General features: G+C 41.9%; 1 pseudogene; it reads right to left on the bottom strand.

Annotated features, from left to right (window-relative positions):
- Positions 1-47,263: 47,263 nt before the first annotated feature.
- On the bottom strand, positions 47,264-71,587 carry LOC133027264 (M-phase phosphoprotein 6-like; annotated as a pseudogene).
- Positions 71,588-72,089: the final 502 nt, after the last annotated feature.

Raw genomic sequence — 72,089 nt, 5'->3', positions numbered from 1 at the left:
TGTATCTGTGTTTCAAGTGATGTGCGATTTCAGATGTGTTAAGTTTGGACATTTTTAGTTTGCAGGAAGATAGTTTTGGCTTTTAAATTCTGATTCGAAAGGATATTATATAATCTTACTCCCATTTAGAATAAAATGGAGACAGTGGTGATGTCTGTGATTTGTTCCGTTTGAAAATGGTGATTAGAATCTGCCCTGTTGCCTCTGACGGATAAAGACAGATAATACATTGTAATCATGCCCAACAGGCAAGTCCAGGGTTACCGATACAACCTGAAGGTGTGAATGTGAAAGTCTACTTCCCCGTAGCAAGGTCAGGATTTAAATCAGTGAAAACAAGAAGCCAGTCATTTATTCTCACGAGCTTCTGCCTAAAATTTCCATCATTTACCAACAAGAAGCTAACAACCTCATATTAACAGTGAGAGAGAATAAAACATGGAATTACAGTGTGAATGTGATTATGTATGAGATTTCAATGTGGGAATATTTCGGTTAATTTAATAATTATATTTTTACAGCACTAAGTTATAACAGAGGTAATCTGAGAACACTTCACACAGAACAGGCATGTTTCATTCTTTTGCACGAACATGTCTTCTGTTACATTTGAAGGTGAATCACTGACTTTCTAATTGCGGCCTGAAAAAAGTGCAGCAATTTGATCAGATTATCTCATCAAACAAACAGTCGCCTGGTCCTGTTGGAACAGGCAGAGCTGCTGTAAGGTTAATAGAAGCCCGTGCTTATCGTTTGCTTATCATTTTTATGTAAATCCGGCAGCGGCGAGACAAGCGTTTTCCCCACTCAGCCTGCGAGGGACATTTACATGTGTTATAGTAGTTCTGTGAGGCTGCAGGAGGCGAATGACTCAAAACCATCCGACACGTCTGACAGCCTGCTCAACCCTCGACAGGGGGAAAAATCACATCATGGCCTGCTTGGATTGATTAGCTCCGGGCTCCTGCCTCTTGATTGGCAGCTTCAATTCTGCATCACTCAGCAGGGTAACACGGTATCCTGTGTCAAAGTGTTCCACTGATTGAGCTCCTCCCATCCCCCCCGGACCACAGAGAAGTTCGGGTGAAAATAAATTTAAAAAGTGTATAGGGCCAGGCTGGGATATTGCCTTGAAAATCTCCATATCGTCAAGGCTGGAGTTCTGCAGTGTGGAGGACACTGAGGTCATATCCTATGTGTTTTTTACAGAGAATTTGGGGTTTGAGCTACATTGCATTTTGCAGATAAAGAAAAAAAACATCCAAATATGATGAGTTCATTTCAGGATTCGGCCGACAGCATAAAAAATATCTATTTATCCTCAAAATGAAGGAAGGTTTTCACCTGAATTTGATTCCTGTAGTTCTAGAGAGGAAAACACTGTTTAAACCTATTTTATATTTGAAAAATATGTGATTTCCTATTCATCGTAGTTGTATTTCAAAACTTACAGACTCATTAAAGTTTCAGAGGTACAGGGGTGACTTCAATATCCCTCACTACAGCTCTGTATATGTTTTTACAATAAAGTAGAATCACAGATAAATGTGACTGAAGAGCCTGAAAGCTTCAAAACAGATGATGTTAAATAAATGCCAACATTCTTATGCACTTTTCCAGGCTGATGCTCAGAGGAAGTGCTCTCACTGACGGGGAAATTCCAAGCATTGCAGGCAAATTGAAAGCTTTTTCATCGCTGCATTTTGTCATGTGAAAAACATCACGGTGGTAATTTGATATAGCCGGTGGTTTAACCTTGACTGAAACACATCGCAGCCTTTGCACAGCCACAGTTTAAAAGCCTGGATAATTAAACCAAAACCAATTCAAAACCAAACCGATAAACAAGCTCATTTCTTAGTTTGCGATTGGAGGTTTTCACCCCAACAGGCGGATCAGCTGCAGGTCGGCTGGAAGTGGCATTTTTTTTACGTTTATTTGCTAATTAGCACTAAACACAAAGCGAGAGCTGAGGGTAGAGACGTCATTAGTTCTGCAGGTATTTTCTCATTAAAAGCACTGACTGCAAATTCAAATTAGACCTGTTGATGGCGCTAGATGAAAAAGGTTTTGTCAAAGTTAATAATTGAAGGGAACAAGTTTCCCGGACGTCAATGAAATCCTCCAGAGACATTTCGAGTGGAGCCAAATCGTACTGATCGCCCCCTGGCTGCAGTATAGGTCATAAACCCTGCCTCCTCCATGTTAGTGGATGGGACTTGGGCTAAACTAGTCAGAGTACATGTTACATGTGTTTTTTTAACCAAAGACGGCAAGTTTGGTTTTATTTGTTCGTTGTATGCTATATAAACATCATAAACAGACATGATTGACAGCTGAGACCGACTAGTGATTGGTCGAGTGTATCTCGATACCTCAGGTCCAGACTGTGATCACGACTTGATGAACAGTTTTTTTGCCATTTGCAAAGATCTCGACCAAAGTGATGAACCAACCTTTATTGCCTTGCTGCTAATTTGCCCGATAAGAGTCTCCGCAGTGTAAACCAACAACATCAATATTGACTTAAAAACTGTGCAAATTAAGAGTGATTTGCAATATCGTTAGTATTGATCGCATTTAACATCACTTAGCTCTTTTTGTTGTGTTTTGCAGTCCGAGTCGCTTTGTGTATTATAGCAATGCTTACCCCAGCACATGCGGTAGTCTTTGTTTATTCATTAGCTGCTTTGTAGCACAGAGGTCACACCTCCTGCTTGATAAGGTCGTCCCTCTGCCCTCTCTACAGCTGATTTGATTAATCGACATCAATTAGAGCGGCTTAGAGCGGCCTGCAGGGAGAGCCTGCTAAACGCCCTGTTCACTGTATATCTTGATGACTAGAAAGCATTTTCCCGTTCCGCCTAAAATCCCCTATTACCAAATCAGCTGTCACACGGACCTGACCGCTCATACATTAGAGATATCTGGCTAGTTCTGTAACGAGGGCATTTGTCTGAATGCAGGAGCAACTTCTATCCACAGATCTGTTGGGAGAAAAGCATGTTTTGCTTTTTGTTGCTGCAATTTCACATTCGGGGATGAATGGCTGGAGCGGTAAAGCATTTGCATGGTTAGGCAGAGGCGGCCCATTTGTCTTAATCAGGACTAATATCACCATCAGGGAGATAGAAGGGCTGAGCTATCTATCACATTCCTCGCTGGTTTTCTTGGGGCAAAAAATTACTTTCGATCAATCTCCAGAAGCAGATAAGTCGTCCACGGGGACCTGGAGCTTCATCACTTCAGAGGAGGGGGGTTCTCTCTTTTTGTGGTGGTGGGGGGGGAGCCAATTCCATCAGGGATGAGCTATTAGCTTTTAGAGACCACACAGTTCGCAGTGAATCAACATGAATGATCGCTGATGCTGTTGTTCCCCAAAACATCAGGACTGCAATTGTTTTCTTGTTTATTCTGCCGCTTGCTCCCTTAACCTTACACTATTGATTTCAAATACTGTGAGATTGTACACTGATGGTAGAATCCCAGGATGTATCATCGTGTAATGATCTCAAAATAAGAGTCCACTTACTATTTCAGCAGCATTTTTTCCGAGCCGCTCATATTTCCCTTTCAATCACAGCGCTGTCATTTAGCCGCTGACTTAATAGCTCCTCTAAAGCAATTAATTCTGGAGTAATTTGAAACTCTTCTGGTGTCACCGTGCTCCCTCAATATTTAGAAGCAAATTCGTTTTGCGCCGAATTAAAACCGAACATGTTGTGAGTGACAATCTTTTAAACAGCATCTAAATTACAGAGGGTGCATGGGAATGCGCTGTCAGATGTGAGTGCCATGCCTCAGAGGACATGATGGATAGGCTCTTTTTATGGGCCCATAAATGTATATTTTCACAAAAGCTGTGTACGCAAACCAGCCAACAAATTTCCCCATCAATTGGCGCTGGGGGGGAGCTCAGCAGAGCGGGTGGCACATGTCAGGAACGTCAAGAAGTGAAGGAGTCGGGACCAAGACGGGAGATCAACCGAGCGCTTGACACTGCGGCAGAGTGGCTCAGCGAACCTGGGCCGCGTCACCCGGCTCTCCGGAGCCTCTCATCCCTCATCACAATCAATCCACGGCACACCCACCGTAATCCTATTTGTTCAAATAAATAATGAAATAGCCGCAGCCCCACACGGAGGCAACAGCACAGAGGGAGGTAATTGCTGCGTTTCAGCCTGGATCAGATGGGCTCTGTGGGAGGCTGGCTCGGCTCCACTGTGACCTTGTGTATGTTTGTAATTTTCCACGAGCTTAGTGGATAGGCAGCGAGCGGGGGGGCCCTCGGTGGGTGCACAGGAATCCAACAGCGAGGGAGCGTGCCAAGGCCGGCCGAGTGAATGGCTCGGTGCAGGAGAGCCGTTCTCCCCATGTCAGAAAAAAAAAGAAAACGCTAACAAGGGACGGGTGACACGAGAGCCATTAGGCAAGAGCAAGGCTGTAGATCAGGTGTGATGTCCTGCGCTGTGCTCCGATGCGCCGTAATGTGTCTTGTTCAATTTGTTTAGGTGCAATACCTCAGTGCATTACAAGGACTTTTGAGAGAGCAAAAAAAAGAAAGAAGAGAATTGTCAAGCCCTATCCTCGAATTGAACTTGGATTTTACTCTTCAGCAGATTAACCTGTAATACCGGACCACTGAGTTTTTCAATTTATGCTCATCCTGTCCTGCCAGGGTTGTGTTTGCCCTCATAATCCCATTATCCCTGACAAAATATTTCATTATCTGGAATATTTTCGGATGCCGCCGTGGCCGGTCACGCTCTGTTCCCTGCAGCCGCCGCCGCCGCAATCTGTGCTGTTCAGCATTGGCAGCAATATCTATTTGTTTTGTGAAATATTACACCGAGGTGGGTTTTCCCCATTGGTTCAAATGGCTGGTCATCTAGTGAAGTTATGGCCTGTTGTTGTCAGTGAGGTGTGATTGCGGTGACTGTTATGGGTCCATCTCTCGATATTGCCGAGACATTAAGCAGAGTCACAGAAGGGTCAAGCCACGAAATGTTGCCGGAGAACGAATATGACTGATTGATTCTCATCGCTCTCCACCATGAACACTCCAGGTGACGTGTGCAGCTTTATGAAAACACTGTGATGTTTTACATTTAGAGAATATCATGAGGCTTTTATTTTAAACCATATTAATGTAAACTTGCACTTTAAAGGTTCAGTGTGTTAGATTTAGATTAAATTAGCTTAGCTTAGCATAAAGACTGGAAACAAGAGGAAACAGCTAGCCTAGATCTCTGCAAGCATGATAACAGCTCATAAAATATTACCTTGTATGTGGTTTGTTTAATTTAAACTAACATGAATTCATATCGAGACTATTTCTTGACTGGGATAAATAACTTCATGGAGTCTAGTTAATCTAGTAAATCTAGTGAAATTGAGCCAGGAAATAGTCTGGTGCATAATCCCTCATAAATTGTCATTTAGAATGTTTGTGCATTGAACAAACGAGATATAAAATGACAATTAGTCGGCTTCATAAGTGTTGCTAGGTGGCTCTTAATGTCTGCTGGTTGCCTGGCAACTGCTACAAGGGCACATACTGTAATCCAGTGTAAAACCGAGACTTTTAGGTTTTTATTCAGTGTCTTTTGTTTCGATTAAACACACACAGGAAAATGTAATATTCAAGTTTTCATGGCTGCAGGATATCATCAGCGAGAGTTTTCTAGATGACTTCTGCTGCTTTTAAATCACATTTCCCCCGAAGTTCAACCCGACATTTTTGGTCTCTCTGGATACAAACATTGGGTTCTCCATTAAAAATGTAATATAAAGTTTTGTTTGTTTGGACAAGCATTTGGCTGCACACTGGGAGTTTGTAAGTAGGAGCCCACAGGCAATATTTCTTAAGGGGTTACGACTTGAATCTAACTTTGTTGGCACCAGTAACAAAACATCCCAGTCAAAATAAAGCTGTCAGGTATTTGAACGAAAAATACCAATGTCTGACTCCTGGTCGATTCAGCGACGCCTGCAGTTACCGGAGCTGAGAGCAATCAGGGTTTAACACGATAGGTCATGGAAATCTCGGAGCAGCAAAACAAATATTGTAATTTTGATATATAATAATTGATCCGATTCTTGCCAGCAGGGGAGTACAGAGAGAGGAGTGAGTTACCTCTCTGACAAGTTGGAGGAAGAGCTGTAGGCGACAGGCTGCTCCTGCTTGTTCCACGACTCCCTGCAATATATCAAATTCGCCTTTTCTCAAAAAAATGTATGTAGATTTGATAAAGTAACAACTGAGCTCATAGACAAACACATTCCAATGACTACGCAACCAGGACATGCTCGGTAGGCATTAGCATCACCTTAGAAACACAGTTGATGTATGAAATATTTTTTTGATCATTTAATCACACAATCGATATTTGTCTTGTTGTGGTTTTTTCAATTTATTTTAAATGACAGTGATCACTTCCCTCCATGCAAAAGCATCAGTTTGTTTCTCAAAATCTCAAGGTTTGAGCACGACCTTGGTGTATGCAATGATAAGTGAAGCTGAGTGATTGAGACTAGAGAGCCCTCGTACAGAGTGAAGCTCGTGTCAGATCGACCCTCTTCACCACTTGAGACATTCATGGTTAAAATACTTTATAGACATGATGTTGTTGTCGTTAGTGATGTTTTTCCAGAGGGCTCACTCCTCCTGAGAGAACCTGTCAGAGAGGAGCAGTTGTGTGTCTTGGGTTTTATCAGATTTCTAACTTCATCGTTCAGGCTGGAAAGTGCCGGAGATAAAAGAGAAACTCGGGGGGTAAGATAAAACCTCAATTTTGGCTCTATTAAGCTGTTGAACTGAAAATCAATAAACAAGAAACAGTTTTGGTTTGTCTCTTCACCGAGCAGAGACATGCTCAAGATCAAAGTTCACTGATCCCTGCGAGTCCGAACTTTTAATCTTTTATTCCTCGCTGCTCCTTACCTCTGGTTCCCTGTCAAAGCTCAGCTTTCCAGCATCATCAATCATTCATCGCTCCACCATATCTCCCTGGTATCCCCGGGCCCCCGGAGCTCCACCAGCCATGCAGCCAAAGCAGCAAAGCTCAATGCAAATTGATCCTCAGACTGAAACTAAAGGTGCTGTCATGTAAAATCACGGTGGCTGCGGCACGAGAATATCTCCAACCCCCTTGTATCTGTAAATTGTTTCTGTGTTTGACTGTAAAGGTTGTGTTGTGCCGTGTTTGTTGTGTTTAAAAGCAGATGTCTCAGAGCAGCAGTAAGAGAGATTTCAACTTGTGTCATCATCCCAAGCTATTAGTGATGCTATTTGATCAGTGCTAAAGCAGAGCACGGCCATGGACGCCGGCCAAGCTGCAAACCACAGTCACACCACTGAGTGAGTGAAAGTGATGTGCGGACACGCGTACGATGAAGTGTCCAAGGCTACACCACAGCTCCGTGGGTTAGGAACCACTCAGTGTGTGTGTGTGTGTGGTTTATTTAACCATGCTGTGCTTGGAGAGGTTCATGGTTCAGTGACTGGCAATGACCCGAGGGGTGAGGAGCCAGCTGAATGTGCAGAGCTCTGTGCACACTGTGAGGCAGCAGATAAGCATCCAGACATGCGATGGTCAGGAGTGAGGAGGAGGTTTTGGACGTGATGCTCTCTGCTCGCTGCTCATTCACAGGCGGTTGTTTCCCTTCAAATCCTTGCAGCTCTATTAACCACATTCCTCACATTTTCCCAGTTGAAGCGTTGCCGTGCTCACTTATGCATGAGCGGTTAACGGTTCCATCTGCATCTTATGTGACCCGGGGATATTGTTCCAAGATATTTTGCTCTGACACAAGCACACGCCCGGCGCCGCTGCACAGACGCCGCTCTCCAGACGCTTGTCAATCCTGCTGTGTGCCAGAGTGCCCTCGGAGAGTTGTGCTCATTTCAATGTTTATTGAAATGTTATCAAAACCACTCAGAGCGACTCAAGGCAATCAATGGTGTTTAGGCTCCGTGCTGCAGAGGCAGGGCTCCCCCGCTCCCACTTGCATTGTTTGTCTTCGTGCCATTCACTCTCATCCCTCCGAAGAGAAGATGGGTGAGTCACACCTCCCTAATTCCTGCCTCAAAGGAGCGTTTCGGCTTAGATTGCATGCTGACTGACGACAATGTTCTTTAATTGACACAGGGCATAGTTTGCACATGGGAGAGACGCTCTGCAGCATGGTGACGGAGAGGGAACACCATGTTGCACATAAGGTCTGCCCTGCGGGGCTCCTTTATTTTTCCAACAACACAATCATTTGCCAGCCACCGATTTTTCCCTCACGCCTCTTTGAAAAAAAGCAGTTTGCCTGGAGAAGATCCTCTGGCAGATTGAATCATCACAGTTCCTGCTGCATTGTATACAACCCGCTGACAGACACAGGGCACAGGATAATAAATGATGAATGGAACAGTAATCCACTGGGTGACGGTATTCATGGGAAAAGGAAACATGAGTACTCAGTCCCCATGTTGCAGCGTCAGCGCCGAGATGTATACGTTTGTCACGATGGACTGAGCTTTATGTTCCCAGCAGCCAAACTATCCCCTTGTCTCTCGCTGCACTTATAAAGGGCACGGGGAGAGAATGGATTTGCCTTTTGGGCGTAAGTGGTCTGAGATGGGACGGATTAAAGAATCATGAGATAAACAACTGGAAAACTTAAACCTGCAGACCTCAGCAGGTCAGGTCTCAGCGGCTCTGCACATCAGGATCAACCCTCTGTTTGCATCAACAGTCCATATTTACATTTTTAAATATGGATCCATTAAAGCCTTAAATATTTATAAAGTCAGACGATCATTGCTGAAGTCACTGCAGAACAAGATCTATATCCCGTACTTTAACACTCATAGTAGTGAGTGTTAGATACAGATATTTTCATTTAACCTGCAACTCTGAATATGAATTGTTTATTGTGAGTTGTATGAAAAAGGAAGATTTTCTGTGACTAATTCGTAATAAAAACGCTTGATTACTGTAAATCCCTTCTGCTCAGATGGGAAATCTACTGTGAATCCAGTGAGGAAATCAGAGACCTCCACACTAACAATTAAAACTACTGAACCAAGATGTGGGAAATACATTAAATGACAATTGCTGAATAAAATTATAAATATATGCTTCTTCATCGTACTTGCTGCAGAAGATTGATGTCTCTTCACAAGGTCACAGGTATTGATCAGGTATTCTTCTATTTAATAATCACTCAATACATCATGTGGCTGCATTGCATTGTTGTCTATCGACGCCACTGCGGGGGGTAAAATTGGTATTTCTGTCCCTCGTATGATGGATATGATTATTGAAAACACTGGAGGGGAGAAAAAGTGAAACTGCTCCTATTGAATTCCATCAATATGGTCATGTATGTTGTGTCAGTTATAGTTAAATTACCTGATAAATAATGAAACAACAGATTTCTGTATCGGAATAAAATAAAATAGTAAATAGTGTCCTCCACACTGATCTAAACAGGTTAAGACCTTTTTCAAGTTGAGTGTATCTGACCTGACTGAAGAGTCCTTGAACCCTTGTTTAGATACGACTGCTGATCCAGATGTGTATTTGTTCAGCCTGAAGAGACGCTCCTTCACATTGAAAAGACAGCGTCTCCATCTGGGTCTTCACCTTTTGACTCTCCGTCCACTGGAGCTGAGCCGAACATAAAGACGGGACCTATGGCACCAGTGTCTCCACACCGAGCTGCTGAGGTTTTTTATTTTCTAATCTGCCTTTTATTTTTTCTCATAACCCTCCATGCCGATAGATTTTCTTTCCCCTTTGCACAGGATGTAATATGTTCACTGCAGAGGTCAAGGCAGAGGCGCATCGCTGCATCCCACAGATTCACTCCAGTCAAGACAGTCGATGTATGAACAAGCCGGAGACTCACAGGACACCGAGCAGATGGCGAAACCACACAGTGTCAGCACTTTCCCTCCAGCAACCCGAGAGACTCACTCTGGTCAAATGGAACACGAGACACAGCCCACACCTTCAAACCCTATTTATACAGTTTGCTCAGATCGGCGGATTTTGAAGGAATACGTGACATCGTACTAATCGATCCTCTGAATAACAATCTCTCCAATTCCATGAGCTACTTTAAAAATGTCCTAATACAGGAACATGTTCTGTGAAATAAAAGGAGCACAAACAGTGAAATTATCTTCAGTAACATCTTCAATTTAGACGTTTGTAATCAACATTAACATTTTCATATTAAAAAGAAGGAACAAGAATCCAACTAAATGATAATATTAACAGTGAATCAGCTAATGTGCTGAAGAACTACTCTTCTCGTTATTTTAATATCATAGTGATTATTTACCTTACAAGCTAGCATAGTTTTTACACTAGCAGTTTCCCCATTTCCAGTCTTTATGCTAAGCTAAGCTAGCTGGCTGCTGCTGCCTAGACATCTACTGTACGTGCAGGAGTGAGGTATCAATCTACTCGTCTAGCTCTCAGTAATAAAGATAATGTTAGAATGTAAACCTATTCCTTACAAATGGCAGTGATACCAATTTTTACCTTGAGAGGGTCATCGTTCATTACTCTGAGGTTTTCTATTACACCTTAATAGCAGCTTCTGCAAAACAAATGGAGCTCGGAGGCGAAACTATACACGCGTAATGTATGAGAGATGGGGTTTCAATGGATGATGTGTGTTTGGCTCAATCAGTAGTAGAACACGGTGTATAGAGGGATCGTCCTCTCACCGACACATCGATTGTCTCCCTCTCTAATTCCGTCCTGTCTCCAATATCCCAGGGAAAGGTGGTCAGCCGCTGTCCAGATCCATCACATGCAGCAAATGTATAGTTGGACGTGAAACAATTGTTTATTGTTTTTCAGCCCAACTTGCTTCCTGATGAAGTCCATTGATCTCTAAAGCAATCCATGGTCCCCGGCTCCACATCATTTGTTCCTCTGGTGAAATGATTGGTTTGATCTCACGAGCCGGGCGTCAGCTGTAATTACCGAGATGGGATTTCAACTGTCGGCATGATAAATGGCCGTTTGACTTTATTTGTCTGGGTCTGCCATTGGCTCTCAGTGCCACCTGTCACCGAGGTATTCTATTTCCTTTACTCAGCATCGCACACGCAGAGACGTATTGAACCCCCTCTTCCATCACTCCAGCAGAAAATCTTTCGATAATAACGTAAATAATTTTCCACAGCGAAACACCTTCTGCAGGCGAAATGGCCTCAAGAGTTCTCTCTGCTTTTCTTTGTTTGTTTGCTGCTTTTTTAACTGTTTTCAGAAACTTACTTCAGCTAACTTTGCTTCTCTGCTCGTCCACACGCGATCCAGTGACTTCTTCTTTCTTTCTTTTTACCCATTTTGTGACAAATCATTAAGCCGGGCTGCAGCGGGAATTCACCGGGGGTGAGATGCTCGCAGGTGCAGATCTCTGGAGGTGTTTTTGTGCATCACTGAATACAGCTCCTGGCCCGGCGCGACCTTAGCCCTTATCCCTGAGAAAGAATCGATTGTGCCTCCAGACAGGCGGTGTTGGCTGCTGGAGGAGGAACACAATGCTAATGATAACAGTGAATACCACGAACAGGGGTTCTTCACAGTGCAGAATAGACTTTGGTAAATATTTGTGCGTGTGGACGGGACTGCAGCTGGTGAAATGAATGAGCTGTGACCGTGCTACTGTCCTGAAAAAAAATGAAAAAGTGGAGCGAAGTTGCTGGTAGAAATGTTTTTCTTAACAGGCTCCCCACAGCTTCACATGGCCCCAAAAAGCACCTTTCAGAGCAGCCTGTCCATTAGCTGTTCAACCAGCTGCGGCGCATTTTGTCTTTCTGAATGTAGACTCATGTCTGAATCTACATTTTCTCTTCAACAAATTGTCGTTCATTTGTTTTTCATCCGGCGTCGCACCGCCAGGCAACACCAAACTAAAAAAGCTGCAGCGTTTTCAAATCATCAAAACCATAATAGAGCTTCTTCTTCTTCTCTTCCTGCACCGCTCCTCTGAGCCTTTCATTCCTGCGTGGCACTGCTCTTTCCAGATCAATTATTCCCGCTAAAATAAAGTAAGAGGAGGCCATGAAATATTAAAGCGGAGGCTGAGCAGGGGTTGAAAGCTTCCCTAACGCGGGGGTGTTGTATCTGTTTTATTTTTCATGACGATGGAGGGACTGTGGCGCGGAGGAGGAGCAGAGGAGGCGCAGAGGAGGCGCTGCGGTCGCTCGGGGCCGTTTCCGCGGCAGCTAATTCAGTCCGCGGCCCCGAACCTTGCAGATGAAGGGCCCGTGCAGAGTTGAAAAAGGGCCAAAGCGCCACGGCCGGCGCCTCCTGCCGCCTCCTGCTGCTCGTCCACATCACCAGCGTTTACCTATTAACCACAGAACAGTGTTTATTATTTAATGCTGCTGCAGTTTCAGCCGCTCACACACACACACACTGAATGAGATGTGAGACAGTTACATGTTGACTCTCCGAGCTTCACACAACTGAGTGTGTTTCCTCCGCTTTCATCTTCTCGCGGCGCCGCGAGGCAGGAGCGCAGAGTCTCTGTGGATGTTCAGATTTATTTGGCTGATTGAAATGCAATCAAACTTCCAGAGCAGTCTGAGAAGAAACTTGACAAGTAAATCACCCTCAGACTTCTGTTCATGTCTTTGCTTCAGTTACAACACAGAGTTAAAGAGAAGCCTCCAAACCTTAACGTGCAGTGTCTGCGTCACCAAGTCGAGCATCTACCTTGTTTAAAATGCTGCATGAAAAAGTCATGAGCGTCAGTGTATTATCAGACCTGTTATCGTTTGATTGTACAATATCTTCCACAGGTCGCTGTTTTCCCAGCTGCCATGTTTTATGTATTAAACATCTTTTTTTTTTCCTCTCCCCTCACTGTACTAATCCCCTCTGCATTATGGAAATGTGGTATTAGCTCCGGAGCTGTCACAGAGGCAGATGCTACAGTATCTACAGTGTGTGTGTGAGAGTGTGTGTGTGTGTGTGTGTGTGTGTGTGTGTGTGTGTGTGTGTGTGTGTGTGTGTGTGTAAATGGGGCAGCAGTGACTGGGCACATCTCGCTGATGGAGCTTCAAAGCGTATTGTTCTCAGTGTATGGAAGCCAAGCATCAGTCTGCTCCAGATCAAACGGCACATTTGTCACCGTGCAACTGACGCTGAGACGAAGTGGTTTTTATTCATCAAATCTACAGAGAACTTTTAAAGCAGCAGGTTCAACTGTCTCCCCGGAGACGCTGCTGCTGAGATTCAGCAGTTTTATTATAAATAAAACAAGTTTGGGTTGTGGTGACTTTGCTGGAATTGTGAGTGGGAGGTGAGATGAGGTGGAGCAGGACACAGATGCAGTTGGAGTCAAACTGGGAGAATTCATTTTTCAGAAGCATCGTAATGTTGCACACGACTGATTAAAGGGTCAGTTCACCTAAACTACAAAAACACATATTCATCACTTATGCTCCACCAAGGAGGTTTAGTCTGTTTGTTTGATTTTCAGCAGGATTATTCAAAAACTACTAAACTGAAAATTATATTATACATCAGGTATGTTAACAATAGCAACCTGTAGCTACCAGTAGAGACTCCAAAGTCTAGATGTATCTTCAATCGCTTTAGATCTTCTTCGGAAATCACAAAACGGACTTGGTGCGGAACGAAAGGAGACTGTTGGGCTTGTTAGAGAATGGGCTCTACTTAGCATCATTGGAGTTTTAGTGGCATTTAGCCGTTCAGATTATGATTTTTCTTGCTTTTTTGATGATCTGAGATTGCAGCTGCCTGCTAAATACAACAAAACACAATAAAGCTGGATGCTCCCCCTGGAAATGTTTCCTCGTGGAGAAACTAGTCCCATGGTTGGATCCGTCTTTGATTCTAACCCACGGAGGGAAAAGAAGAAACAGCAAGAGATGCTGCAGCACATTTCAACTGTGAATGAGTCATGAATTAATTAACAGCGATTATTTGGCACAGATGCAGAAGCCGCAGCCGTTTTGGAGTCTTGAGTGGATCCTGCTGGCGTGGGTCTGCCAGAGGGCACGACGCTGCCCGAGCTACAAACAAACAAACTAACACTTATAAGAGCGACATTAAAAATCATCCCGACAGCTTGGAACGCCAGGATCCACATTTCCAGGTCGAGATTAAATTAAAGTTTTCACTTCAGTGTATTGAGGTCGAGGCAGAAAATGGAATTAGGATGATCTGCACGAGGAAATAGCATAAAACTCCCGTCCTTCATAAACCTTTCAAATTGGATTTCGTGTGTCCAGTGATCCGACGCTCTGATCTGATTACCCTCCACACGTGCGAGGCGGCACCCAGATTTCGGCTTTGAGCAACGCCGGGCCCAATCCGTCACGTCTACACATTCCCAAAACAATCAGCAGCTGCAAATTGTTTGTTAAAGCACAATAACAATAACTCGACTTGAAATAGCACCTGACCCCCAAAAACGCTCAACAGGTTCTGCTCGTTTCTTTAAGCCCAAGTTTAACGCTACAAATCAGAGTTCTTTACAACTTTGTGAAAAAATTAATTTGCTGTTATTTCCGGCGCAATGGCTCCAGGTGAGCCGTGGCAGCGAGATGTAAACAAACACCCGGGGGAAAGGTCTGAGGAACACGACATCCACATGCAGAGGCGGAATCAGCGACCAGGCGAGAGCTGTAGCAGCGTGTGAATTACAACCGGCAGCACATGAATATTTCAGGTGCGATCAGAAGAGACCTCCATTATGTGAGCTACTGAGCTGAAATGCCACGGCTGATTGTGAGAGCGGCAACGGCTCACGTGCTGAAAGTTAAAAAAAGCAAAAATCAATCGCCTGGTGCTAACAGGTAGCTGTCAAGTCACGCTCAGCTGCACGGCTGCTCATGGCGAGCTCGCTCTCCTCACACACACGTGTACGTCCACAAACAGAGAGGGAAGGGTTCGGGATGAACGAGCTTGAAAAACATCTCGGGCAATCGTTTCTGAAAAACCTCAAAACGTGATTTTGTTTTTCTCCTGTGAGAGAGTATTCACCCCCCCGGTGCAAGTCAGACGCCGTGACACTTCCCTAACGACAACGCTAATCACAGGGGCACCTCCGCAAATTAGAATTTAGACTTGATGAATTGTGGCGTCCGTCCACAGCGGGTGCTCCTTTGCCCCCGAATCAATTTAAGTCACTTTGCCACCAGAGCGACTTTTGGTTAAATGTCCTACAGCTAAAAAAATATGAAGCCAACACCAGTTATTATGAAGATTTATTGCCGTGTTTAATGTTAATACACGGCCCCCCCCCGCCCCCTCATCTCAGCTGCTGGGACCCCTGTGGGTCAGTCAGTGGGGTTTCTGGTTATCGTTGTCATTTCTTCGGCCCGCTGTGAAATTAGTTTGACAGTAAAATGGTCATGCTCTGTATTAATGTCTCGTTGTGAGATGTGAGGTGAAAACGTCCTTGTTGAGAGTAGTTGTTTCAAAATGATGTTCGTCACATGAAGTCAGCTTGATTTTAGGCTTCGTAAAAACCAACGCTGAAAAACAACACTGATTCATTTCGTGGAAGAAAAACTGTTGGGTCATTCGATCATTTTGGAAAAAGCTGAATTTCAGAATAAAGTAAATGATTATGTTTTTTATGTTTTTATAAATGCAGATCAGAGTATGAATAATGAATGAGCTGATTTTAACTAACTTTCCCACAGATTTGAGCAAAATACCAAATATTTGCTTCAGAAATGATAATTTTCTTGTTTGTATCACATGTCACATTAAATCTGTTTTCGTTTATGGACCGCTGGATACATCAGGCTGTTCAAAATTAAAGATTTTCCCTTCAGAATGTGAAAAGTTACGCTCAATTATTGAGGTTTCACAAACTAAACGATTAAGCCTTGAATCAGGAAAATGATCAGCGGTTGAATCGTTTCAGGTCATTTCCACTATCAGTCTCTGCCATGTGGAGTCATTAGTTCAGTCAGCAGCAGCAGCCAGAGGCTAACAAGCAGCAGCACCAGGGCAAGAGCCAATAAGCTGAGCCCTGGAGGTCCAGCTCCAATGTTTTAATGTTGAAGTGAAAGGCTGTGGCCATTTCCTGGAGGCACTATCCACCAAAGTGGGGCCAGCAGAAGCTATACAACTCAAACAAGTAGAAGGTATGAATATATTTTAATTTAGATTTTCTTTTTATGCTCTCTTTAGCTCTAGTTTTCAGACACTGATGCTTCACCTCAGAGAGAACAGAGGGAAATTTACTTTTCTAACTTTTCAATCCAACTTTTCAAACGTTATGTAAAACCTGGGTCAGAAGAAGCTCAGACCAAACAGTGAGAAAAGAAATGAAAGGTGAGGTGAGGTAAGGAAAGTAAGGTACTGAAGAGGAAAGGTTATGTAAGGATAGTAGAGGAAAGGAAAAGAAGGGTAAGTAATGGAAAGGAAAGGAATGGAAAGGATTGGAAAGGCAAAGTAAAGTAAACTAAGGTATGGAAAAGAAAAGGAAAAGATTCACACTCTCCCACAGGAGCCAAAGTAAATCAGCTCACATTTAAAATCATGGCTCGCTTGTAGGAAATTGTTAAAAGACTCAGGTTCACAGGTTGCCGACATGTGAGGTGGAATATAAATCATGTAAATTAAAACCTTCTGCTGTCGGCTGACATTTTCCCTTATGAAGAACATTCAGAAAAACATTAAAAAACAGTTTTTTTAGAAACACGTGAGGTCTGATGCCGTTGCCCTATCGATTCTGCTTTCATTTGTGAACTTTTAAATAGCTCTCGCTGCAGCTTGTAAATCAAGAAGTGCAGCGTGCAGAGGAAAAAGCTGAATATTTGTGCGCTTATTGATTTAAATGCTGCCTTCATGGAAATTCAATGACATTTAAGTTCTTATAGGATAGGATAAAATGCTCTTTATTTCTAAACGTTTAAAGGGTGAAGTCGGTCCGGAAAGTTAAAAGAGAAAAGAGCTGTTATCTGGTGTGTTACCGTCGCCGATTTCACGCCACCTGACCACCGCCTTTTCCTGGATGGCTGCTCGGGTCAATAAAGATTGTCCTACACAAATTGAATGCCTTTGGTTCCTTCACCGAGTTCAGTGAAGCAGGGAACTGATGTTTATCGGTGATGTCTCTGACGGAGATGATGGAGTTTAAAGGGTTGAAAGCAGATTGATTTTGAATTTAATTTCTCCCAGGATCTATATGAAGAGTCGAGGAAAGGGAGAAAATTAAATGATAGATACTCGCACAGTGAGATGTATATGCATTTGTTTGATGTGAGTTCTCCCCGGAGGGTCTAACAGTGAACGACGTTTTCAACTGACCAGAGAACAAAGGCGAGTATATGAGCTGTGTAATATCTTGGGGCTAAATTTTTACATTTTCCAGTTGTTTGTTTGTGGAACCCTTAATCACAGTTATAGCCTCAGAGGACTTCTATGCATTACAACCAAGAAATAAAAACAATAAGTGAAATTGACAAACCTCACCCCCCCCCCCCCTTGCACCCCCAGCCTTCAACCCTCACTGAGAACAAGAAAATAAACTCTCATTAGGAAGTTCAAATCAGCGAAACATGGTGAAAACAATTAGCACGGTATTCCACAGTGGGCTTTAATATCAGCAGTTAAGCAGCGGGCTGGTTCTTATTGCTTACAAGGCGATGAGGGGATGCTTCTGAGAGTCGGCTGCAGCGGGAGCCTCCGAGTGGGCTCTTGTCATTAGAAAGACTCGAGACACATTTCATCCTGGCACACGGAGCAAGTCAGACGCAGCCAGAAGCAACAGCACGAGAGGCTAATTGAACTCTCTGTGATTCCCTCTCAAGGGCTGTTCTCGGCGCTCATTATCTTACCCTTGTCCCCGTAAAGAGGGAGATGAGTTTGGCTTTGACTTTGAACCCCCCCCCCACTCTCCAAACAGGTCACTCCAGCTCCCAGTGTCGTTTCATCTTCCCTTTGGCTTTTATAAATAAGCATGGTCCGCGTCTCACACCAGCCGCTCGGTTGCATCACCTCAGACAGCTGCCAGCAGAGGCTCTGCTCAGAACAAAGTGGATCCTGGAAAATCGTCTCTAATCACTTTTGTTTTTTACTAGAGTGCAGCACGGCCCACGCGTTCCCGTCCGAGCTCGATGCAGGTGACACGAGCTGTAATGAGTTTGTGTCACACTGTCCCTGACGCTGGTGAACGCTCGTTCAACCTGATTACAGAAATGTGAATCATGAAAAATCAGGTAGGCGACGGAAACTTGACAAAAACCTGAATATCATTTCAAACTCTTTGTCCAACCACAGACTGTTTATAAAGATGGACAACACTTCACAAGTAATTCAAACCCAAATAACCAGAAACATGAACACTTGATAAACCCATAAGTGATAAGAACTTACAAAAATAAGAGAAACATGTATTAGACGTGTAACTTGTGACCTTTGAGTTGGATCTATGTCCCATCCACTAACATGGAGGAGGCAGGCTTTATGACATGTACTGCAGCGAGCCACTAGGGGGCGGTCAAGATGATTCTGCTTCACCTGAAGGTCTCTATAGGATGTATCTTTTGTCCAGGTAATTTGGAACTATATATTGATGTTCCCTCCAGGATAAATTCTAATAACTTTGATGATTCCTTCACTTTTCATCTAGCGCCATCATCAGGTTGAATATATATTTGTGCAGTTGTGCTACTTTTGAGAAAATACCTGCGAAAATAATCACAACATCTCTGTCTTTGTGTTTTAATACCTTCTCTGGTTTCTGCATCCACACTCTGCCAATAGACTATAACTATATAAAAAATTGAAACACCAAAAATTCCCGGACACTTTTATTTCCCAGTTCTTTGCACCTGTCATTTCCAAGACCGTGTTGAACACCGTGTCACTTATTTCACTGAGACGCTTTGAGCCGCCCACGTCCACTCCTCTCTCTCCCTCCCCCGCCGCAGTGTTGCAGCTGGAATCGTCATTTGCTTCTCTTTTATCTTCGCTCACACATGTCTCTGTTTGCTTTCTATCGGCCAGGGCTCGTGGTGGTGAACGCCGGCCTGTAGACGGCTTGTTTCCGCGCCGTAGCCCGCACACGCAGCCTCATTCAAAGGCTATCTGGGTTGTAGCAGTAGCTGCTTGATCCCTCGTGTAATTTATGCAGTCAATGTACAGCATACAGTATTTTCAGGCGTAAAGCCCCTGAAGTAATGCTGTACACAAGAAAAAGAACTGTGGCACTGCATACATACCAAAATAAAAGCTCTGCCTCTCACAGCTTAAAACGCTTCTATAACTAGCTGGGATTTGATTTGAATCCTCCGTGGGTTTTTCTACAAGATGTAAAACTTTGTGCTGAAACAGAACAAAAGGCCACAGGCTGCGTGCGAGTGTGGGCTCCGCATTCGGCCTGAAGTTACACTGGAAAAAAGAAAATTGTTTTCAAACTAAAAAAACAATCATTTCAATAGGTTACACACAAATTACATGAAGTTTGTTCAACTTAAAGTTTACAGGTTATATAAGAAAAGGATTTTGTTTACTATACCAATTGCATATTCTTTTAAATCGAAAACTTTTCTCTTTCCAGTTTATATTGTTGCAGAAGCATTTAGGGAATTGAGGTTGAGGTGGGTGGAATAATGCAAATTATGTATTTTACAAATGCAGGTTCTTGCCCAAGGACACTACGGCAAACACTGTGTCCAGTATCCTCCCAATACCAAGCAAATCCATGAAAACCAGTTGGGCTACTAGATGGCTGTATGGAGGTGAACTTAAAAACAGTTTCACAAACCACATCTGAGTTTGATACCTGCGTTATTGAACTCTTGCTGAAAATGGCTTCTGGTCAGTTGCCTTAAAAGACTCTCACATGAATCATGTCGGAAACGTTCACATTCCTGCAGCCCTGCTTGCCTTCGCTGAGCGAGCGCATTAATATTGCTGTGGCTCTCTCCCTGTATTTAGTGGGATAGATGGACTCCATCCTCCTCCGACCTTGAACACAAATAAGGCCAAACGCAGCCTGAGTTATTTTTCACTTATTGTAGCGCACGGGTCATTTGTTGAAAGAACACCCTGCTTTTAACCGCGTGACCGAGGCTGCCCCTGCAGACGCCTCGGCAGCCCCGCAGTGAAATGCTTCATATCTTGTGCTACGCCGGCTCACCCCTCGCGCCCTCGGTAAGACATCAGAACAAACCAGCGCTGGTCCACCGGCTTTGAAGTCTGTTTGAAAGCTACATCAAAGACGGCAGGCGCTCAGATACACGGACGACACATCTCATTTAGCTACGCAGGAGTTTCACACAGCGTTTCATAAATGTAGGCTATAGGTTTGATTGTTGTGATGGACGTGTACAATATATATTATCGATGGTTTTCAGAGCTTTAGAGGTTTAGTTGTCTATAGAGCAATCTGTCGCTCCGGATGGTTGTTACCCAGACGTCAGGAGGTAATTTGACTTTCTGAGAACAAACTCCTACGTGGAACACAAATAGCTCTCACTTGTATTGAATGTCCCCAGTCGTGATACACAATGCCTCCATACACCATCTGCAGCGAATCCCCACCTGTCACTCACCTGTCGACAATGTCAACATGCACCACTTACACACACACACTTGCACACACACGCACACAAACAGAAGGTAATTAACTCCTCAGCTTCAGAATCTGCTGACAGGCAATTATAGTGTTTAAACAAATGTACACACACTCCATAGCAGAGCGTGTGTCTTAGATAACACGGTGTTTAATGGACCGTGAGGAAGGCGGATGCGGAAGACGTCGCGGGTGAATCATCAATTATGGATGTTTTTGAATGTATGTAGGAAGTTATGGAAGTGGCTGATGGCTCACTGCTGCAGATAAAGACCCAAACATCACGTCACAGACCTCAGGAGGGTTTCATATATTTGAGTTTTGAGATTAGCTTCGTGCATCCAAAACTAGACAGCACATTTAACACGTAGGCATAACTTACTGTAAAAACTGCAAAGTTATTTAAAAGACTGTTTTTGTTTTAAATATATTCCTATTCCCAAGTGTGACTCCAGAAAATAAACATCTTAAAACAGTTAGCTAAATGTAGTTAATGAATAATGGTATGATGTAGCTAGCTATGTGATAGATTATCAATTATTAGATTGATAAATGGTTGAAAGGGATTTAACTAAAAGAAATAAATGATTTGAACAAAATCCACTTCAAAATAAGTAAATGTTCTAAAAAACACCCAGTTTTTAATCCATTCAAAAGAACGTTTTTTTGAAAACGAATGCCACTGAAGTGTATTTGATCTTTGGCTGTGATGGTGTTTGATAAAGAAAAAAACCTTAAGAGCCACTGGTCTACAGGACTTAACCAGATCAGCAAATTCAGTTTCACTGTAATCCCCTGGATACTGAAGTTAATACCTACATGGCAAATAAGATTATAGGTCAGTATCACCAGTGTGTCAAAGGGGAGGGGCCACATTGTTCGCGGGATGAAAAATACTGATAATCTACCAGCGACAGATGTGAACATCATGAAAGCATCTTTGAAATGTGACACAGATTGAAAAGGATCTTTTGAACATGCCTCATATCTACTGTATTTCTTCAGACCAATCAGATAATACATTTGTCCCGACTACAAGACTGTCTTCTTCCCGCTGGCGGCTGCGAGAACAGTGATTAATTTACCAAAAATTACATATGTAGCCTACATATCACAGGTTCTATCCAACATCCACCACCTCTTGTGAGAGTTGTACTTAAAGTTGTAGAAGCAGACTTTAAAAGAACATTGAGTAAATTACTCTGTGGTCAAAGTAGCAGTGCGGGTTCCCGAAAAAAACAATCTCTGTGTGGAATGTAGAATTTGTAAAATCTAAATAATCTTTACAAAATGCTGCACGAAAATTCATGCATTCGTCGTCCCGGCAAACTAGTTCGTCCCCGCTCGGTACTTTGATCTGATTTAAATGAAGGCTACCCTCAACAAAACAGCCTCTAATTATTTTGTCTTTGAATTTTAAATGGGAATACCCACGGGACGCTGGCGGAGGTCTGAACGAGCTGCAGCTGAAACTCATTTTCTCCGTTTCCCCGAGTTCTGTGCGCCAACAATGAGAATCTAGAGAATTGGACGGCGGATGAAATTATACATTTAAGACTTGAGTCAGTGTGTTACTGTGGAAGAGTGTATCTGCATGTGGTCCAAACGCCCCCCCACATATTGAACAGTTGAATCTGCTCTCTCTATCAACACATATTCGTGGATGGAAGGGGATGAGGGGACGGCAGATGGAAATGTCTCGCCCTCTTCCCTCCAGAGGACGAGTCCAGACCTGTGATTGTCGTCCCTCAGGTTCAGAGCTCACCTTGACATTTCCAGCTAATGACACTGACTGAGGACCGTGGATCTTTCACTGCTCTTTACACGTATCTGACATCTTTCTTTTTCTTTTTTATTTGATGGAACTCATAACAGATTCTTAGATATAATTGCTCGAAGGAGTCAGGATCTCTGCTCATTAAGATTTCCACCTAATTTTGAGGTGTTTACATTTGCAAGAGTAGTTTTTATTTGTTAGTATTGAATTCTATCATTAATATTTATATTTTACACACATTCATAAATTATACAACCTTAACTTACAGCTGCAGATTTGTCTCATTGGTAGAAGTCTTCCTGTTTCCTCTACACCAGAGATAGTCAATTAATATTCAAAGGTCCCAGCCATCATGTATGACTAAGGTTACGATTTAGTGCATTATATAATCTAATATTAGATGCATTAATGTCTGTGTGACACCAACAACTGTTAAATCAAAGAAAGTATAATGCGATAATATTTCTAGAATGTTTGTCAGTTTTCACATTGAACTGGATGGATTATAAATTATTAGCTATGTTCAGATCCAGACCGAGAACTCGAGAACGATGAATGCAGAGTTTGTTTCTAGACTTAATGCTAAGCTAAGCTAGCTGCCTATTGGCTCTTGTTTACTCCACTTTACCATAATGGTCTCATGTAAGTTTAAAAAAAAAAAAGGTAAAAAGCAAATTTGCTTAATTCTCTAAGATGCTTAACTTTACCTCCGAGTTTCATTATTTTAGTTCTATTTAAAATGTGTTAACCGTTCAATCTGCATTTCTTGTCATGTGCTGATTTGTGAAATAACACATCAGAGTTACATGAGGTGATGACATCCAGGTGAGTTCTGAGGCTCATTGCAATGCATCAGCAGTGCGGCAAGAGAAGTTGTTGTTGGGGGGGAAGTGCAGTTGAAGTGTTTTCCTCGTTCTCACTCTCTCTCCCGAGGTTCATCTCCATAGAGCCGAGCAGCCTGTAAATGTGTCATCCAAACAGCAGGAGATAACTGCTGTGCCTTCTTGGTTTTCCAGCCTCTGAAGCCTACCTTTGATTCTCGCCTGCTCTCGGCTTTGCATTGATACCATCTGGCAGCGGCAGAGAGCCGGTGAGCTGGGGGAGCGAGAGGAGGAGGAGGGGGGAGGCATGAAGTCCTCCTGTCTGATTAATCATGCTAATCAATGATGAGGGGTTAGAAGTCCATTAACCTGTTTGGAAAACGCCGCAGACTGCCGCACTTCAGTGGAGCCGCAGATGGAGGTGGGGGAGCCAAAAAACTGGAGGCAAACACCTGTGCTGACGGTGGGATGAGCAGAGCTGGCAAAATATGGATTCAGCTCTCCTCCTCCTCCTCCTCCTCCTCCTCCTCCTCCTCTTCCTCCTCCTCTTCCCACCCATCACGGGACTGAAATCTTCGTCTGGGGTTCAGCTCCGTCTACAACACAGAGCTGGGGAAACAGGGATGAAACGGATGGTCCTGTGTGTGTCTGTGTGTGTGTGTGTGTGTGTGTGTGTGTGTGTGTGTGTGTGTGTGTGTGTGTGTGTGTGTGTGTGTGTGTGTGTGTGTGTGTGTGTATGTGTGTGTGTGGGCTCACGTCCTCTGAAAGAGCAGCTTTGGTGGTCAGTGTTTCTATTTAAATCACAATGAGCTGGGAGATTACAGAGGATAGTGCTTTCCAGTGTTCCTCCTGTCAGGGGCTTGAATCCTCTCCAGTAGCCAGAGGCGTCGAGCTAAGCAGCTCCAACTCTGCTTCTAACGAGCAGGCGTTGTGATTACTTCCACTAATTTGCCACGAGGGAAAATATTGATTCAAGCGCTTCATTTTTTTCTACTTTCTCTTTTATTTTACACTATCCAGAGGTTGGCGTGGAGGTCCAGGGGAATTTTAACTGAAAGCTCATTCGCTTTTCTGCTGTTCTTATTCAAATCTAATGAGGAAACTTTTATTAGAAAGAACCAATGAGCTGCAGTTTCTGTCACTCACTGCTTTTCCGATTCCAATACCTGGATTTTGTGTATCAACCGATAAACACTACCGATAAGTGAATTTAAATACTTTATATTAGGATTGTCAGTTTAACGCGTTATTAACGGCGTTAACACAAACCCATTTTAACGCCGTCAATTTTTTTAACGAGAGATTAACGCAGAGCTGCAGCTGCAGCTTCAGTATCTGTGTTCGCCTCCAGTCTGACCTGCTCTCGCTTTTTGTTTTAATATTTCACCAACTAAAATATATATTTTAAAGCTATTGTAGCGTCCCCGCTTCCACAGGACACGGAACTTCTTCGTGGTTTAGTTACTTGTATTTTCCTGTACACGAACATGTACACTTCTCGCTCTTACTCCGTCACTCGCACACATCAACAACACTTCACTTCCTCATTGAGCCCCGATCCCCAAACAAACCCATCATATTGGTCTAAACAGTCACATGTCCCACCCAGACCCTGACCCTCAGGATATCAGAACGCTCCTTCAACACAGTGTTTTACTGAACATACGTCAAAACCAAACATAAACATAAACCCAGTCAGTTACACTATTAGGCTGCAGATATATGTTTTTATTTATTTCAAAATAGGGTACTTCTTATTTCATACATTTTCCACAAATAAGGGGAGGACTCAAATAGCCCTACAAAGTTCTGTGTTTAATTTATTTCAAAGTAGGCCGACACTTGCCTGTGTATTTTGTTTGTTTGTTATTTTGTTGCTTGTCTGTTTGAGTAGCTGGCTGAAAGCAAAGAAGTAGTAGGCTTACCTTTTATTGGTTACCTAACTGTTACGGTTCATTGTTTCTGAAATAAGAGGCCTGACTGCTATGTTCACAGCAAACTTGAAAAAAATTAAATATTAAGCCATGGTTTAACTGCACTATAGGCTGAGTCCTTGTTTACCTGAAATGTGCACTTCATAATTTTATTTTGTACCGTCCTGTTTGGCAATGTTGTTTTTCAATAAAATAAAACATTTGTATAAAGCAAGCCAATCCACTTTTCCATGTTGATAAGAGCATTAAAACAAAAGTAAAATTAAGGAAAAAAAATAACTGAAGGGACATTTAGAATAGATACAAATTTGCGATTAATTGCGATTAATCGCGAGTTAACTATGACATAAATGCGATTAATCGCGATTAAATATTTTAATCGTTTGACAGCTCTACTTTATATTAATGTGTTTTAACAGCTGTATTCTACTAAACCTGTCAGTGATGATTGTTGACAAAACTACAAAGACAGAACCCCACCAAACTTTGTTATTATCTAGTTGAACAGAAATAACTAAAAGAAAATCACACAAGTATATAATTCTAGATTGATAATATTTTAATTTCAGTCGTTATCGATATGTATCAAGATATATCAATCAACCACTATTTCTGTCACTTCTCACGCTTCAGATGGTAAAAAACTGAACTGGTATTACCCGTCTTACCAGACGGTGCACCGGAAAATGCTCTCAACACAATTTGCAGTGCGCACTACTTTGCTTGTTGGACTTTACAAATATATATATATATATATTCAGTATTTCAGAAGCTGGTATCGTCTTTGTGATTTTTCTTATAAAAGAGAACAAGAGGGGTTTTTGTGACGCCTGCTGTTCAACATAACTACAGCCTGAGAGAAACATGGAAGCTGTGTTGTTTCCCGTCCTCAACACCAAGCAGCACTGCAGCACACTACTCCACAGTGGAGGAGGTTCTGCCTTCAGAGTGCCATGGATGATTTTTTATTCTTTTCATGTGGGAGTTTTTGTGTGGACATTCAAACACAAAAAATGGAAATGTAATAGAGGACTGTCGGAAGGTAGCTAATGCAATTTTAAATCAGATATCTCTGGAGTCACTTAATGTGGTTTTAAAAAATATATTCTCCTTCTGTAAAAAATCCATCTTCAAACACAAAGCCAGTGGCTGTACTTGTGTTTGAGAACAGCCCGCTCCCACAGCCGGGAGCTAGATGATAATGGTTCGTAATGTATTAAACCTTCAAGCAATAAAATGCATCCACCCACAATAACCTTGAGATTTCATCAGGTTAGAGTTTTTCCAGTTGGCATCAAGGATCATTAGGAGCCTCTGCCCTTGCCTCTGTTGTTTCCAGCTCTGGGAGAATTGATTTGTTTGTGCTCACAAATACAAATTGGGCAGAGGAAGGTTACACACTGTAAAGGCAGCAGTCTCCTGACCAGCGGTCTGTGGGGACACCGGCTCACTCTCTCGCTCTGCCTATCTCTTCATTTCGCTCTGTTAGCGTCTGTGTGTGTGTGTGGGTGTGGGGGGGGGGGCGGCGGCGGCGGCGGCGAGCTCGGCCTGGAAACACACTCTGCAGACGATTGGACTTACAGGAGGGATGAGCAATTTTTGAAAATAAACCACTAGAGCTCAGAGTGAGCAGCTACTGAGCGTGCAACAGCTACTGCTGCCTTCACCCATAATGTCCATGGTGGTTCCAGTCTGTACTTTACAGACTATTTATAAAGAGTATGCACAGATTTACTGTAAGTACAGTACAGTATATATAAACACATACATGTATATACATATACATGATTGGTGTGGCATGATTAATGTACTGTAAAACAATTACTGTACAAAATAGACTTCTTTATGGTTTCTTATGCATTCTATGTAAAGCACTTGATATTAACTTTCTAAGTTTTGGCCGTTAAAATAAAACTAACTAGTTGGACTCAATTGAATATTTGCCTAAGATATGTAAAGTAAGCACAACAAAGAATAACTCGTTCACAGGACCATTTTAAATCATGACATTCAAAGCCAATAAGATGAACTTAATTACACGATTGAAATACTTTTAAACCTTTAAATGAAGCACTTACTAAACGTTTTTGATCTTTCTTTTATTAAAATATGTCAATAGTAAAAACAATGATTAATTTACAAATATGAGCTCAACACGAAACTATCTCCCCGCAAAAAAAGTAAAAGGATGAAATCTAAAGTGATTCGAGCAGGAGCTGACACGAGGAGAGTCCACTGCATCATTACCTTTGTCTGCATCATTACTTTTGTTATTTGTGCGAGCCTGCTCACGTGAGAAATACAGTGGAATCAAAAATAACAAGATTACTGACAATGTGCTGGAGAGAAATCGACAGTCAACGAGAAATAAAAGTCATATTTTCTTGTTTAACCAGTAATTTAGTCAATAACGAGCCGGCAAGGGAATAACAGTCTGGATGGAAGTGATGGGAGCTGTTGATCAGCTCTTCAGGTGGAGGAGGGGACGAGGGGAGGCTCATGTACTGTGGTGTTAACATCACAGGACGCTGCAGTGCATGTTGGGAGTTTGCAGTCTCCACACTGTGAGCAGTATGGAACAGGGTCAGTGCCATTAGAAAATCAAAAATCATCTCACGGCAAAAGGCTGGCGGCCCTTGAGTTTGACGTATGTGTTTTAGAGTAATGGACATTACGGTGAGTGCACAGAGACTCCCCCCCCCCCCTTCAGCAGATAGATTTGAGAACAGCCGTCTGGTGTCAAACTCTGCACATACATCATTCTGCACAGTGAAGCTCAAACATCCGAGTGAAGCGTCAACAAGCAAAACCCACTTGTGAGTGGAGAAGGTCTTTGAGATCAGGGGGAGATTGCAGTTTTCTAAAAGGAGCAACGTGAACTGCAGGTTTGTGTTGAAATTCCTCAGCATTTTTAGCAAAGATGTTTTAAGTGGAGATAAAAAATTGTGCCCATCCAGTTGCCATTGTGATCTATTTTGTAAATGCACGGAGACAAGAGGAAAACAACTGAAACATCTGAATTCCTGGCGATTTAGGTGGAACTTGGACATAAAAGTTTTGGCTGCTACAAAGAAAGCTGTAAAATCAGCCCAACAGCCACAGTGAGTGTATCCATATTGTGTGATTATGCACCACAGCTGAATGAGTGGGTGTGGAGGTTTCCGTGGTGGATGGTTTTAAGCACCACTAACGATGGAAGCCTGGAATTTATGTCCCATTCATAGACTGTGTGTGTGTAAAAATGGACGTGGACTCCGGGTCCGGAGAGGAGAGCAAATGGGGAAGAACCGCTCCAATGACCAGCAGGGGGCGACTCCACTGGTTGAAGTCTATAAAAGTCAATAAGGAAATTACTTCTCACTGGATTTATCACGTCAGTTAACATTTCCCTAACGAGTTTATGGTCTCAATCTCTAATTTCACACCTTATTCAATTCAGCATAATGTTAATTTTGTATAATATGGTCCATTTAGAGTCAAGTCAGGCTAACGGGTTAACTGGCTAGCAGATATGATTCAATGAAAAGTCCAGTTACCTTAAATAAAATTGCGAATTTCTCAGGGTATGAACACTGTTTTTTGGATGATCTAAATACACAAGTTAACAAAATATACAACACAGTTCTAGTTATATCTGAAAGCAAGAATTAAAAACCATTGCAATGGTTTGAAAAGGAAAGAAGAAGATGATATGTGAGATAGAGATAGAGGTGTGTCTTTGAGGGTTTTGCATACAGGACTGTGATGATGCATATTTAATCGGTGCAGTTGCAGTTTGAAAGAGAATAAACACAAACTGCACGAATTAAGATAATATGACCACAAGTCTATAGCAATAACCATTGGCTTTACTTAACAGGAAGTAGCCTGTATGCCTTGGGCTCTGGTTGAAATCAAGTGTTTCCAGATGGCACCTATAAATTTAATGACTGGTAATTTTCATTTAAGACGCAAAAGGTAGAAGAGACGTCTTGTGGGAGTTCACTTTAGATTAAAACGTAAAGAACCTTCCCTGTGACTACGACTAACTACTACACATCGGCCCAAGCTACAGTTGGGTTTAATGGTCAAATTGTTATTTATTCATCGCTGTGGGGAAATCTGGCTTCTTGCATTTAACCCGTCCTGCCTATTTAAGAGCAGCGTGCAGCCACAGCGCAGCACCAGGGGACCGAGTCTAGTTTGGAGGAAAGTGCTTTGGTCAAGGGCGACTTTAGTGGTATATTTATAATATCCACACAGTAACAAGGGAAACCAAGACACCCACAGGAAACAGGGAGAACCTGCAAAGTCAACACAGAGAGTAGGAGGACTGAGAATTTAAAGCAGGAACTTTCAAGTTAGGATTTAAGTTCTGTTCACTGAAGTGCAGCTGATTCAAATTTCACTGAATACCCAGATTTGGATTGTGTTTCGGTTGTGTGCACTTTAGTTTTGGTGAATTCAGAGTTTTTCCCAGAGCTGCGAGTGCGTGTGAGATGCTATCACCAGGTTCCGTAAACAGACTTTTCTGCCTCTGTTCTACTGATAAGAAACAAACCATCTCACAACACAAACAGTCTTTATATCGGTGCAGATGAAGAGAGGCTCTCCAGCAACTCATTTGCACGGCTATGAATAGAACACCCTGCCTGTGAACCTAGCGCTGCACTGATCTGCTTCTGGATGTAACAAAAGCCCTGCAGTGAGAGAAAATATTAATTAAAGGGCATAAAGATCCTTCTCCTGGTCAATACCTCTGTGTGGACTAATCACTTGCTTGAGCAGAACAAGCTATTTAGCTGTTTTGAAGCCGCAGCTCTTATAGTCCTTATCCATCCTCTGCAGATCTAAGAAATCCCAGGTTACTGTCTCTGGTTACGTCCACACACTGACCTCCCCTGAGGCCATGGGGTAATTTTAATGCATTGCTTTATCTTAATTTCTCATTTTTCCCCAATCATACTCTAATTTCAATCAGCTTCTAGAATCTATTCCCTTGTTTAGCCCTTTGTTTTCATTCGTCAGTGGTGGTCCACAAAGCACAAACTGCTCACAGAGGGAGGGCGGTAGAGTAGCCCAGCAACACTGACATGAGAGAAACCTGTCACAAGCCCAACGTGGTCAATATATCACTCAGTGCACTGTTTCTGCTCCAACCCCGATAGGATGCAAGCCAGGAAATCTGGGTCTGGACGACGGGGGTAGAACATTGAATCCGTTATTTATCACTACAGCCATAAAACATGGAGGCAGACCAGTGGAGGAGGAATGGACGAGGGAGGGCGGGAGTTGTCATGTTAAAAAGAAGCCCATATCTCCATAGGAGTGATTGATGGGGATGAGGAATCGGTCCTGTCATGGTGCAATTACACCAGTCCGACAGGATGAGTCTGAAGGACAGAGCCGGGGACTGGAGAGCAGGAGGATGAAGTGATTCCTGCCGGAGGAGAGTGCGGCAAAACAAATGATGTTACGGTCTCGACCTTGTAACCGCGATGAGACGCCATCTCTCCAGTTAATTTTAAATCATTCTCCGACTGGGAAGTTCTTCCTTCCTGAAGCTAATTTGTTCATTAAAAGTGGGAAAGAAAAGGATCATAGACGAATGTCACTGGAGTCTGTCAGCTTAGTACATCAGCTGGGGGACTCTGCAGGAGGTGTAGACCTTTATATCTCCGACCACTAGTGTTGCTACAGAGCTGGGTTGGTTGTTTTCTGGTGGCACGGTGGAGAAGTGGTTGTCTCCCAGCAAGAAGGTCCTGGGTTTGAACCTGCAGGCTGACTAGGAGTTTCTACATGTTCACCTCTGCGTCAGCTTGAGGAAACTGGGCGCAGCTGAAACCTGCACCCATTGGACGGATTGCTAGCTGTCAATCAAACGGTATCCAAGTGATGATGAAGACCATGCTTTACCATATAAATGAGTCTTAATGTGACCATAGTTTACAAAATGGTAATAGTTAACATCATGATATATTGAAGAAGATTTGAAACTAGCAATTGAGATCATAAACTCCTCAGGACAATGTTTACTTCTATAGAAATTGACTTTTTGCAACCAGTGGAGTCGCCCCCCTGTTGGTCATTTGAGAGAATACAGATGTCAGGCTTCACTTTCCAGACCCCAAGTGTTCGTCCATTTTCATGCAGAGCGTATATTTGTCTCAGGGTTCTCCAGCTTCCTCCCACAGCTCAAACACATGGAGCTTAGTTTAATTGACGGGTGACCTGTCTACGGTGAAGCACACCTCTTCCCTAATGTCAGCCGGGATTGGCTCCAGCTCCTCCACCCCCGACCTTTGAAGGATAAGCCGTATAGTTAATGGATTGATGGTGGAGGGAACACCCTGCGATGTGGTTCACATCCGGCCTCTGGATTCCCACTAATGCTATAAAATACGGATAAAGCCGGGGAATCACAAAATATAATTCATCCTCTTGGGAACATGAATGAAACAAATGTCAAAGGCAGTCATCTAACAGCTGTCAAGATATTTCCCCTCAAACCCGAAATGTGAAATGTCTTTGAAGCAGAAGAGGAAAAAGTCAAGGGATCAGTAAAATCATTAGTATTCATCCTCTGAGGATAATGAATATTTGCACAAAATGTCACAGCAATTCATGCAGGAGTTTCCAGTCATTAAACTAAATGTCGGCTGCAGAGGAAAAAAATCTTCCAAAAGCAAAGTAGCTTCATCTTGGATCTCTCTGCAGCCGCCTCTCATCTTAGAAAGCTTTTAATCTGAGGCAGTGCTAATGTTTACACTGCGTCTCGCCTCCGATAAGGAGAACAGCAAATGTAGCTTTCATGAAATATAATATAAAAGCGTTGATAACGTGATCAGGTCAAATTGAATCAGAATTTCCAGATAAATTGGCGTCAGGGAGTTGTGTTAAACTTTCTTTACTTGTCGCTACTTTCAAACTTTTTCCAATACTTTATAAACCTGTGTTGATGGCATCAGCACCGACTCAAGGTACAGCTGACCCTGCTAACTCTTAAAGCCGACTCAGCACTTCTGCATGGATAAGAGAGTTGCTACTGACCCTGAGATGAGTTCAGTTCCCCCAGTGATTTGGGGAATTGTTGATGGATTTACAATATCCTGTCCTGCCTCCTCATCTGCTCAATACCTGGCATTTCTTTCTTTCACTCTATCCTTTTTTTTTCTCCTCCCTTTGACAAACCGCCACCATCAGCGTCCCCCCCTTCTCCAGTTTTCCTTTTCTCTCCTCTAAGTTCGTCCCTGCTGGACTCTATTCAGTCCAAAACAACCAATGATAAATAAATGAATATTGATCTTAATAAAGATCTGTCCAAACCACCCCCCCGGAGTTAATTATCTTTGAATGTGAATTTCAGTGTCTGTCACTGGCGACACACGAGGGAAACATTAATTTAATTCATTATACAAGAGATAAATTGCTTGTTTCTCAGAGAAAATATTGATAGTATAAAGTCATTAATGCGCCGGCGACATTAGAGACGGAGAGGATGAGCTCGGCGCTGAAATCAAATTTAGAAAATATGGATTAGAGATGCAGAATCACTTTGTCGTATGTTGAGCTGTGGGTATTAGCTAAAAAATTAAAACATACAACGATCTGTTGTAAACGAAGAGTCACACAGACCTTAAGGACACACTCACTTTCATCTCTTAACTGGTGGCTTGAGTGTAGGAGGGTTTCAAGGGACTTTGGCTCAAGGGACTTTGTCGGCCCTGCACCCCGAAATAAGTGTATGCTATGGTTACCAAGGTTACAGGTCTTATTCGGGTCTAATATGATGTTAGCATGAAATGCACATAGGCCACAATGATTCAAACATACACGCCAAAGAAATCAGTTTTTTCCTCTGAGAGCTGGTTCTGCCGTCGAAGACTTTCTGTTCCTAAAATTAAGGATGTGCAACAAGTCGTGCAATTACACTGACTGTGAAGGATGTGATTAAAGGGAACAGGAGGGTAACGTGTGTAATTCCACAGATGATTGTTTCACTTGTTGCAAAAAATCGAATTATATTTCATCATAGTTTTTCTTTTAAATGCTGTTTTTCTCCCAGAGGTTGTCACTTATTTTTAGTTGGCAAAATGAACAGTTACTGAGTGTTATCATTATTTTGTTCAGAAGGTGGATTAACCAGGTACAAGAAACCAGGAATTATACTAAACCTTACACAACATTTAAAAAGTCTCAGTGGGAGCAGAACTTGTAAATGGACATGGACTGTACCACGAGAAAATTGTCACTAATATGAACGAGATACTCTCTCGACAGCTATTCAAATAAGACACGGAACATTATTTTATTGGACATCTGTACATATTATTCAGTAAATTACTGTAAGTGATGTTTGATTTATGCTGAGTGATTCTGGGCAAATGAGGATTAATGAGATGAGAGGTTTCTGTTTTTTTTCAGCTGTGAAATTCTTGTTTTTACGGATAAAGAAAAAAAGTTGTCACTTTTGAATTAATGTCTTTTTTCTATGTCATCCCTCTTCCCTGTAAACCAGAGTAAGAACTCCCCTGAATTGTGATTCCAGCCGAGCCCAGAAGAGGCCAACATGTCGGGCGTATTAATTATTGTTGAAGACAGCAGCCTCCCGAAGGACAGTCATTGCTCTGCCGGGCGGTGGCTCAATAGATTTCAGCATTAATATGCAACACTCTTTTAATTTCCATTATTAACCTCTGGGCAGGAGCGATGTGTGGATGACACATGACAAAGAAAAGAAAGCCCATCAGCCGTGATGAGCTTGAGTGAGAACATTCAATACTGGGCTTAGGAAATGAAAAGAGCAGCTTGATAAGAGAAATGACTGGGTATTATTTTTTTCTCCTCTCTGCCGTATTGTGAGCCGTCTCCGTGAAAGGCCACGAGTGTCTGTCACCAGCGATTCTGTTTCCATAGAGTGGTCTAATCCGGGCTCTCCACGCTGTCAGGTCCACTGCCTCTCATTGTGCTCCTCGCCCGGATCTGATTATCTGCAGCATTACAAGTGGCCACAACCACATCACCTCATTGTTAAGAGCATAATACATGTTTGGCCGGATCGGAGCTTTTCCAGAACTATGACTGTGAACTATACTTTGAATGAGATTGCGGTAAAGTCCTCAGAGACTGTAATGATATTCATAACCTTTGCAGTGTGGCCTACAGCAGCCGATGACGTACTTCCCCTTTGGATTGACAGTGAAATACAGAGGCTCAGCTGTAAGTTCAAAACTGTTTGGACACCTGGAGCTGCACCGCTTTACCCTCTGTCCTTCTACATCTTTAGCGTGAAGAAATCTCTGTTTGTGTTCACGTAATTCACCTTTTCTCAAATACCGTTCATTAAGTCTAATTCAAAGTTGGTAGGTGTGTTGCTGGGAGACAGGAAGTGCAGTCGCTCTCTAGCAAAGAACTCAAAGTGACATCAGATCACACCAGTCCACACCAGTTCATCCATGGGCCCGAGCCTTCATTTCTCCAGCTCCAGCTTAAAAAAACCTTGTCCCCAATCCAACGTGTGGGAGACACAGATCCCCGATGTGGAGCTCTTTCCTTTTGCAAATTATGTTTTATCACAGCATCATATATCAGTATTATTAACACAAGAAACATCTTTCTGATAGTAGTAGTCACTTATACCTGATTTTCTAAATGTCTCTGCATTGTAACATTGCACCATCCATCACCTGAGGATTTTTGGGGCCATTTCATATTCTCTCTACTGTATAATGGTATTTGTAAGTCTAGAAAAAGTTGTTGTTGTCGTTGTTACAGTCACTCAATCATCTCAGTGTCAAGTGTGAAATTGTGCCTATGAGCATTTTCGAAAAAGCTGCAACCAGCAACACCACGTAGAGACCAAGCAAATGGCCCATTCCCAACTAATATGTTTAGACTGGGACTGCACTCGTTGAATGTAATTTTGAAGTAGCTACCCGGGTTTGTTCAAATTTTCTGTTAATTAGGTTGGATACAAAAATTGAAGTTCTGAAAAATAGCCGCATAACTTACAATTTATCTTTTTACAAAATTTGACTAAAATCTGACTAAGCACAAGAAAAAAACAGATTTCTTGACAGACTAATTAAAAGAGCGTCTGTGTATAAAAGTGCTTCTGGTCGACATGAAGTGTGTGAAAGTAAACCAGATAAAAGCAGAACAAACACTACTCTCTTATTCTCCCCATCTTATTGCTCACCCTGCAGAGTTTGGAGTTGGTCTCGTCGCCATAACAACCTCATTATTCAGCCCTGAGCTCACAATGGACTCGGCATCGACGGCAGACAAAACATCACTCTGCAATCAGCCCAATCGCTGTACAAGCCACTTATCACGCCGCATGCACTGACGGGGCCCGAAGCGCAATCAGATCCACCTCGTGAATGAACAAACCCAGACGCCAGCTGCCACTTTTAATTTGATTGGGCAAACAGTGGATTAATGGTGCCTCGCTGGGAGTTAGACTGGTTTGGAACGGGCAAGCACGAGAAAGAGAGAGTCATGCAAACTGTATTATGAATCATGTCATTGGCCCTCAAAGGTAGCCATTAGAGCACTTAATCATAAAATATTTCTCTTTAGTTACCCAGTAAGTCCTGGTGAGTGGGAGCAAAGTTTCCTCCCCACTGCACTTTGGAGCCGAGCCGGATCAGATCCACTCGAAGGACAATATCTCCGTATCTTACCCTGATGTCATTTGTCATTCGGGCTGAGCCTAATTCCTGGAGTCGCTGCTCTGCGTGCTTTCAGGTTATCTAATTTTAAAGTGTTCATATTTGCACGGATGTCTTTTTTTAGAATAGTCAAATGTGATTTCAGATGTTTTCGCTCCTAATTTATTTGGTCGGGATCTTTCAGGTCAGTCTGAACTAAAATAACAGATTGGAACTCAGACCTAAGTTTAGTCGGACAAAAACAGGTGATCTCTGTCCATCTCCAACTGAACCATGGTGCGGGTTGTTTGCAGAGTGAGAACCAATGCAGGAAGTTGAAATAGAAGTGGAAGCCTTATTGGTCTCTCCAGGATGTTTGCAGTCTTCACCTCCCACAAAATAAAGTTAGAACGAAGACGATCTAAACTTCTAAACTTCCCTAAACGCCCACAAAGAGCCGTGAAGGTGTTTTGTTTACAGCCTCTACGAAAACGAGAGAAGCATCTTGTTCTTTGTTTGGTTGGTTTATCGGCGGGTGGCAACCGAAGTCAAGGTGCATTACCGCCGTCTCCTACATCCTCTTCTTCCTCCTCTCGGCCCCAAAAAACGCTCTATAAATATAGACCATTAAGCATGTTGGTGTGATGCGGCATCTTTTCAAGGAAAAAAGGTGTTTCCAAATGGCCTTTTCATCGAAGAAGCACAATGCTCTGTTGTCCTTTCGGCTTTCACAGCACACGGCTCCGATTTTGTCAAGGGCTGCAGCCCCTTTGAATTCAAAGCAGCGATGTAGCGCAAACTGTTTTTCTCCCCAGGGAGGAAACTATCATCTTTTCTCCTCTCACAACAAGCTTACGCCGAGAGAAGTGAATGTGTTTCATCATAGTTCTGAAAACTTTATATATAAGATTTGCTTGAGTTGAATTAATGGCCGTCACAGGAGTGATGCTTCATAATCAGCTGACAGGGTGAAACAATATATGTGACTTCAACGTTTCAATGTCAAATAACACAGTAGTAAATATTTATATAATAGAAATGCAGTTAATTCTTCCCATGACATGTTTAAAATATATCATAAATATGCAGCACGTCTATTTATTTATATGCACACACACTATTTGATGTCAGTCTATTTTGATCATTGCTGCAACTTCCTGTTGCGGCCGCTGACGTGCGTCTGCGGCTGGATTCATATTCTCTGAATCTTAATTAATCTTCCCTCTCGTGACAGAAGCACCATGTTCAGCTGCATATTCATCCCTCACGGTGCATTGTGCTTGATTGAAGTAACTTCCTGTGCGCTCCTCTCCTCGACTTCCTGATTGCTCACACAGCTCGGAGACGTGCAGCTGCCTCTTCTGAAAACAAGCAACCTACAGCCAAAAGAAGCATTTTTTTCTTATTTCCGATGTCATTTGACCTCCAATTTAAAAGATTTCAAATATGAAGTGAGTTTCTGCCCTCACGTTGTTGTCCAGGATGAATAGTGGGAGCTTTAGAGCCCAAACCAGTAACACTTATGGAATGGAAAAAAAAAAAAATCTGCCATCTGTCTTAATGTTTTCGATTAAAAGGGTTTGAAAGATTAAATCTAGTTCCATTAAAGTCTTCTTTTTTTATCTTTAGTATTTGATATCATGCCCGACAAGACACTTGTGCCAGTACCTGAATTTCTGTGAGTGTTGAATAAAGTTATTAACGCCAATGTGACCAGTTAGCAGCTGCTACATTAGCCTGATTCCCATTGGTTGTCAAACAGAACGATCCTCCATTCCACTCCGTTTCACTTTTCGTAGTTAACTAAAACCATTGAGGAAAGTGTCCTCTTGCAATTAGTCGTAAATGCTAAACCGAACAATTAGCATTAGCAGCGTTATACAGAAAAAAGAGAAAAAAATGGGCGTTGGTATTTTTGCTGAGGATATCAATACAATTTATTTTATCTCTTTAGCTCAACAAACATGAGATCGTAGAGGGCGACTTCCCGACTGCACTCAAGGTGAATTGCAGCCAATTTCAGTTAAAGGACAAAAACAAGATTCAACACAACGGTAAGAATCAACAACCAGAAATCAGACAAAAGAATACATGAATCAAAAGACACTCTATCCTCAGCCGTCTCAGCTTTTCTGTGTCTTTTGATCACAGCTTCATTTCCTGTGCAGTTTCCTGTCAGAGGGAAACTGTAATCTACCTGAGATTGGAAACAAATCTAATGTTTAACTACTTTTAAAAGTAGACACCTTTCTTTAAATGACGTATTTAAATATGTGCTTAATTGGTTTTGGGGGATAAAACAAATAAATAAAAAATAGTAATTAAACACATACAGATCACAAAAATCTTCCTCTCAGTGAAATCTGGAGCTGAGCTGAATACATCTGTTTTGCAATGTGACTGACATCTGTCGGCGCCACAGGCTCGTTCCTGAGGTAACAACAATCTGCTCTTTTCTCCAGCTCGACACAGGGACAATAATAACCACAGATGTGTTGTAATTTTTTGTAATCAACACATTTATTTTGTCTTTTTCTTTCATCAAACATTTCCCAGCGCCACGGGATACTCTGTGATACGATGTTCTAAAAACTGAAACTGTGACTTCAACCTTCCCCCAGTGGTTAAATCAAATCATACATGGCCTCCGTGTCACATTCTCCCTGTTGCATGCAAAATGAAGGATGTATATTTAATGTGTATTTATATCAAGGCGTCCTGCATTATTAATGGAGTGACGCTTCTTTTGGGTGAAACAGGGTGAATGAATCAGCAGGACGGCGCCTGGCACGACTCCAGAACGTTGTTGTTAATTGCTGCAGTGTGTGTGATGCAGCACCTGCAGGTAACTCATCTGCAGTTTGAGCACGCACCTGCAATAAGCAAGCATTTGGTTTGAGGCTCATAATAACATGTTAGCCTGGTTCCATTTGTGCCACATGAACAAGAACGTAACTGGACCTGGTTTCTGCTGCTGTTAGCTAGATATTAAGTTAAGAGCATAAAGAGCTTTCATCACAAGGTTGCCAGTTAAGTGAAAATAATTCAGGTTTTAACATCTACAAACAACAAAGCAGCCACACAACAGTTGCCCTCAATCGCCCTTTATCTTTTTCATTGGAGCTTGGTGAAGGTTGATTATTTCATAGCAATTAGCAAAACAATACGTTGCTCACGTCCTCCAGATCTCAAATGAACACACACGTTTATTTAAATTAAACATAAATGCATCATATCTGCTGCTAGAAGCTCTTATAGTTTTTTGAAGAGTTGGCAGGATATGTGCATTTGCCCAAATGTCACGACTCTCTTCCCTCCTGCTCTGTCTCGTGGTTCATGCCAGCAGACAGTGAGTTCCACCCCAGATCTTCACAGTAACTACCAATCACAGAGCTCTTTTTCACCAAAATTGCCCGGCTCTTTTTGATTGTTACTTCTTTGCCCCTCCTTCCACATAATAATCAAGTTCCCAGAGTGACACTGAAAACACCCGACAGGACCTGGTAGGAAAAGAACCTGTGTGCAGAAAATTCCACTTTAGCAGCACAAGAAACCAGAACATCCTCCGAGCTGTGTCGTAAAAATAGAGCCCCGGGTTCCTCCAGAGATGTTCTGAAACATGCCCCCGGGATGAATAAAAGAGATGGTGAAGAACAGGAGAGAGAGAGAGAGAGAGGCTCCTTCCTCACACTCAACAATTCACAACTTAGAGCCTCATCTGATTATATGCCTGAGCTGCAGAACACAGTGTTATAGGGAAATAGTTCTGCCCCAGTAGAAATCCTCTCAGGGCGTTTTCACCTGAAAGTCTTGAATTGGACTGCAGGCACTCAAAGGTCAGAGCCAAGGTTCATGTAGTTGTTACACATTTGTATTTGTCTCGCATACATACGTCCTGTTTCCTTCACCTATACTTGACAGTGATAGGAGTGTCGGGGGATGGACCCGGATCAAGGGAGGTCCGTCAACGCACACGCTCGACCAATCACAAGCCAGACTCCGCTCCCAATCAAGACGTTTTTAAAACATCAAATACTTACTGGAAAAATTAGCAAACATCAGCGTGATACAAATACCTAAAATTACAGAAACCATACTTTAACGTGTATTTTGACTTTTTAGTTTGGTCCATGTCCCATATGATAACATGGAGGAGGGGTTTATGAGCTACCCTGCAGCCAGCCACTAGGGGGGGCTTTGGAGACCCTTTGGCTTTTAATCTTGGGGAGCTGTCATGTCGTCCATCTTGATATAAAGTCTCCAGTCCAGGACACACGACGAGGGAATGAAAACTCGAGAAACAACTTATTTATTGCTGAACTCTGTAAAAATGTGGAAATAACTTCACAATATTTGATATTGAACTCGGAGGTCACAGCACATTCACGACAGTACATTCTGTGTTTGAGCAAATGTGCAATTGTGGCACATGCATCACAAGTCAGAGACGGAGGAACAAAACCTCTTCCTCCTCCTCCTCCTCCTCCTCCTCCTCCTCCTCCTCCTCCTCCTCCTCCTCCTCCTCCTCCTCCTCCTCCTCCTCCTCCTCCTCCTCCTCCTCCTCCTCCTCCTCCTCCTCCTCCTCCACCTTCCAATCCAGCTGCTGCTCCGTCTCTCCACTGTTTCAATCCGGTGTAATCCTTTCCCCGGGTCACCCGCTGCAGGCCACTCAATCACTCCTTCACTCGTCGTGTTCTCCATGACAAATAGACGTGTTCCTGCCAAAGCTCTCCTTAAACAAATGAATGTGTTTTCTGTGGGAAACCTTAGCCGCCGCCGACCTGCCTTTCTGCTGAACCAGGAAAACAACCTTGCTGTTTGTCACTTCCCGAGGTCTATATCACGCTCCTCTGGCGATAGGTATTTCTCAGGAAGACGGATTGATACATTAGTTGCCTTTCTCTCTGCTCGCTGCACTACAAATAACCTGCTGGTATCTGTAGTATCACCGTGTGCACTTGTTTTCTGTTCCTCTTCACTTCTCTAAATGCATTGTCTTGTTTTATTTCCGTAATAATCCGCTGCACCTCACCTTTCTGGATGTCAATCTATTATTTACGACAGCAACGAGATTTGTATTTCTTACTTATCTCTTCACCTCATCATGAACACACGATCTTTCCCACAAGCGAAAAACTCCTTCACAACATTTTCTATTCCCCAAAATGACCCATATGAGCTTTTCTGCTGATCTGGCGCCCCCATTAACGGGACTAAAATACAAGAACAGTATTTTCTTACAGGTGCAGGTGACTAAAACTCCGTTAAAGTTGGGAATAGATCGTACTCATGGGAGACTAAAGTTAGAAGTTGATAAAGTAGCAGATGATCTACTGTTTTATCAAAAACACAGAGATTTTTCATTGTACAGGAAAAACTGTGCTTGGCTGTTAATATAAACATATCTTTTGGTGGTGACTTTTCATTCTATTAAACTACTTAATTTTTTAATTTGATTCTGAGATTGTTAGAAGACTTTAAGTTATTAAAGAATTATAGTTATTTAAAGGTTTTTCTGGGACGAGCATCTTTATCTCTTCATTCTGTTTCTCAAACACTATAAGAACCTATTTTCTTTTAAAGTCTGTAACTATATTAAAACAAATATACTGACAAGTTGTAAATGACTGATTATTGATTGTGGCTCATGGATCAGTTTGCATCAGGGAACCTTATCTCTACCATTATGAAACTCGCTGTCGGCTTTGTGTATGTTTCTCCATTCTGCACCTGGATTATCAAAGATTTGTCCCCAAAACCCCAGTGAGAAATGCCAACGTGGAACTTTTAAATTAGAATGCATCATTGCTCTTTCATGTATCAAATAGACCTTGAAATTGTATTTCCACTGGGTGATGTTACTGATAATATTAAACCTTTGATTGTGTTTAGGTGGGAGAGGAGACTGGTTTAATGTAGTAAAAAACAATCTCCATTACTGTGTCTTCTCAAGCTGTTCCTAAAAGGGCCATCTGTGTACCAGCTCTATAAAAGGTGTCTCCGGTTTATTCTCTCCGAGAGAAGCGCGCGGATATTTTTATCTGTGAAATTTGTAAAGATGTGCAGCTTTGCTCTGCTCAGATCCCCAGACACTTAACTACAGAAGAGTGTAAGGATTTCACACAAGATTGATGTTGTTCCCGAGTTGTGTTTAGGTTAAAAATAAAAACGAAGTGTGTGTCGATGAATGACGACTTCATGAAGAGGAAATTAACAATGAATCAGTGACATTGAAGTCTGTGGTTCCCATAACAACTTTAAATTCTACACCTCCAGCAGTAGGATGTGAATGAAACCGGCCAGGTCACCACTTTGACTTTACTTTCCTACAATAGACTTAAATCGATTTATTTTAATGAACTATTTAAAATTATAAACTTGGTCCTCAGGGGATGAACCCTGAATCTATTCTGTTGTGACATCGGGTTAAACTTTTTCATATTTCTATAATTGCAAAATTAATTTATTCCAGCGTAACCATCATAATCTGAGGATCTGAACAGGAAGGAGAAATTCATCCAGATACAGTGAATTCACAAATTCACCACAAACCCATCTTCGCAGTGTGAGGAGTCAAGGTCCAAAATGGAAGATGCTATCAGACTCATTTCAATTAACCTCCTCTGTGGGAGTAAAACTGTTTAACACAGCAGCAATCATTTGTAAAATAGAGTCAGTACAGATTCATATTTGAATAAATAGTGTGAAAATTGGTTTATTTGTTATCAAACTGAGTTTATTGCTATTTTTAACTGAAAGAAATTGAGATTGTCATTTTCATCAACCTGTTTTGAATCTATAAATAAAACACATACCCAGTGGCATCCTGATGAACGGAGGATGGGACTGTATGGATTCTACAGATTTTTCTAATAAGTTCAAACATAAAGAAACCTGCTTCATTTTTCTTTTTATATCTGGCAGTGAACACGGCATCTGCACAAAGCCGCCATCCTGCCCCCCCACAGCACAAAGACAAACAGAGACGGCATCAAAAGCTGTGCAGAAGCCCCGATGCTCCAGTGATTACACAGAGCGTCACAAGCAGTCGGTTGCATAATCATGTTCCGCTTTTGAAAAAAATTAATAACAGCCGGCAGTTACAGAACAAGCTGATTTTCCTATTTCTTATTACCTTTGTTTACCGGTAATCTCATCATGTCAACATACAAATCATCTAATAGTGATTTTAAGTATGAGGAAAATGAAATAGACCAAAGCACTAGAGACGGATATATTCCTACAAACAGACTTTGGTTTCATCTTGATAAATAATATCGTGGAACTAATCTTGATCTATTTGAAACACTCCACGTCCACTTCACTCGTCACTTCCTCAGCCTCAGCAGCAGCAGAGCAGCTGACGGATGGAGGTGTCAAAGTGCCCCAGTATTACCACAACTACCCGAGTGTTTTGTTGATGCCTGGCGGCTTCAAGAAAAATCGGCACCGTCTCATAAATGAAGTTCTCCTTTTCTCTTTTTTTCACCGGCAGTAATCTGTCTGGCTCTCGGCGTCTTCCTCCCGGTTCGATAATGAGACGCCTGCAACCATCGCCGAGGGCGTTTCTGGAGCTGCTCTGGCAAATTTGCACAGTTTTTTAAAGCTAAACTTTCCACGTTGAAACAAACCAGGGGAGCGACAACCGGTCACACAGCTTTATTGTGCAGCTGTTCTTGTGTAAACAAATACAAACAAACCAGAACCAGTTGATTGCTGACCACTAACAACCAAAATATACAATCTCATTCCCAACCTATCTGAGGTTCCCTGCAATTCTTTCACCCAAATTGATGGTAATTCATCAAACGACTCTGAAGATGAAGGAGGATGTACATGTAAGATTGATAAAAGTGGAGGAAACCAATTTGTTCTCATCAATTTCCTCGTTTGAATAGACAAAAACCTCACGTGGATAATTCACAGTTCTGCAGCCATTACTGTTGTAGTGGACATTTATTTTTCTATTTGCAAGAGGATGTTCTGTGTTCTGGACGTTTAAGTGCCACGTTGATTTTTGCACTTCCTTCAAGTTGCATAATTTAAATTCACTAGATCCAGAAATATCAGTCCACTCCCAACATGTGTTTTTCCATCAAGATCCACAAATTATTCTCTGAGAAATCAATGAAAATGTGGAAAATTGCCTTATCTCAAAATTGGAGCCAGGCTGAAATTGAATGGCCTCTTCCCTGAGCTGACATCCTTTCAGCAAGATGCATTAAAAATCCTGCAAACTAACAGACTGACAAACAAACGCAGATGAAAACATAACCTCCTCGGTGCAGGTAATTACAGGAAAAGCCTGAATAAATGAGCGGAGAATCGCAAATGCTTCCACAACAGGTGCACAACAGTGGAAGCAGATGACATCCAGACATTATACGGAAAAGGTAAGAGAAGGAGATGTGAGGGTTCATTGTTGGGGCACAGGTGGCAGCAGCTATTCAGTCACAGAGATGACTCAGAGTGTTTAAACAGCACCAGTCACTAAAGAGACATCTGCATTCACATCTATGGGAGAGACGTCGGTAAATAAGAAAATTGTGGTCGACACGTTTGACAAGTTGGTGCGTTACTGTGATGTGAGAGGAAAAAGAAAAAGAGAAGAGCAGTGACTCCTCCAGAGACGGAAGGTGAACGCAGGACGTGATCAGACTTTCAGCACAAAGGGATAAAGACAATATCCATAATTATCTCAACACTATTTTAATCAACAGCAATATAACAAAATTTCAGTTCTCTGGTCATGAAGAAGAATTTAAAACACACAACATTCACTCAGGAGTCTTTAAACTTAAATTAGTGTCGTATTCCTCCTGATAATTAACGATATCGACTGATTTGACCCTTTTTATATTGATAGATTATTTTGGCCTTGTCACCTTCACATCCTTAGGGCGACAATTACTCAGAGAGGGATGTGATAGTCTGATGGTTACAGTGCATGACGCCTTCATTTCAGAGCAATGACTCCACATGTGTTATGTCAGTGGTGCAGAGGTCACAGGTCTATGTGGAAAAGAGAAGGTTGATGAAACACCTCTGTCCTGAGTGTTCCCTCCTGCAGGACGACCATTAACCCATCGACTCAGCACCAGGGGTCAATAAGTGATCTCATGATTACTAACATGATGTGAAATGTGAAAAGTGTTTCTACCGCCAACATCAAGACACAAAATGAGGGGAATTATTTTGGGAGAACATCTCTTATAGATTTTTCTGGCCTGTCATGGTGACCCAACATGTTACCAAGACACTTTCTTATCAGCTCTATAAATTAAATTAGCCAAATTGTGCCGTGATTTATTTCCATATGAATGTTTCGGATTCCTCTGTAGGAACGGAGTCGTCTCTGCAGATCAAGCAATTTAAACTTTGTCTCTTTCCTTGAGATAAATTGCCTTTAAGCTTTTACTTGCTTCTCTGCTCTTAAATCATTTTCTTCTTTATAGCAGCACAGTGGGAAAACAGGCTTTCATAGTTTCCCTATAGTTTGACGGACCACTCTCATTTAATTGCAAAAGTTTACTTTTAGTCTTAAAATATAGATATTACACCACCGGGGATGTATGTATTAGAGGTGAGAGCCGACATATCCATAATTATACATCCATGTATTTATTGGTTGTGTCAATTAATTCTGTTCATTCTAACTTTAATTTAACTTCTAGTTTAATTGTCGTGCTTTTTCTTGTGCATTGACATTTTATTATATTTTATTTCATTCTATATAAATCCTGAACATACTGCTACGTGCTACCAGCCCTGTGTACATTAGATCCAATAAGAAATCTATTCAAGGTCAAGCTCTATGTGTATTATAAGAACTTTTTTAATCATAGGTGTGAATTAACCTTCTGTATTGTTACCACACCAACCTCCTCCAAGCATTTGCTGCAGGTCTCACTCGGTCAGAACTGCTCTTAGTTATATTAAAACCTATACGATTTTCATCTGGTGTATTGTCCATTACAGATTTCCAGTCAGCACCATCATTAGAGAGCAGCTATATTTAAACAATAAATCAGGCTGGTGACTGGAGCTGTGTAATGATCGGGAAGGATGGATGTATCAATATCCGGAAAAGCACACACACATTAAGAACAATCATTTGTTATAAATTAATAATATGTTTTAAATGAACTAGACTTTTATATACTAGTGTTGCTACAAATCAATTTTTAATACTAAGTATCGAAAAATACACTTTAAGCTCCTTCAGTTGAATCTTTCTCTTGCAGGATCACAACAGGAGCATTTTTCTCTTTCTGACCAAGGACGAAAATCCTGTTTCACTTTACTGGATCTTTACAACCTTTAAAGTGAAGAGAGCAGACAGCAACACAAGAGGAGACGTGGTGGCAGCACACGGAATATAAAAGATTCATCCACACCCAGAAGCAAAGCAGCCAATATCTGATTAAGACTGATGCCGAATGCAGACCGACTCACTGAGACTGTGGCTGCCATTCAAGCACAATATCATTTATTCCCTTCAACCAAATAATTTTTTTTTATTTAAAGTTAAACTTATTTATGTAAGGTTGTCATACCTAGATATTTTTACATTTAACTCATGCCTGGAACAACTGGAATAACAAGTTCAAAATGTGATTGCATGACTTCATGAGATGAATATTAAATAGATATTCAAAAGAGCTAAACCGACGAGAAGGATACAAATATATATTTTACTGCAACAAGAAGTATTCATCTTCAAACTTCTTCTTCTCTTGTGCACATCTGAACGACTTTGAATTATAAAATTATTTTTAATTTTTGTCTTAGTAGTTAAAGACACAAACAAGTGGATTTTTTAGTGCTCCTCAAAAGCGCTGCCTGGATATTAGCTAAACATTAGTGGAGTCTATGATAAATAGCATATCGATAGAGAAAGAGTGAGTGATGGCGGCCATTAAAGGTTTGTGACAGGGCTTTGTCATTAGGAGATTCCTTCTATTGATTTTAGGGAGGTCACTGACATTAATTATGCCAAAGAAACTCTGATGATTAAATCATACCGCCAAGCATAATAAAATTTGAATTACAGTGTAAGTGCGTCCGTGAGATTAAACCCAGCGCAGCAACTGGTGGAGAGACCAGCCAATGTCAGTGTATAGAAAATTCATTATATATGGATAACCTTTACTGTTCAGAGACATTACCAAAAATAAGTTTTGCACGCTTTTAATCACGTTCCTCCGCAGCTGGCACCTGGACATTATCGTCACGAAGAAGAAACTTGGCAGCTTCCCCCCCCTCACACACGTGTTGGCTGTTGAGCGTTCACGGCCCATATGCTGCGTTATAAACATTTCAGCATGAACACTGGCTTCATAAACGCACGGGCCATAAAACTCTAGATTCCCCTAAAAAAAAACGTGGATGTGATTTAATTAAGACGAGGAAAAAAAAAACCTGACCGCGGCCGCTTCAGAACAAAGAACATTGCTGCTGACTCCAGCGATTCCAGACAGATTCACCGCAGTTGCGCTACATTGCCGCTCGTTGTTAAAGTGTGTAATTGTTGTGAACGTCCTGGGAGGCCGAGTGGGCGTCGGCGAGCAGCAGCGGCAGGAAGGGGCCACGAGGCTCCGGGAGACGCTTTAAATCCAACTCGAGGTGTTTCACCTTATTTGCTGTTCTCCTGCCAAGAACACACTCGCACAAATTAGCATACCGCTATCACAGGGGATTGTATTATACGTCTCCGGCCCATTGTTCACGGGTTTAATCGAGGCTGGTGATAAAAAACTGTGGTATCTGACAGAATTTAGCAGTCTGGCTGTTATTATACTGTGAATAATGAAAAGAAAAAAGGCAATAGAGATACTTAAATTTGATCATTTATCAAGACAGAGCCGTTTCTGGGAGCTTTAGAAAGCTACACAACACAATTCAGGGCTGAGGTTATTACGGGTTTCCAGAAAGATTATTTTGCGAATAAAGTATCACGTCGTTTTTTTATTTCTCCAATGAATTATTCATCGTAATACACAAGTCTAGTGTGTATTTGTCTAACTATGTTTTGGGCAAACATTCAACTTGATTCCTGAGCTGTATATTTGTGAATTACATCGCTATTCAAAGACAGAGCAGCTGGTTTGGGACATTCTGACTAAAAGAGCCGGTAACTGGTCCACGACATTTTTAATATCCAATAAGAATAAATATCTAAATGATAAGGAAGTAGTATCTGGACCAATTTGGAGTCTCAGGCGTTTTCATTGGGAGAGAAAATCTCCCTTAACTGTGGCTCTGGTCTTTTTAACTTTTTTAACTACTCTCAAGAAACCTATACAACACACTAGAGGGAAGAAACACCACTGGAAAGCATAAAAACGATTTAATATCCTTTAAAATGATCGGCTGTACGATTATTGGGTTTTAATATACACAGTATATTATACAGCTTGAGACACCGGCATTTTCAGTCTGGACCCAACACTTGTTTTTACCTTCAGACGCATACAAAGGTCAAACTTGAACTTTTGAATTCAGCCAGTGGTTCACTACTCCACTGTGTATAGCACATACACATACACACACACACACACACACACACACACACACACAGGCACACACACACACACACACAGGCACACACACACACACACACACACACACACACACACACACACACACACACACACACACACACACACACACACACACACACACACACACACACTCTCCTCTTATCTGACTCTGTATGCAGAGCTGTAGACGACAGTGGGAAGCATCCTCCCTCCTCTGCTATCAAACAGGACGCTCCCCTTCCTCCATTCTCTCCTTCTATCAGAAGGGCAGAGCCTCAGCGCCGGTTCTATCTTCCTCCGCCGCCGCCCGAGCCCGGCGATGGGCGAAGTCTGTGGACTTGTTACAGATAACAGGAGCATGTAAACAGCGAGTGGCCGGCGGGCTCCCCGAGAAACGAAATGTTTTGAGACGCCAGCACGTCTGAGAATAATCTGGTTTACAACATATTTCCAGCTATTTGGATTTATTCAATCTTATCGGGTCAAATTTGATTTTTGGATGATGGGACTGCCCTATTTGTACGTTTTGTAATCATTTTTATCACTGACTGTCAAGCCATGTTGCTAACATGTGATTATTTACAGATTTTCTCTGTTTTTATCAATGTAACTTGATTAAATTTAGGTTTGGGACATATTTTTTACAGTTTGTCGACTACATTCTCAATTAGACATGTTTTTAATCCAATAAATCCGATAGATTACTTGAAAATGAAAGTAATCCTCGGTCACAGCATCATATCAGTACACTAATCTAGTATCTATTTGTGTCCAGATGAGATTTGTCCACATTGCATTTACTGAAAATATTGCATCTTCAGCAGACGGATATAAAACAGATCATCTCCTCCATGCTCATAATTGCAATATGCATTTTATTGTTTGTCCTCAGTAATTCCAATGTCGCTTCCATTCGCTCTCCTCCATCACTCATTCACTTATCCATGACTGTGTTTACATGCACTCACATAACACGGTCGCCATCAGCTTTCTTTCTTAAATGTCACGTAATGAGACGCCTGGTTTGTGCTGTAGAGAGAAACTTGATTTTCCTGGGTAGATTTCTGTACAGTGTTCACAGGTAACCAGGTTTCTAATCGGCTTTTCACAAGAGTGCACGTGTTCAACAAAAGAGAGCAGGATGGAAGCAGAGATCATTACATGGAGCGATGCGTCCTGGTATTTATAATAATCCGTCTTATGTCCGCCTCTAACTGAAGAAGCTGGTTTCTGCTGCTGTATGTTTGAGTTTCTGTTTCTGATTCACCCACAGCAAAATAATAAGTCAGGAAGTATAGTTTACTATCACTGTACAGTTCATATAGACCTTTTACTTTTGATCAATCAGTACTAAAAGTTAATAATCTATAGATACATTCCCAAGTAATATTTATACCACTAGACTTATTTATAGACACACACACACACAAAGACACAAACACGCACAAACACACACACACACACATAGAGATTATTTTGGATTTATACTTTGACTACTTGACGAACCAAGTAGTTGAAGTATAATTCCAAAATAAGTGGTTAGTATAAAAGATGTATATGTACAGTATCCACTCATTTACAGTAACCATGTTATTACAAACACATTCCTGAGCCACCTGGTTGTGTAAGTGTGTGTCTGCCTTTCAGTAGACTCCATTTACACGTAGCCACTTAATTCATCTTTCCTGGTCTCAGGTTGGCTATTCGAAACTGTAAATGCTTCCAAGAGGCATCGGAGACAGAATGAAATCCGACACACGATCTAGTCAGACGCAGAAAAACATCTCTTCCACAGAGTCTGTGGAAAGAGATCTGCTCCGTCCTCCTCCTGTGATAACTGCAGCTGAGATTACACAGGAATTTGCTGCTGTTTCTCCTGTTTTTGATGTTGTTTTCTTCTGATATCATGATCAGACTGTAATTGCTCCCCTGCGGTTGCTTACCTGCGACCTCCAGGGCAGCTTCTGTCTGTAAGCTGTACATTTATCTCCATTCATGAGGTAACCATGACCTTTGACCCCCCATGTAAGGATGAATGTACCAGGTAATAAAAACAACAACTCCACAAGAACATGAGTTCAATGGAACCATTTCTGTGAGCCCAAGTGAACGTGAAGATATTTCCTTCAAGTGTTTGTGAAATATTACAAACGTTACAATAAAAACATGTTTTCTGAGGTCACAGTGACCTTGACCTTTGATCATGGATCTTTGCATTTAAAGGTAAACATCTCTACAAAATATATCAACAATTATTTTGATTGTAATGTGTGTATTTGTAAATTATTTTACATCAATTCAAATAGCTTGGAATGTGTGTGTCTTTTGAGATTCAACCTCGAAAACTACACATATCTCATTGTGCACGAGTGTCAATCTTCACTCTGACTCCATTCACAGATTCAAACCTGTCCCCAAGTGTATAACTCCATGGCCCTGATGCTCTGAGTGAAATGTAAATAAGCTCCTCTCTATTCCTGCAGAGAATCTCCTCTGCAGCTTTTTACATTTGCGACAGATATGCCTCTTTGTCTCTCGGTCACTGGGCAATGCTGCAGCATGTCATTATAGAAAAGGTGGCCGCTGTATTGTCTGCAGCTCATTGTTCCATGAGATGAGACACAGCCGTGGCACAGTAATGGCATTGCCACGATAAAGAGCCTGAGGGCACATTGTGTTTCTGATGGGGATTGTGATTGTTGCCGGTTTAATGCAGGCGGGAGAATGGCGGCCGACGAGCACATTAACCTTCATTAGTGGGTTGACCAGGGCTGGTCGGTTTAAATTGAGTAATTACTGGTGACACAGTGATGATGATGAATGGGAATGAATGAAACTAATGGCTGGCACCTGTCAAACACGTTTTAAGAACTGAGCGATCTTTTTCCCTCACCGGCCGTTTACTGACATCTGATCACATGTCACTGAGCGGGTTTACAGCCCGGGATCCTGGAATTACATTTAATACATTCATAATGAGAAAAAGGGTTTTCAATGGTCACATCTGCCATAAAATGTATTAACAGAATCAACCAGTCCAATATAAGTAGAGTTAAAGCAGCTATAATCAATATATTATCGGGACAGTAGATATTAAACATATTTTTAATGATGATCCGAGAGATTTGTGTCCAAACTTTGCTCTGCCGAGAAGTTTATCACAACTTGCAGCTCATTGTTTTTGCTTTATCGTCATCGACTCTCTTGACTTTTCAGTTTGGTCCGAACCAAAACAACAGGTGTGAAACCCTCGGGCCGGACCAACTGACCGAAAATTAGACAGACTGAAAGAGGACGTCTCTGTACAGATCAGATGGAATCATAGTTCAGTTCCTTCAGAGTCTGAAAACACTTCTTTTGGGATAGTTCATACTTTATAACCACTTGCAGGAAGTTGCAGCATCAAACAATAGAAAAAGAACACGAACAAGTACAAGTACCGGTAGACAGAGGCCACAGACAGATAGATAGAAATAAAATGTCAGTGTTGTGTTGACAGCTTCTTTTCACTGCCCCAAACCAGAAGATTGGACTGGAAGATTCGTTTTTCATCATCTGCTTAGAGAAAAAAAATCAAACCATTCAGATAAAAAAAAAAAGCCAAAGGTGGAAGATTTTTGTTTTCTGCTGTTGGTCAAATCAAGGTGGGAATAAAGGAATGGGTTTTACGTTATTGATGTGATCCAGCTATCAATTAAGTATAAAGCTGCACCACTTCAGAAACTCACCTCTCCACCAGGAGGATGATTCGCTCCGGCAGCTCACAGACCTGTCAGTCGCTTCTCTAACTACAGACCAGAGGAGTTGAAGAAAAACTCTTCCTCTTCCTAATATATTTGTGTTTTTATTGTCTTATGTCTGGGCCCTTATACTCTTATATAAGTTTAATATAAAGTCCAATATTTCCTCAGGGTTTCACGGTATGAATCTAAATAAATACAGGACGTGGGAGGTGAACCTGGAGATGAGTTTCACTGCTCGACAACCACCTCCCTGCTTCTGTGCACAACACAAGGAGGTTCACTTTATTTAAATTTTTTTCAGATTTCTATTTCCCTATTTATTCTTACCTCAGACTAGAGAATGATGTAAATTTGAGAACTCTGCCCTGAGTGCAGAGAGAATCGAGTCGGTGCCACATCATATTCAGATATGCAAGCAAACCGCTCATGAGTGAATGTTCCCGGTGATGCAATAGCGATGAAACATTGCCAGTGGAGGTCCTGGTGGGCGGATGACAGTTATGTCCATATTGACGTACGGCGCCGTTAGGAACAAAAGCTGCTCTTTGCCAGGAGAGACGTGACAACAGCGTCGCCAGAGATCAAATTGGACCACACATCTTTCCGATGTCATCTCTGACCTCTATATCTCTTAGCTCATGACAGATGCATTTTCACACCCTGCTCCAGCCTCTAATAGCCCATTGATTCATTCGCAATATGGCCGAGAGTCTCTGATTATTTATTTTCCTCTTGAAAGAGAGAAAACGCCCTCCCGCCTCCCCCTCATCCATCTTATTAAAATGTAATGGCAAAGAAAAACCCAGGCCCTCTATCTGATGTTGCGGAGAAAAACAATTTTAAGGGATTCGCGACGGTTTATAACCCATGGCTCCGAGAGGAGAAAACACTCAGGGGGTCTTAGATGAGATAGACCTTCAAATCAATCACCACCAGCGGAGGATTCCTCACACCCATGCTGCTGCTGATTGACGGACTTCACATTTTCTCAGCGACTATCAAGCAGAGTCAACCCTGACCACCTCCTTTGGCCGTCTAGACTCTCTCCACCCTGCTGAGGTCAGGCTTGTGGGAAATGTTCTGGGCTTCTTGCTTTGTCTTCAACGAAAAAGGAGAAGTTGAAGATATCACTTCCCAGACATTAATTGTGGTGCGGACAAACGTCAGTGGAATATGTGACAATTTAAAACTTCACTTTCCCTTTCAGGAGAAAATGTAAAACCAGCAAAGCTCTGAATCCGTCACATGGAGTCGTTTTCTGCCAAGGTCATTTTGGCTTTCTCCCTGGAATGTTACTTATATACTTGACTGGCATGTGATCTAAAATTCTTACACATAGATGGCTTCTGCAGGCTCTAATTGTGCAGTTGCCTCTTTTACATTCTGGCAGTGGGGGGGAGAGATAGCCGACCACATTGTTTGGGGCACGCCCTGGCAGTCCTGCAATGACAGACGCAGGGAAACCTGTGTCCCTAATGCCCATGCATTGGTACTCGCGCTCTCTGGAGGGTGGAACAGTTAACGTGATTGAAACCTTTAATTTTACAGGCAGAAGTAGTTTGAATGGATGTGGCTGCAGCGACATGAGACTCGGCCTTAAAACGAGGCTCAGGAGAGGAATCCACTCGTTCAGCTTTACAGCCACTAGCTGCTGAAGAGGGAAAGTAAATACTTTGAATAATTCAGGCAAGAAAGGATTGGAAATCTAATTCTTTTTTCATCCGTAATTATTAAAAAAGTGTTAACCCTTAATTACATGGGTGCTTTAGTAAACAGTTCTGTGTATACCTTTCATACCAGTGTCACTTATGTAGTAACGATTGACCTGTACGGTGTAATAAAGTTGTTGCATTCTCTGGAGGCTGCATTTGAAGAATGATTGCATCAAAACTACATTTCAAAGACTCTTTCAAATCCTACAGATGCATCTGTCTATTCCCAAACAGCGAAGGACCCAATGGGTGGATCCCTCTTGGGCCGGCCCATCACAGGATTCTTTGCCGGGGGCTGAGCTGCAGTAGGTGCAGCTGCTCAAAGTAGCTGATGCTAAGAGCAGGAGAAGCTGGGGACGCAAATAGGAAATCCTCCATAGGCCAGTCTCATTTCCATCTGGTCTTAGTCTCGGACTCGGAACTGGGACACAACTATTTCAATTTTCAGAACATAATGTTAACAAACGCATTTCCGACGGGACATAGATCCCAGAACCATATATGTTGGTAGTATATGGTTTAGATATATATATTTAGGATGTTTCCCTGAATAAGTGAAAACATCGACCTGCTGGTGAGGCTGCAGGAGAAGATCTTTGATCCCCAAAGTCATTAGAGTTAATAATGTGCATCTGCAGCAAATTTCATGGCAATCCATTAAATACGGCGACCATGAATGTGGCTAAAGACCAATATTTTTTGAGGAACGGAGGGAAGTTGGGGCCTTAATTGAACGAACTAAATGGATGACATGGGGAGTGATGGGTAAGTGAGTCAATTAAGTGTTTTTTAGTCGTCCCTTCAGCTCCTTTAAAACCAGCTGTGGTGAATATGCTCTCCTGTCGACAGAAGTACGCTGCAGCTGCTCTGTTGTTGGAGATCTAACATGATTAAAGAAGATTTGATTATTTTATTTAATCTTTGAAAAATCTAAAAAACAACTGTCAGCCCGTCCTCTGCAGTAGAGCTTGTTTTGAACAACAGGTTCCCTAATTCATTACAACCGGCAGATGTGTTGTTCGCGGTGCACGATTCACGGGAGGGAAACTTTTTAATGCCAGGCGTGACATCCACATGTCTAGAAGCTGCGCACCGCCAAATAATAAACAAAAATAGATCACAGCTCCTACAAAGAAGCATCTGATGTTTTGAATGCAAATGGTTGCTACTGGCAACATAGCAATGGATACTGCAGAAAAGCCTTTTGAGGGCGGTTTACTTCTCTTCCAAAAGCAGGATTATTTCATGTGTTGTTGTCAGAGCCAAGTCGATGGAAAGGAAGGTTTTTATATTAATTATTTTTTTGTCTTTAGTTGGAAATTGAAATGTTAAGATACATATCCTGTATATTAAGCCTCAAACACATTATGAAACCAGTCACTACCTGCATCTGTTTCGGCATTACCTGATAATCACGGCTTCCTAATAACCCGTCAGTTGAACCTGACATGATGCTTTATTGGATAATTCTCTGCAGTGTCCACACGAAGGACAGGGGCGGAGTAATAAATGAAATCCAATAGGCGACGCATCTGTTATGGTTTCTCATCCCTCGTCTACGACCCCGGTGAGAGGAAAGGTTAATTGCTGTCCCCGTGAACCGGTTCCGAGATTGTTAGGTTTTCCAAACACGCCCACAGAAAGCATCTTTCCCCAGGCGAGGTCTGATTTAAAGAGAGCAGCCAACCAGGGCACAGAGCTGTGGATTTGATGGAATATGTTGGTTTCACTTTATTCTCAGGCTTCCTCTTTTCCTTCAGGTTTCCTTTTTCAAGCAGTAACACAAGGTTTAAACAAGGTGTCAGTTCACAGCAGACACTGTGTGATCAGGTGTTTAAGTTGATATCTGATAACTGTAGGGAGGACACTGTTAATACCTGACTCCCATGAAGACATATAGAACAGTATTTCAAGTATATTCTACTATTATAACCATTTGCTTTGGTGTATACAGGATTGATATTAATAGTTTTATTTTATGATATATATGGTCATGCAAAAATATCTGGCTCAGCCAGTTTGGAGGGAAAAACTTAAAATTATTGTGAAAACAAAATCTAATAGCAGAAGTTCATGATTGTAAACGATGAAACAACTTCTCCAGATTAAAAGACAATATACGTTTGTCTATGAACTCTTCTGAAACTTCAAAAACTATGATGTGTGTTGTCACTTTAACGTAAACAAGTCATTTTGGCAAATTCACAGAAAAATTAAACAGTGAAGCATGACAAATTTAATACATGCAACAAAGCCCTAGAATACAATTTAGTAAAGTACAGGTTTGATTTATGCACATAATCTATTTATAGTGTGTATATATGTATATAACTCTTGGTTTACCAGGCTAAAGAGAGAGGTCCTATACAGAAATCATAAAAAACTTTAAGGTTATGTCTGTTTAGCTGATGTTACTGGGAGTCAGGTTATGTGAAGTTATGTTAGGTCAACATAACAAAGCACATTGAAACTTTTAGAAAAAACATATATATATATATAGAGAACAACCTGCAGTCTGAAGCTGAGAGCAACATTAGGTTTTTGTTATCAGTCTGGCTGCCAGAGGCTGGAATTACTGCTCTCCCTCTGAGGCTCGCTGCCTGAGGCAAATGAGGTCTCCAGGACAGTGTTGTGTTACACAATAGACACAATGCATCCATCACTGCCGGCACCTTATCCATATCCAAATTGCAGCGATGCAGGAGCAGTCGGAGGCACCTGTTGCCGGGGCCAACGTCCCGCCTCGCAAAGAGCCGACATGACACCTCAGCCTTTTATAATGGAAGTAACAAACCACCACCCGGAAGATCCACCTTCACTGGGGGGGGGCTTACCAGGACACCCAGTTGCCGGTCTGCCGGTGGCAATTTTCTATCCCAGTCAATTCTCTGAGGTCTCAGGTGGCCCGCAACTGGGGTAAAACATGTCCTCGGGCTTTTCGGAGCATGTGTTTGCACATTTAGAGGAGAGGTTCAAACACGGCGGATAATTTATTGTGTACAGTAAAAAAAAGGGGGCAGTAAATTTAAAGGACAATATTGTCGGCCATTTATCAAAGGAAGCACACCTGACTGCTCTGCCAGACGCTGCTATAGCATTAGCCGCGGGCGCCGTCCTGCCGAGCATTCGGTCGGATATTAAGCCTTAAAATTATTTAGGTTGTGAAACCCCGCTGAGGGTTATAATTACTACGGCATCATCTCTATAGGAGGTAAATGGGAAGTAGCGGAAGGTTAAGTGTGTTTCCACATGAACGTGCTTCAGCTAAAAAGCAAAGACCAAAAATAAACCAAATTTGTGGATCATTAAAGATTAAGATCCTCGACAACCTCGAACCCTCATCAGTACTCTCGTCACATTAAACACGAGACACCCGGGGTCCTTTCTCCTGGGATCGTTTTTCCCTCCCTCTCTCTCTCTCTCTCTCTCTCTCTCTCTCTCTCTCTCTCTCTCTCTCTCTCTCTCTCTCTATCTCTCTCTCTCTGGTCCCTCGCTCTCTCTCTCTGGTTCACATTATCCAGAGGCTAATTCCTGGAGGACGGATTTAGACCGCCGCTCTCTCTAAATGACATCATGGGTAAACATAATCTAAAACGCCGGGCTCAGCACATCCCTAATACAAACAATCTGGATAGAATTGTGTTTTTTATCAGCTGCGACAAACGCTCACGTTGTTTATGTTCATTAAAATGTTACGTATTATAGGAAACTTAGCGGTGCTGATATCAGATATTTATCCCCTGAAAAATGAAAGCTTTTGTTGACAGAAAGAATTCATTTGCGGTGATGGATTATGACTTTGGACGACTAAACGTTTCAGCAAGTCATCGCTAATAATAAATCTGTACTCTGTGCAGATTTAAACAATTAAAGTTAAACAATGGAGGAAAGTCACATTTTAAATACTTTCCATTTAAATCATCAAAATGACCAGCCACAGTCATTTTGGGAAGAGATGCAGATTTCTGCACCTGAATGAAGATCTGCTGATGAAAACAACCTCTTTGACAGAAGCAATAGAGGATCTTTGTCTCTTTAAAGTGAAACATAACCAAAAACCTCACATAACAGGAAGTCCTTTGTTTCAGAGTTCCAGTTAAATATTCAGTATGATGAAGTTTTACAGTCAATTGCAGTCAATCAGCTCCTCGACTTTCTTTTCTAGGTTATGTGTTGTGCACCTTCACATCCATATACATAACATCTAGATGCAGAACAACATGTTTCTGCAACAAACACACAAACAAGCACAACAAGGGGTGCACAGCCTCCACAGGCGAATATACATCAAATGAAATAATCCATAATAACGAAGCATGAACATGAACATGAAAGACGATGTTGTTGTCGATATTGTTATATTTGGCTGTCGTGTTGCTCGGGCAACCAACCAATCACCCCAAGAAATCATACATCAAACACACGGTTACATTTTTATATCTGCTTGACTGAAGACATGTCAGTGTTTCATCACTACTATGAATATCATCTGTAACACAACATCCCTTCAGGCTGATATACAGAAGCAAAGTGAGGTAAGAGGAGATCATTTCATTGACTTAAGCTTTATCTGCAAGAACACAGATATTCTTTTTAAATGATATTGTCTCAGTTCGTCCACACAACCTTCATTTTACATTTATCTGTGTCCGTATATTAAGAAAACTGGTTCAAGTAATAGTCGGCAAGGCAGACAGCTGCAAAGTAGTAATAAGAACGAGCGCTAACCAAACATAGAGAAACTGGCATATAGTCATTTTCTGGGATACGTGCATTACACAAAGCATCAGTAGGCTTGTGTGTAGATTTAGAAAATCTTCACTTTGAGGCATCAAATATCTGTTTTTACAACTAAAAACATCATTTGTGTGTCGGCTCGAGGCCAAAACACAGAGGGAGAGATCTGCATGAGTGTGAACAGGGTCTAAACTGTCATGGACTTGAAGTGAATCTGACTTGGAAAACCAAATTGCATAAATCTCATTGAAATAATGAGTTTGTAATTCGTTTCAGAAATCACACATCCCTGTTTGTCATTACAGTAACTTGTATTTTCTGCTTTTGCGCTGCAGCTGCAAACATCTCACACCCACGTACACATGTTAATATTCATATAATAATATTCAGTAAAACCCATTAATTGTATTTCCTTAGAAACATGGAATAATGCGACAGTTCTACGAGACAAGCAACTTGGATACTTTGCAATTCACTACATCATTAGTGGTGGAAAATATAAATAAACCTCCTCCCAATTCAGTCATGACACTTATTAGTTTCTACAAATGTAAACACAGTCGTACTCGCTGTGCTGCTGCTCCCGGTGCTGCACGTTCACAGAAACAATGTTATACGAGCCACAGCCTGAAAATACATATGACAAGTTTACGTTGACGATATAGCAAATGCAGACATGAACATGTATATACCAAAAATAGAATGACTGCATGAATATTAAAACATGTGGAGGATGGAGTTGTGGGGAGATTTACAGCTCAGGAGCAACATGTAGGGGAGGAGACAGGTAGATTTTACAGGTCTCTTTATGGGCCAACTTTAAAAGAGTAAAGTAGTAAGTGTCCAGTATTGGATCGGCGGACATTTAGATTTAGAAGTTGTGCTAAGCTTTACTGCGTCGACCTGGGAACACGGGTCTCCCATCGGCTCACTGGTAGGAAAACATCCCAAATGAGATATGGATTTAAAATCTGCAAAAGTGGTTTCTGGTAAATGCTGGAAATTCTTGACAGCAAAATAATTTGGAGTCGACAGAACCAAAGTGGAGAATGTGACAGATTTCTCCTGTGCACCTGAGGGAAGTGACACGTTCTGGCCCTGAAGCCCCTGACGTGCACTGCTCTTAAAAGTGCTCCCCTTTAGTTTCAAACTATTGTCTAGCAAACACACTCTGATGGAGGGTAATGTGTTTCGCTCATTGCACCCCCCCGACACTGACATAAAATGAAAAAGCCGACTTCCTTTCATTTTTGGTTTCCCACTGTTTCACTCCGCATTTTTACACCTCAAAGCAGGAACAGCACATTAGTGTAAGTAATAGCATTAATGACGGCTGCACTCATTCAGCTGAGCCGGCTCCGGGCTCGGCAGCGCACACGCTGACTCATTGAGCCGGTTTCCTGGGAGTCATTGTTCATGTCAGTTTCTTCCACCTGTGCTTTCTTTCTGAAGTCGTTCGTCAAATGTTTTCAGTGAGAAAAGTTCAAGATTTACAGACGAGAGCAGGAAAGTTAGAGGTGCCAATTGAATATCCAAGAGGTTTCACTCATCTTGGTCACTTATATCAAATCAGAATAAGAAACATAGAGTTGAATTTTTATCTTTTTAGTCAGTAAATCTTAGAGTAAACCAAATATCTTTAGATTGTCTTAAATATATGCATTTGGTGGATTGACTTGAATTCCTTTTCTTCTCCTCTATCACTTATCTAATGGAATATCTACACATCTACTTGTTGGAGGGGACTGACACAAATCAATTGATATTCATTGTTTCCAGAAGATAAATCATTTTCAGGATTGTAATTCTTGTTTTTATCACGTTTTATAGATATTAACAAATCATTTAACGCCTTCCCAACACAAATGCTCTTTGCTTTTATTCTACTTAACACTCAGGAAAACTTTTGAATATATTTGTATCTATAGCAAAAGTACCGACTCTGAGCTTTTTAGCATCAAGTAAAGAAGTATTTACTCTGATGTATTTGCCGTCTGACTCTCAGCACAGTCAACAGATCACAAACAAACCAAACCACAGTGATGTCTAATGAACATATGTGTCAATGTGCAGCTATAACTTTGAACTATAGCCTCAACTTAAAGTCCTGTCGTCTCCTGTCTGACAACTCTTCGTTTAATGTGCCACTTTTTAAAGATTCTCCAGCGTCTCATACCAGCGAGCTCTTAAGTACCAAAAGGAAACTGCAACACATTCCTGAGTCGTTTCTAAGTGCGAGCTACGATTCCCTCCAAACTAAAGAGGTTGAAAAGAATGCGTCTGGTATGTACATTGGTTTACTGATGAATCTTTAATGAGTATTATATCTGCTGCAAATGAGCACAGTATTTACTACAGAGCCGGGCGGCTTCCACTTATTCAGCGCCAACAAAAGAAAGGCAGTTACCAACATATCAGCGACTCTCTCCCATCGAACCCGGTGATTCATCACCCTGAGTAACACAATACTCGCTCATTTGCATATCCAATGCTAATGTGGTGTTTGTTTACGGTAATGAGTACTTGTAATTGGATTTTAATTCATTATACACGGAATGGGCTACTGGTGGAAAAGAGTTTTGCAGTATTAATGTCAGTGAAGGCACCGCTCTTAATGTCAGTGTGTTTTCTTGTGCTGAACGGCGTCTCTGGTTTCCAGCGAGGCCTCTAAACTAATCCAATTTACTCAAATGTAATATCTCTTTAAATCGCTGTTCAGGGCGTCTGCGACTCAGTTCAATCAAATCCAATTGTTCAGCTCTCACTTTAAGTATCTTCCTCCTTGAGTTGCGATTTATGCATCACTTGGATGTGCGAGGTGTAGCCGCACAGCTCCCGGTGGTTGTGAGTTAAATATCTCTCACACCTCCAATCATCATCTTCATCATCATCCTCATCATTATCACTGGTGAGTTTCAGATACATCAGCGGGAGACGACCAGCAGAGCCACAAATCACCAGTTAAATGAATTCACTGGCTGTGTCTCAATTCAGGGGCTTCATCCTTTTAATGATTTTATTACAAAGAAAAACCCGTGTGTTTTTAAACTGAAGGCTCCAATATATGATGAAAACTTTTCTCTTGATGACTTTGCAGAACTACAGTTAGTTGAACTTGTGTGTATCGATTTTAACTGTGTCGTTACAGTGGGTGATATTAATATTAATATTGATGATCTAGACAGAACTTTTGCACTTTCCCAGCATGCATCAGATTCAACACAAGCTAACGGACACATTTTAAGACTCTGATGTTCCTCTTTGTGTTTTCTCTAAAATGACGGTCTCTGCTGACGCCAGCAGATTAAAAAACCAGACGTGACCAGAAAGTGCTCGGTGAATGAAAACACCTGTGCATGATTGAGTCAGGCTTTTACACCCACACCAGCTGAGAGCTTTCAGCTGCTGTCACAGATTCACTTCTCACTTTATTCTTAATGTTGTTGACGTCATCCTCACAAGAAGGTCAGAGTCGTCTCTGCTAACAAAAAGGCAGCATTGAGAAAAGCTGAACCAATCTGCAGGAGCATTATGATCTATAAAAAGAGAATTTGAGCCAAAAAGGGCAAGGAGGCTCTAGTTTTGAGATTATTCGTAAAAATATATTATTTTCACATTCTGAAAGTCTATCTTTCGCAAAATGTCAATGAATGTATGTGCAAGAATTTTCCAGGACCGAACAAAGACATAGAAAACAAAGAAGAGAGATGAAAGTCGTTGCTCATCTTGTAATTTATTCTTCACCAGTGATTGAATGTAGCTCGCTCCCTTCACTTGAGTATTTTCAGTTCATGCTACTTTAGACTTCTAAGCACAAATCAACATCAATTTGAAAGCTTAGACAGCCAGATGATGTTCGTCTCTGAAACAGCCTGAATACATCTGAACAAGGCACTGATTTCTAAGAACTAGTCTAAATAACAAACCACTCCACTGCTACTTCTGTGAGGTCAACAGGTCAAAGAAGAAAGTGACCGACAGCATGAGGAAGATAAGAGAAACCTCCGATCCCACAAAGCAAGGCAACATCTGGATGTCTGAACAGCTGGAGCAACAATGTCACCTTTGACACGGGCCTCTCCTCTGCCGCGGCTGTTTGAGGTCACGGTTCAGTCTCCTAATGATAGGTGAGTGAATACTACAAAGTAAACTAATGTCAGAGGCTCATCTGGAGAACTCGCACGTAGAAAGCAAGTAAAGCACAAAGGTTCTGTCATTACCAGGTTTATTTTTATCCTAATGTCACCACTAATGCAGCTTTCAGTGACAAACGCCCCGTCTCCCTTTCTTATTAGCTGCTTTGATGATTTATGCATCTCATCTCCTCGTTTCTTCAATATGTAACGTGGCTTTGAATCAGATGAGCTGAGGTCCAGGCTGTGGTTTCTGTTGGATTTTATTCTCTATAGTTCCCAAATACCTGCTGCTCACTAATCGGCTCAATTTCGGGTCCAATGCACTTCCTCTGATGATGAAGAGGCTGAGAATCAACTGTCAGTCCTTTATCCAGACTAATTCCTTCAACTAAACTTTGCAAAAAAATTATTCAGGATTTGCATTTCACAAGAAAACACTCTTATTAGACCTTAATGCCATTCAAGAATCTGGAGCTGCTGGTGGTAGCTCAGGCCGGGAGGACACACAGGAAGTTCCTTGAATGCAACAAACGATGAAGACTCCACAGGATGAAGAGCACAAAGGCTTCCCACTGAGGCCTTGTCCCGGCTCCTGCTGCTGATTTGTGTTTGAACAGATATCTTTTTTCTCTGTGTTACAAAATATGTATCCGTCCAGACGAAAAACACAAGATAAGTGGAGATAGAGTCGACATTGAGGATCCGTCAAATAACAGAGAAGAACCCTGTGGTCCAAGTCACAATGGGACGAGGCCTGTAAACGTTTTATTTTGTATTTATTCAAATGCTAAATTTAGCTGCAGACTTGTAATTAGACTAAGCAGTGCCAACCAAACCTGGATATAGCCGCCATTGTTTCGGGAGCATGCTCATCACACAAAGCAACAGTGGGCTCTGTTTTATATACACCGTTACACAGAAAACAGTTTTTATTTATGTAAAATGCCGCTTGTATGTGGACAAGAGGCTCAAAAGACAAAGTTAGAGTGAGAGACATTACCAAACCAACTGGGAGCTTCCTGGGGGAAATGGGCCGGAGAGAAGATGTGGAGCAGGTGAGGAAGGAGGTGGAGAGGTTCCAGTGATCGGGAACTGGGAACCTGGTGAGCAGGTGGATTTGGGAACAGACAGAAAAAACTACAAAGTCACTGTTTGTTCTTCAGAGCTGAATATTCTGGTGTGAGGTGAATTTCCTCAAAGCACAGATGACATATGTCCCCTTATAAAAACCTTCTTCTCTAGGATGGAATCAGCTTATTTGTAAAACCTCGACTCATCTCTCAGTTCAGATGAGATCCCTCTCGGGCTCACACACAAAAAAGAGGCAATGCTTTTACCCCCCCTCCTCTACCCTGGTACAATATCTACAGAACACAATGGTCTGAACCCCCCGTTCTCTTAACAAGACTGAGCCCGAGCTCTGAATTGCAATATCAAACTGGAAGCGCTCCCAGCTCATGTTGCCATGGCGATCACATGGTCGAATCCATAGCCTCCCCTTCCCCGGTATAATTCGGTTACGTGAGTGCGAGACGTTCACCTCGTCAGTGACACAGCCGAGTGCGAGGAGAGCACAATGAGAGAGGGAATCAAATTCTAATGATGAATGTGCTCGCTCACTACAGGCGGCGTGATTGAAAGATGTATAAAGAGACGGGAAGAGCGAGAGGAACTGAATTTGAAAATCCATAAATCACCAGCGTATCTTCTCATTATCTCTGCTCACAAAAAGCTCAAACATCCGCAGTTATTAAAGAGAGCGTGTTGCTCTGGTTTCAGATCCTCTTCATCTGCTCCCAGTACATTTTAGACCTGATTTGATGTCTGGCTTGCACCTGACTGTTCCTTCACATGCTCCTCGGGAAGTCGCTGATCCGACTTTGGTTGGTTTATGTGCTTTGAAGAGAGAATGTGTAAAAACACGGAAAAAATTGTGTTGTATTTGTGAATTTAGACCATTTCAACAACACTCAAAACATCTCTTTCAAACATTTTCACCAACTTTTTTAGTTGTTTTTCTTATGTCAGACGACAATTTTTTCCAATCATTCCATCATTATTAGTCCTAGCCTGAGACTTAACTCATTTACTTTTAATCTAACTCTGATCCATTTTAATCATCTTATAATGTGTTTATTCTATTTTGTCTTGACTCTTTTTCTCATTTGTGATATTTTTATTCCTGTTTCTTTGCTCTATTGTTTTCTAATTTAATTCTTAAAATTAAATTTGTTAATTTGTAACTTGTAAAGCACCGTGTATCTTGAACGTTGTCGTCTCAAACTCCCCCGGATAACAAACACATGTATGTTTGATCATCTAATTTTAGCCCAGCTAGTTACTACCTGACTCTAATCACAGCATCTTAACATGCAAGACAATAACAAACACCTGCTGCCGAATATAAGCAGAATTATCCGTCTCTGTTTTTAACTGCACATATTGAAGAGGTCATCACCTGCACTTCTACATATTGTAATTAACTGTTGAGCAAGAGGGTGAATCATATAACTTCACGATTTATTGTTGCATGATTATCTTCCTTAAACACAGTCACTGCATCTGCACACTCAGAGTGATTCATATACGCCTTTGTGATTAAATGTTATTAAAAGAATTTTGAATATAATTAAAGCAAGTGGAATAGAAAATGCTAAATATGTGTGTGTGTGTGTGTGTGTGTGTGTTAATTGATGTTTATTTGTCTCCTGAAACGATGCTTCACATGTGTTATGATGTTAATTTAATGTCAGGATTCATTTCTCTCCCTCTGAATATATGTATATTTTTCTGTGACTTATCTTGAAGTCGGAGGTGGTTCCATTAATTTATCCAATCAAATGGGATTCCGTACAAAGCCTCACTTAACCGTTAGCTTGTGTGGGAAGCTAGCAGAGCAGGAGGTGTGTGAGTGCGTGTGTGTCTGATTGGATTTCAAACTGGTAAAAAAGCTTTTTATTTGCATTTATTTACATGCACACAAAGGAATGTGCTCGAGGTTTTGATTTATTCATTAAAGCCTCGTCCTTTTCTTACCGATCCCACACCGCTGCTGAGGGTGATGTGCATGTGGAGGTGAGCAGAAGTCCTAACACTGTGAGTGGGCAAGCTGCTCCTCCACTACAGCTTACATAAACACTTAATACACCTTCTCATCTAATGTGGCTTTTATTGGTCTTTCTGGGAGTAGAAATAAGAACCAGGACAGTGTTTGCTTGGAAAATGAGCTGCGAACCTCGATGTTCAGTAAAGTCAGCAAAAGAACGATGAATATTGAGTTAGAGATAATATTAGCTTGTTAATTAAAAACCTTCCTGCGCCGGACGACTGGTATCAGGAGGTGTTGAGAATTCTCCTTGTGGAAAAACTGACTTACTATGACAATGTCAAGGGATTTCTGAAGATATGAACAGGAGTTTATTTGACCTCATTAACTCTAGCGCTCCTTGGCTATTAGGATATAATGTGTTTTATCCCCTAGTGGTTGGCTGCAGGATGAGCTGCACACTTTGCCCCCACCATGTTCGACCAAACTTAAAAGTCAAAGTACTTTTCACACTCGATATTGTTCATTATCCAGTAAGATGGTTTTAATTATTCATATTATTAGACTCAAGTTGACAGCGGCTTAATCTTAGTGTAACTGGAGGAGGTGGAGACGTGTCCATCTTTATTTACAGTCTATATTCTGTTTAAGTTGTTAGCAGTCAATAAAAGAAAATCTGACTATTTCCTTCATTTTTAATACTTTTTTAACATCCTATGTGTTGTCAATTTGTTTGATTGAATTCAAGATCGAATAAATTTTAAAAAAGAGAATATTTCGTCCTCATCCAGATGTTGTTGGCTTTTAATATCAAGGCTGTATCCAAAATCAATTTCTGAATATCTAAGTTCTTGTGTCTGAAATGTGCGACATAAATGAACTTGGCTTATTGTGTAAATTGATCTACTAGTGGCCTGAGATCTTCTGAATCATCCACTCATTCCATTAACACTCTGCTCTGTGTTTAATAGATGAGAAAATGACTGTTGTTCACTGATGATGCCAAATGATAATATTTAATACGTCTCACAAATCTGAATTTACTGCTCATCACTGTCTGTTACTGAGTGAAGCCCCGTCCACGTGTTCCCTTCCACTTCTGCCACATCACAAAAAGATAAAGATGCTCAAACATCTGTTTCACTGTAGCCCGAATGTGTTATAGTGCAAATAATAATCAGAGCCCATTTATGCTGAGTTCATGTGTGATGGAGCGATTTTTCTGAAAACCTCCATGAGCCCAGCGATGTTTCACTGCATGTTCTCCAGGGCGCTGTGGCATATGGGATGAGGAGCTCCAGCCGAGCGCCATATGCTCGGAGAACAAGGAAGAGTCATAAATGTTGAATGCATGGACGCAAAAGTCCAATTTAGAATAAATCCAGCGGCAGTGGCGCTCCGTCACGGTCTCTGTTGCACCGACACATCAGTGGGAACATGTTCTGAGTGAAGTGAGGCTGAATGAGCTCTGTGTGGTCGCTCGGAACATGGTCAACACATTGTTCTACACACGTGGCCTCAAGTCAGAGGATGTGGAGGATGTGTTCATGCTCTCTTATGAAGTAAAAGGAGAAATACTACAGGGAAAGAAAAATACCACATCACAAGTTAAAGTCCTGCAAGTTAAAGTCCTTTACTGTATATTACTTATACTATAATATGCAGAGGAATATGAGGAAACTGGACATACTGTCAATGGTTAAACTTGCAATTAATTAACTCCAATATATTTTGAGTGTTACCTTAATAGTCATTTCATTATTTTTGCTCCTTTTTCGTTGACGGCTTTAATTTGCTCTAAATTACAAAGCTCCTCTCATGCATTACTAGGAATTAACACTAAAATGAAGCCTGTCAGCTTATATTATATGAGTATTTTCTTTTACATGTTGTTGATTTGTTTAATCCATGTATTTCACATGGAAAACATTTTTCAATCTAAAAGCGGATGTCAAATAAATATATATCTTTCTCTGAATGGATTCTGAATAGTGGAGTAAAGAGTAAAGTGGCACGAAATAGAAACACTCAAGTAAATGTCTAAGTATGATACTTATCCAGAAGCGTCAGGAAAAAAGCTGGTTCCTTGTGACATGTAAACAAAGTCCTCCATTACAAACTGATATTTAAAGAGTAGATTAATGCACTTGAACCGACATCACAGGATTCACATTCAAACATTCAATACAGCTTATTTGAATAAAAGGGAAGTGCAGTACTTTTCCAAAAACAGTGTCACACAGATGATAAACATGCCCCACAGATGAAGTGGTTCACATTTCATATTTTTAATGAATAAAAAATCACTCTCTCTGAGCAAAACCACCATTTTCTGCCGAGCTCTTGCCGATGATGAATCCCATTAATCTCCCCTTATCTTCCCAAAGCTATCTGGATGCTTCAGATACTCACTGTCTGCGAGTCTCGTGGTCAACATTATTATTCAGACGCGTATCTGTTCAATCTGATTTCGAGCTGCTCACACGGCTTCATGGCCGGTGGCCAGATCGGCATTTCATATCCTCAAATTGAATTATTATAAATCAAGAAGCGAAAGGGCCGACGTCATCAAGGAAAAGGCTACGATAGATTCTGTAAAGTAATTCCATTAAAGAGTCCTTGGAAAAAAAAAATGTTTTTTTATGGCGATACTCCACGACTGAAATTATGGATCAAAGCTCTGAGTGAATGACTTGGTTACGACCTCGGTCTTTGGAGACCGCTCGCTCTCAAAGGCCAGTGAAGAGGTTTGAAGATCAAACCTGCTTGATACCGGCCCCCTGCTGGAGACACTACCGGGCCTGCAGCTCCCTGGGTGGACTTAAATCATCCAGCCTGATAGAGACAGCGCTGGATGGAGCCTCATTGGAATTGTAAAACTGCTCCACAGCCATAAACAAGGAGTGTGCTACTTTCAGGCGGTGGCAGCGGGGACAGCATGAGCTATTACTCCAGAGCCCACCGCTAACCGGCCCGCCGTCCTGCTTCTCCTCAATTAAGTTCCACCCTGCACCCCCCCGCTCCCAGCTGGGGAACAGGATTCCGCTCCATGGGGGGGGCGTTGCAGTGCGGCGCTAGCTTACATTAACATTAACGCTCTTTGCATCAGAAGTTGGGCGCGAGAGCACAAAAGCTTCACAGGCAGCCGCTGCACTTTTGATTCAAGGTGGAACGTTGTGATAGCAAACCGGAGCCGACAAAGATACGAGCGAACGTGACAATCTCCGCACGCAGCTGCTGTCCCGACTACATGGGGATTAATGAGAAATAAATAAATTAAACCGCTGTTTTCCGCCGGCAGCCTCCCCCCGAGGGACGTTATCTGTGCGACAGGCCCCGGATTCATGTCGCTCTGAAATGTCAGACATGCTCGCACGTCGCACGCCATCGCCGTGGTCCAGTCGTAATGATTCAAGGCGCCAATCAGAGTCCTGCTCGCCACCTGCCCACTTCACCTTCGAAGACGCACGAGTGGATTCCTGCGAGCCGACGATGAAGGAGGAGGCTGAGCTACTTTCAGAGCCGACATGAAATATGTAGGAAGTGTTCTCACAGAGCGAGGAGTTGACCATGCAAAGACTGGCACTGTCACCATGAAGCTAAGAGTCTGCCACTCAACTGACATGATACAACTTCTACCGCCCAGCCTGTGTGGTTTGAATGTAAAAAACGGGCGTTGAGAGAGGTAGGCGCTAATTTGAGGCGTGTGTGGCACGTCCTGGGCAACACGCCAATGAAACCCGTCGTAAAAAAGGTTTGAACCCCAGGGGATGAAACGTGGATTTCCAAGAGCTTTAATCACTCCAATCATTTTGTCGAGAACGAGGTGTGTCGTTCCTTCCTTCCTGCTGCTCGTCTCTAATTCAACCTGATTGGAGGAAGTGCTGCTGGATGCTCTCACAGACGCTAAGTGGTCGGTCCGCGGCGAGCACGTCTGGTCGAGGTGCATCTGCATCGAGTTATGTCGTCAGCGAGGAGAAAAGTGCTCGTGTGACGTGGTCTCCGCTCGCATCGCGGCGTGCAGAGCGGCGAGACGGTAATTGTTACCGTGTCAAACAGGAAGACGTGACCTGGAGATTAAAGGATCCTCCAAAAAAAAGTTTAGCCCACCACCCACGTTCAACACCAGTTTGATTGACAGGTCTTTTAATAAAGGGAGTAACAGTAGTAATTTGTGTTATTAACGGCTGCTGCAGCAATTCACACTTCCCCCACGTTTCTCCCCGGAGACAAAAGCAACCTTCGTGTGTAAAATAAGTGGAAGGTCGTGGTTTATTTTTGTGGTTTAATAGCGATAATTATTGATCTAGAATGACACTGAGCAGAGAACATCGCTCCACCCGGTCTGAGCAACCCTATACGTGATCGTCTGGTTCTTATTTAGGAAATATAAAAGAAAATGAAACGTTCAGACGGGGAATGTAAAACGTACGACACTGAATTCTATTTCAAATCAGTAAAAATCATATTTAATGGTGTTTGATTAAACTTCTTAAAACTCCTTCAATTACAAACATTTGAGAATCTTTTATTTAATCTTTAACCGGTTCAAATTTACACTTTTTTAAAATAATGAAAAGATTTGAATCTTTGATAAAAAATGTTTTTCATAATTATTTCCTATATTATTATTTCCAGGAAGTAGAAAATGTACTTTACAGTACTTGAGTAAATGTTGTTACCTGAGAGCCATTTCTTCATCGGTGACGTCTGCTGGCATCCTGCTCGGCTCCTCCTCTTCCTCAGCGGCGCCTTCGTCGCTCGGGTTCATCAACGTCATCAGTTTCTGTGACAACGAGAAACGTCACTCATCCTCAGACTCGCATTTAGAAGATATCAACCTTTCAAAATCATCTCAATCAATCCAACATTTAGCGTTATGATTAGTTATTATTGCAAAAGGAGGAAGAAGAGTCGTAGAAACTTGTTCATGATGTTTGAGTCTCAGCAGAAGAGACAAACCTCCACTTCAGGGTTGAATCCTCCGAACGACACGCGGCCGAACATCAGATCTTCACACGGAACAAAACTCTTCTCCTCGATGATCAGATTCCTGGGGGGGGGACGTGACGTCATCACATCTCCATTAAACAGGAAGTGACACCAGACTGCTTCCTGCTTCACTCCGCTACATCACACACGTTACCATGACAGCAGCAGTGGGGCGGTACTCACTCCTTGGCCTTCAGCTCCGGCAGGTCCAGGTACCAGTGCTCGTCACTGATGATCCTCCGCTCGTCCTCCTCCAGCTGCTTCTTGGTCTCCTCGTCCAGACCTCTCTGCATGAACTGAACCAGCACACCCGTCACTACCCGGACTGGCTTTACTGGCTTAATGGTTTTACTGGTTTTAATGTTTTTAATGGTTTTAATGTTTTTAATGTTTTTAATGTTTTTAATGGTTTAATGGGTTTGAGATCAAAACCTTTACTGAACATGAGGGAAACAATATATAAACTGTTAAAAACATGAAAACACACGTGAGGGGAATGAACCCTTCCTGCTCCTTTGATTCAAAGCTCACACGTGGTTCAATCTGTTTCCACATGAAGGTTCAACTCCGTTTTCATCACAAACATCTTCAGACGATGTTTATATAATAATAATAAAGACTCAGCGGAACGGCTGCTAACGCTGTTAGCATTAGTTAGCAAACACAGCTTCACGTACCTTCATGCGCAGGAGGTTCTTAGAAAGTTTCACCGAGTCAATGGACATTTTCACCAGATAGAGAGAGAGAGAGGGTGAGACAGAGACAGAGGGAGAGGGTGAGACAGGGTGAGACAGAGAGAGAGAGAGAGGGTGAGAAAGAGAGAGAGAGAGAGAGAGAGACAGAGAGAGAGAGAGAGAGAGAGAGAGAGAGGGTGAGACAGAGTGAGGACAGTTAGCTTCAGGCTAACAGCTAAATCCACGAGCGGCTGCTCCTCTGACAGACAGAAGCAAACGAACGTCGAGCCGCCAGGAAGTCAAGTTAATCTACCTCTGATGTCATCGATGTCCAAGAACTATGTTTTTTATAATAATAATAACAAATATAAAATTTTTAGGGCTGCAAAGCAGCACTGGGTGGGCCCGAGCACATCCATTTTGAAGCGTTGCATGCTTTTTGTCTGAAAAAACTAAAATAACCAGTTCTGAGAGAGAGAGACGTAACCTTTGCAAAACATAAAGTTTCCTTTGATCTAGGAAGACTGAAATCAAAGGATTCATGGTCCATGTATGTCCGCGTTACAGAACATCGTGTTTTAATGGCGTGTAATCAAACTTTGACGCCACGCCACGGTCACACCGTGTGATTAAAAAAAAATCCGTCAGTCAGTTTTTATCTCCATCTTGTTGTGATGACACTCATCTCAATTTGAAGTTGATCCGATGAAAACCCTGGTACAAGTGTATCAAAGAAAAAATGTGGAATATGGCCAAAA

The sequence above is a fragment of the Limanda limanda genome, chromosome 20 (assembly GCF_963576545.1).
Source record: "Limanda limanda chromosome 20, fLimLim1.1, whole genome shotgun sequence".
NCBI lineage: Eukaryota > Metazoa > Chordata > Actinopteri > Pleuronectiformes > Pleuronectidae > Limanda > Limanda limanda.
This window is presented reverse-complemented; position numbering and strand designations above follow the sequence as displayed.